Source organism: Carettochelys insculpta, chromosome 24, assembly GCF_033958435.1.
Source record: "Carettochelys insculpta isolate YL-2023 chromosome 24, ASM3395843v1, whole genome shotgun sequence".
NCBI classification, from domain to species: Eukaryota; Metazoa; Chordata; order Testudines; family Carettochelyidae; genus Carettochelys; species Carettochelys insculpta.
Window position 1 is genome coordinate 1,322,565 of NC_134160.1, and position 70,483 is coordinate 1,393,047.

The window sequence follows — 70,483 nt, forward strand, 5'->3', positions numbered from 1 at the left end:
AAACGCAATTATGGCTCTAAAGATAGTATATTTCTGAACTATTTTGTCAACACATATTGGAAGGGATGGACCATACCAAAGTAGTCAAGCCAGTTCATCTCTCTCAGTGCTAGAGGAAGTCGGAGGTTTTCTATGTTATAAAGATTATCCAATTCCTTGAGAAGATTTTGCCCATTTGTTTGTAGCTGATCAATTCTAGTTTGAACTAAAAGGAAAAAAGAAAGTTTTGATTAGCTATTACAGACAACAAAAGTTAGTAAGGAATTTACACGTCAGGGCTTGAATTGTTGTTTCTCTGAGTATCAGCAAAAATACATTCTCTCATGAACATGCCTGTCTGATCAAATCTATTTCGTTCTTCCCAAATGAGCCTTTTTGAGCACTTGTATTTTCATTTGCTGTGAGCCATGGTAGAAAATTAATCAAAATGCATAAAAGCATATGTGCTGTACTTCTGTATAAGGAGTCCCTATACAGATAGGAGGGTTCTACCTGTCAGTGTAGCTAATCCACATCCTGATGGGCAGTAGCTAGAGGGACAGAAGAATTCCACAAGGTGGAACAGATTGTTGCCTACCACCTGTACAGTAGACCCCCGAGTTACACGTAGGTTGCATTCCTGCACAATCACACATAACTCACATTTTGCGTAAGTCAGGAAGAGCTGGTAACGCTCCTCTCTGCTTGCAGGCACCAGGAAACAGACCAACGCTGCTGTGCTGGTCTGTTTCCTGGCTCCCAACGTGGTAGAGAGCCAGGAACCAGGTGTCAGCCTGGCTCCCAGGTCCTGCAAGTGGAAAGGAGCTGGGAGCCAGGCTGCCGCCAGGTTTCAGGCTCCCTTCTACTCCTGGGAGCCAGGAAACTGACCAGTGCTGCTGCTGCGCTGGTCACTTTCCTGGCTCCCACAAGTGGAGAGGAGCCAGGAGCCAGGCTGCTGTCTGGTTTCCAGCTCCCCCACATTCATCATTTCAACTCGCGTTAAAGCAAGTAACACACGCAAATTGAAATCGTGTATGTCGGGTATCTACCATACTGCAACCCATTCAGGGTACCATTAAACAATTACAACCCATACTCGAGGCCATCCTGAAACAAATCTTTCCCAAACCCCGTCTTCTGGTCTTCAAACTACCCCACAGTCCCATCATCAGAAACAAGCTCTCCAAAGACAAAGGCGCATTAACTCAAACCAGCACCAGAACTGCCAGACAGAAGCAAAACCTGTAGACATTCCACTGCTGTGATGATGAACACCTTTTAAGACATACTACTCAAAATCCGTGTCTTGTAAATATGCCTATTACATCATGTGATATACCTCTCCTGGTGCACAACATGTATCAGAGTAACAATTATAAACTCACACAAAAACTGATAAAGACAAAAATACCATATCCCCTGTGGGTGCACACTTTTCACATAATGATCACTACGTCTGACCTCTTGGTTCTCATCCTCAAATTAACATGCACAACACCTTCAAAACACAAGTCTAAGAAGTTCAAATCATAAATTTGCTAGATACTGAAAATCATGAACTGAATACACTGTATTTATGGCTTATTATAACAACGCATAGCCCAATAATACCATCATCTATTCCACCTTGTATTTAGCAGTGACAATGTAAGTACATTTTCCAGACGTGAACAAGAACTCTATATAAGCTTGTTTCTCCCCAAAAGAAGTTGCTTCAAAGACATTTTATCTTGCATACATTGTCTCTCTAAACACCCTATTCACAAGCACCCAGTGGTTAATATTTAGCAGCTGCCAGTGACCTCTGAAGAGTTCCAATTTTACCTTAATTCCTAATAGACCATGACCAACAATGCAGCATACTCATCACAACTAGCCCCTTAGATAAAGGCCTCAGGAAAGGGCAATGATTACATGAGAATCAAGAATTCATCCTTCTAAATCAAAGTTCTGGCTTTTGTCCAGTATCTATCCTGCCTGTACAAGACTTCAGTCTCCTGAGGTGTCAGTCTCCAGGATTACCAAGTCAATAACTTTCACCAGCATGAAATTAAAAAACAACTCACAACCTTGAAGCCTTTGTAGGGAACAAGTTTTATGAATGAGTATAATGGTTACCTTCACAATCAAAGTCCTTTAAAAACGCAGCCAGTTTTTTCTTTTTCACATTATTTTTGCTGGTTCCATTGTTTGTTTTCTTCCTGGATGGTGCCATGCTGTCAGATGGAGCTCTGCAGCACAACAGAAACAGCAGTTCATTGATACAAGGGGACACTTGCCAATCAGAGACAAGAGGACTCCAGTTTTCTGCAATGCTGGGAGCTACTGCTGCTCTATCTGTATTGAACTTCCTGGTCCTACCGAAAGCCACAACACGGAACCTACATTGGTATCCTCTACAGATGAATGGTTCCCCAGGACCAAAGAGCAAATGCACCAGTGATGGCAAGAGTCTGAAAGCCTAGCAGGGACTTGTCTCAACACAGAGCTGCTTCTGATCAGCTCCACCAGTGGGGGAGCTCTGGGCTGGTGAGGTTAAACAGGCCCACTGCACTTTTGCTGTGGAGGGAGGGTAGGTGAGGAACAGTCATGGTGTGTCCCCATCTACATCACCTCTCTCTAGAGTAGGCAAAGCCCTGAGAACCACCTGCCCCAATCTAGGTGGGAGGAAGGGGCTGAGTTTGGGGGCTGGGGAGAGCTGCAGTGGGGAGTGCTGGGTGGCTCTGGGGTTAGTAGAGCAGAATGCTGGGGGTGGAGGCTGGAATTGGAGAGCTCTGGGATTAACCATACTGTGTGCTGGGGGGGGCTCTGGGATTAGCAGTTCTGTGTTCTGGGGGGGCCTCCAAGACTGGGAGTCTCTGAATGAAGAGCTGAATGCTGGCAGGGCATGGGGAGACTCGGGGATTGGGGATCTCTGGGATTAGCAGTTGCCTGTGCTGGGGGAGGCTCTGGGATTAGCAGTTGCCTGTGCTGGGGGACTCTGAGATTGGGGAGCTTTGGGATTAGCAGTTGCCTGTGCTGGGGGGCTCTGGGATTAGCAGTTGCCTGTGCTGGGGGGCTCTGGGATTGGGGAGCTCTGGGATTAGCTGTTGCCTGTGCTGGGGGGGGGCTCTGGGATTGGGGAGCTCTGGGATTAGCAGTTGCCTGTGCTCGGGGGGGCGGGCTCTAGGATTAGTTGTTGCCTGTGCTCGGGGGGGCTCTGGGATTAGCTGTTGCCTGTGCTGGGCGGGGGCTCTGGGATTGGGGAGCTCTGGGATTAGCAGTTGCCTGTGCTGGGGGGCTCTGGGATTAGCAGCGCTGAGTACTGACGACCCCTGGAAAGCCAGAAGAGACTTCAGCTCGCCATACTTCGGCGAAACCCCTCCACGGCCAGAGTGCCGCGAGCTGGAATTCACGCGCAAACTGGACACAACCAGCCTGGGCCCGAAGAGAGGCCGCGAGGGGCCAGAGACATCTGGAGCGGCGCAGGGACGCAGCACACGGCCCTCGGCCGGCGCTCAGGGCCACAGACCCTGGTGGGGCCGCCCTACGCCGCGCCCCAAGGCAGCTCTGCGCTTGACGCGGCGGCCCAGGGAAGAGCGCTGCGGGCGGCCGGGCGCGGCTCTGCCGGCAACGGGCCTTCAGCCAGCGGGCGGGGGGTTTACACCGCCGGTACCGGGACTAGCGCGGAGCGGCCCGGCCCGGCGGCCGCGTATTTGCAGCGGGCTCCAGCCGGCGGAGCTCGCGCCCAACAGCGGCCGCCCCGGGGGCTGCCCCCGCCACTCCGAAACGGGAGGCGGATTTCAGGGGGGCGGGGGGCCGCACCCCCCCCGGCCGGGGCCCTGCGGGTGGGGGAGGGGCAGCTGCACGGGCCCCCGCGTCACTCACCAGCTCGCGCCTGGCAGCCCCTGCGCGCGACCCGCGACAGCCACATTCAAACCCAACCACCCAATCCGCGGCGCGGGGCGGCGCACGGCGCCCGCGCTCCTGCAGCCACCGCCCGCGGGAGGCGGAGCGTGGCGGAGAACTACCGTTCCCAGCAGCCCTTGGGGGGCGGTTACAGCCGCGGGGCGACTTCCGGTGCGCGCTGTCGTTGTGCGACGTTTGCGGACGGGGGCGAGGAGCTCCACTTCCCGGCAGGGACGGGGAAGCCGCCGGGCTGGTAGGACTCCGGCAGGGGAGGGCGGGTGCGCGGGCCCTGGGGTCAGCCTGCTCCTCCCGCTCGGGCCCTGCTCCCCGCCCCCGTATCGCGATCCTGCCCCCCCCCGCCCCCGTATCGCGATCCTGGCCCGTCCTCCCCCCCCCCCCACACATGAGCTCCATGAAGAGACCGACCCTCCCGCCCCGCTCCGGTGGGGCTCTGGCCTCACACACATTCACCCCGGCAGCAGCCGCCCCGCCGGACCTGCTCCCTCGCCTTCCCCCTTGTAACGCAGACTCTCTCCCGGGGGGAGCCTGGGCTCCTCAGCCCGCGGGGCTGTCTGTGGAGGGGGCGGGGCGCTGCTGAGCACGGACGGGGGGGAGGGGGAGCCTCACGCCGTCTGTACCGGCCTGTGCTTATTGCAGGGGCCTATGTGATGCTCACCACGAGAGCCTCTCTCTTCCTGGCTGCAGCGCTGGCTGTGCCAGTCAGAGCATGTCCGAGAACCCAGCCATCGGGGTTCTTCACCAGTCCCTGCAGAAGGGCTTCCAGGCTATACACCAGCAGCAAGGGGCTTGGCAGCAGGCAATGATGGAGTGTCAGCCTCTTCTGAGCTCCCTCAGCAATCTGGCTGAGCAGATGCAGGCCTGCCAAAGAGTCACATTTGCACACACCCCATTGCGGAGTTTCCCAGATCTGGAAGAGCAGTTGAAGAATAAGCATCGCAGTGCAGCAGAGATTCTGCTGGAGGAACTGGGGACCAAAGTGTAAGTGGCTATTGTGTTAAGAACCTAAAAGTTGTGATCCTTAGGAAAGACCAAGCATACACGCTGGAAGGGGTAGTATTTCCCTCCCTTTTGTAGAGCTCTTGTCTGAAGGAGAGAGAATATGTCCATATCAACATCACATTTCTGCCTGGAAATGTTACACCTATTGTTCCAACAACATGCAAAATCAGAACAACAAAGTAAGGAGCAAATTGTCTTCTGGCTTTCAGTTTATTTACTTCATCCTCACATGGTGGGCCAGATTCTCAGCTAGTGCCGATCAGTATAGCTCCATTGAGTTCTGCTTGATCTTTGCTGATTTACCATAACTAAGAAAATGGCTTAGTGTTGACAAATATTCATTTTTACCTTTTGTCCTCATTTGCATCAGTCTTTCTTACAGAATCTGGGGAGTATGCATTTATATGGATGAGCATTTTAAAAAAGAAGAAATATGTAATTGTAAAACCACAAGCGTTATTGGAGATCTCAGCAATGTGAAATGTACTAATTTAGAGGAGCTAATGGTACTCATTAGATTTCAAGTTACAATGGCTCTTTAAATTATTATTCATCCCTTCAGTGATGTGCTCTATATTGTCACATAGGCTTGCCTTTTCCTCACATGAATTTCCTAGTTTTACATGTACTGTATATTTGTTGAACTTGCCAAGCTGTCACTTCATTATGAAGCATTTTTTAAAAGCAAGTATTTAGACTTGTCCATGTAATTAATTTAGGGGTGCAACATGAATGAGGCCACCCTCTGGAAAATGTAGTCCTGAGTATTACTCTCTATTTTGGCAGAGCTGATTTGCAGAAAGTGCGGGATGCAGTTAGTGGCTACGTGGGCACTGTCTTCCAGCTCTATGAGCAGCATGTGGATGTGCTAAGCTTTGAGGCATCAGTGCAGCGTACTGCTCTTAACCCCTCACTGGCTGACATGTTGGAATGGCTGCATGATATTGAGAAGCATTACCGACATGTGTATCCTTCATTAGAATTGCTAAAAGTCTGTAGCTCAAACAGATCAAGGAGGTTGTTGTTTTGATTCATGTCAACAGAACAGAGTTTACCTTTATTTCTGAGTTGTCATGAGCTTGTGACCAGTAAAGTGGCAATACAACTTGATCAAGGACCAGATGGATGGCTCTGGTAGAAGCCAGGAGAAATTAGATAATTAGGGGAAATTTTTAAACAAGGGAATTTCTCAAAGAATCTAGAAGATACAGTCCCTAGAGGATGGAGAAGCTTAGATATTTGGGGTGACTATTGTGGGTATGTTTTGACAAGGAGCAACAAAATCAAGCTTTCTCAGCATGTCCTGGTGGGTAGGAGGGGAAGTTAGACTGCAGGACTACAATGGGGCCCTACTCTCTCTTGAGCTCATAACTTCCCAAGAAGTCAGCCTGCATCTGCTTTCTCCACCTCCCTTGGCTTTGTGTTTCAATCCTTACCTTCCAGAAAGATACCTGGAGATTAAACTCCTCCTCCTCCAAATCAGATATGAGAATTTGCCAGACATGCAAACACTGCCACAGTCCTGGGAACGGATTTTGGAGCACAGTTGCAACAACATAGTTCCAGGTATTTTTGTAACAGCTCTTCACCATCATAGAGTGGACTTAGTGCTATTGAAAGGGACAGGCATAGTGCCTGGAGACTGAAGGCCACTGTCACCCGAACCTGTACTGTGCAGCCACAACAAGGTCTGTCAGTTAGTGCTGGCAGTGTGGGATAGTATTTGTTGTATGGACACTTGTCCTCTGGGAACTGGACTAAGACTCGCTGAACAATCACTGTATAATAATTTGAAATTACTGCAAACTGGACTTGTCTGGAACTGGGACCTTTGAATAGATGCAGAAGGTTGAGTATCCTATTTACCAGTTCTTCGGGGTTAATTGTATTGTTGGTGGGTTATTCCCTGTTCGTCCTTGATAATAAGTGGGGAAGTTCTGTGGGTGTGTGCATAACAAAAATAATACTTAATGCAACATTAACAGCATCTTTTCTTTCCTCCCAACTAAGACACTCTTCTGAAGGTCTCCTTTCTGGAAACTTTATGAGAGGAATGATTCATTTTGGGTGCTGAGGATAATGCCATAAAGGAGCTGGATTTGCTGAATGAGCTAGCCCAGGAGAGACTTTTTGCTTCTGAGCAAGGTGGTCTGTTAAAAGTCAAGCAAGCTCAGCACCTGGCCTTTTGGCACCCTGGTACCTCACATGAGTGATGCTACTGCTTCCTTGGCTTAAGGAAGTAGACTTGATGTAGGAGCTGAACAGTGGCTGGACTCATACATTGAAGACAAGGGGAAAAGGACAGATGTGGGCTTTCTTTTTTTTAGCTCAGGGAAAGCTGGCAGCAGCAATACTTGTGGACTTTTTGAATGCTAAAGGAAATTGATTTTTTAAATAAAAAAATCTGTGTATGTGTGATTAATGGTACAGTGTGGTTCTACCTCAGGTAGCTAAATAAATGTCAGAGCAAAAACTTGTACTTAAAAATATTCCTTGCCTTTACATGCAACACTCAAGTTTGCTACGACATTAAGTTTAAAGGGTAACTTCTGTGATGGCTGACAACTGCACCTAAGAAGTAGTCTGTCTGCTGAGTTTCCTTTTTTTGTGTGTGTCAGGCCTTCACCCAGCAAGGACAAAGACAGCCGTGTTTTCGGAAGGTGATCGTGAAGCTGCAGTACTGGCAGGTGCCATTGTAGCGGTAGAGACTAAATTTAATATGTAATAGAGATATAGTCAGTGAGTGAGGTAGAGCCTTGTTTCCTGGCCCTAGATGCTGTGAGGTTAGTAGGAATTACATCTGCTAAAGAGAAAGAGAGGAATGCCTCTTTGTGATTTGTCTTTAGAACAAAATGATCCAAGACCAAGAAGCCATTTGGCCACATGAGGGCACTGCTAGACCTCCCTATGGAGTGGAGCCTGTCATGAGCAGGCATGTCAGCAGGGTGTGTCTGGGAGTACGAATGCCTCCCATCTGCTGACAGGGCTAGCCCTGTGAATTTTTGTGTTATCTGCCCTTTCAGTTGGAATGGAAGATAAGGGCTCTCTTCAAGCCTTTGCTGTGGCTCAGGTCGACTTAGCCTGATTTCTCCTCTGCTAACGTAGATCCCACATTAGATACAAATAAACCCCTTGGGCACAGAGTGTACATTCTTCCAGAAGTTGTTGGGACACTAGAGGGGATGTCTGGCAAGGGGGGCAGAGCTCCCATTACAGCTCCAGCTAACTGGTCTCTGTCCCTGCAGTGTGTGTGATTAAGGGTTGAGGCAAAGGTGTTCAATGCATTACTTGCATATCCAAGAGGCCTGTATGCCCAGCAGCAGCAGGGGCACTGATTTGAGCATGCAGAACCCTGCTTTTTCCTGAGCTGCACTGTGGGACATTATGTAGCTCCTCCTGCACTGGCACAGGTGAGGCTGGTAGTCCTGCTTGTGCGGTAGCTGCCTTGTGAGTTACAGCACTTATTTTTCGTGGCCTATTGCAATCGGTGAGAGATGTCTAACTGGCTTCCTGATGAAGACAGCTGCTTCCCTGCATCCTCCCTGATGCAGAGGGGAAGGCAGCACCCAAGCAGATAAGACTCTTTTGCTTTTTCGCACTTTTGGTTGAGATTAGAGATTTCGCCACAGAGATTATCTCCTCCTTCAAAAGATGGACTCTGACTGCCAGGTTTGGTGGCGTCAGTACCTGCCATGGGGCATATGTTACAGCAGTGCTTACCTCTACGTGCATTAATGGCAGAGTGGCTGGAATTCCATTTTCATGTGGATTCTATGTATGCCTGGCAAAAACTTCACACAGGAATGTGACTGCACAATGAGTCAAGGTGCAAGTATTCCAGAGCCTTGCACTGAATCCTCTCCCTCCCAGGGAAGTGAGATAAGGCCTCTTCCTCCTCCTGCAGGTTTTAAGATAAAGCAGTTGATGTAGTGCAGATGTCAGTTTGGGAGATCAGCCTTAAGGTGCATAGCTTCCTTACAGGCACCAGTGCCATGAAAATCTCTAGGATGAATGCCCTGCCCCACAGGTGAAGCACCCTTTCCCCCAGAGCGGGGATTTTCTCTAACACCACGCCCTCCACGAACCAGAACCCACCAACCCACCGTGGGCTCACTTCTGTGGCTTATATCAATAGCTCCTCACTAATGCTTTTCTACAAGTGACACAGACTGGGATGCAGTCCAATATGAGGCTGAGGAATGTCTCCCTGCATCTTAAGTTTCTTTTCATCTCACCTCGTGCCCTTCCAACTCCCAGTTTGCAGCCTCTGAAATTCAGCTTCTAGCTTTAGCGCTGGTTGCTTTGCATTTGGAATCACCTCAGATAGGTTCCCCTGAAGCCCTGCCAGCTTCCCTGTGTTTGAGTGTTGAAGGTGAAAGGGGAGGGCTCAGGCTGTTGTGTGTGGGGGGGAGTGTTGAAGGTGAAAGGGGAGGGCTCAGGCTGTTGTGTGCTTGTCACATATGAGTGTTCCAGCTGCACCCCAGTGCACTCTAGGGAGTTGTAGTAGCAGTGTTGGCAGTGCTTCCAGTGATGGGTTGATAGGTCATTCCAAGTGCTGGCCTTTGGCGGGTTCAAAGGGAAGGCCACCGGCTCACACAGGAATTAAAGATCGCAAGCTACAATCCCAGTGTATTTGCTCATGTCAATTGCTCTGAGTTTCAAACAGTGTGAGCCCTGGCACAACTGTAGGTGCATAGCCCAGATGTAGCACTTTCGGCTGTAAATGCTTTGGGAACCTGTAGAGTTTGGGAGGTGGTGGGTGTGATGGGATGCCCCTAGGATGCAGCTGAGACTGTGGGACTGCAGGGCCCCCTTAACACTCTCCAGCCTAGGCTGTCTTTCACAATGCCTTGCAGAGGACCAGTAGCAAATCTTTCAGCACAACCGCATGTGGAGCCCCATACTCAGCAAGGTTGCATGAATCCCAGAGCCACTCCAGAATCTCTCTGAATAAGGCACCAACCAAATTCCTCCTCCAGCTCCCAGCACCGTACCTCAGGGACATACTGTCTAATTTATTAATTGGTTCACCATTTCATCAATGGTAAGTGGACATACATCAGCTTTTGTGAAGCCTGGGCAGCTTTGCCACACACTTCATACACTCACTGAAACAATTAAGAAGTTTATGGACTACAAAGAATAAATTTAGGTGCCTGTAAGAGTTAAGCAAAAAATCAGTTGCCAAAAGAAATACACTGTAAGTGCGCAGTCTAAACTCTCAGCCCTGTTAGACTGCGCAACCACTCGATCAAGCTCTTTCTCACCTCACTGCATATTGCAGTCCGTCGTTTCCAAGTAAAGTTGAGCAATTCCCCTGGCGTGGCCTCATGCAGCTGAGATATCATATTGTAGCTTTCTTGTTGGACAATGGCCACAAACACCCCTCCTGGGCATTGGTTACTCTACTTGCAGCTGTCTCCAAGAAGCTGATATTGCACCGATCCCCTAATTTACAGTATGTTTTAGTGACAACCGTACAACACATACACATAATTTATATGCATTGATGAAGGATAGAGAAATAACTTTCAGCAGATTGTAGGCTCTCGCCAGATATCTTACACAACATGCTTTATACATACAGTCATAATGACATAAACATGAGGACTATGGGGGTTACTGGGCACTCCACCAAGGTCACAGTGGGGAAACGCAAGTCATTTCACTGGTGTGTCAAGAGGATCACATCTTGCTTCCAGGATATGCTGCAACTTACAGGCAGTATCTCTTCTCCTGGCTGGTTTGCTCAGGTGTACAAAATGGAGGGATGAGGGACTAAGCTCCCTCTTTGTATGCTGTGGAAGGATGAGAACATCTGGTAAATACAAGCAGCTGATGTTGACACATCCCATCAGGAAATTGGCCTCAAGCTTACAAGTTTTATGGTGTTTCTTGGGCCTGGTGGGTGATGGCTTTCACAGCCCATGATTGCCAGGTATAAGCACCTTCTAAGTTTTAATAACCTGCCCCCAGCAGCTTTAATAAAACTGTCCTGGTCAATTGGAGCTGAGGCACTGGAGTTTGTTGGTAGTTTTTGCAAGGGGGAGGGCTGCAATTTGATTGCAAAAGCAAATGCTGTGGGCCAAATTCTGCTGCCCTTACATGATACAGTGGGACAGCTCCAGCTCAGTGGGAGAATTGGCAGAGTAATGTACTAGCCCACCTGTGTAAGGTTAGCAGCAAGGATTTCAGATTATGCTGTGTAATTGTTCACAAATAAAGACCAGGGTTCCTAAGATTTGGAGGTCATGGTCCTGCAGGCTGCTTCTCCATGAAATGCACCCATGGTGTCTCCTGTGTCATATGTCAGTAGGATGGGCTCATCCAGACCCATTCCATCAGTGCTGCATCCCTCAGTGACCTTCCTGCCCCAGACCTGAAGCAGCACCAGTGAAGACAAAGCAAAACATGAAGCTTGCCCCAAATCCCAGGAGTTTAAGACCCAGATATTGCAGGAAGATGCTAATGGAAAGCATCCCAGGGCCCGTGGCAAACACTGATCTGACCTTAAAATGTCATTTGGCAATGTGGGCTGATGCCCTTCTGGTTTTGGGATCTGAAAGGGCTGTCAGACCCACCGAATGAAGAACAGCTTTTGTGACCCATTCTTGTGATACAGGGCGTGAAGCTGGCAAAGACGATTGTCAGAAATTGTCTTCTGTTGAGATGGAGGTTGAATCTGCTTTGATCACCAGATACCTCCCGAGGCAGTAAATCACGGTGTTCACAGAACCAGGCTGCCTCTACACTGGACGCCTCACTGTACATAACTTGGAGTCCGCAAACCTTTCCACTTTGACCATGAGTTTCTGAAGTGCAGGCTCACAGGCAGAAAGGAGCTGGAGACCTGGACTTGCCATCTGGTTTTAGTCAATCAAACTCCTGTGGTTTCTGCTGCATATGGTAGCATGCCAGTATGAGCCTTTTTCCTTTTCTAGCCCTTTCAGTTGAGGCTTCTGAATGGCTGTGGATGGACAGTTAGGCTGAGGTTTTCAAAGCTGGGTGCCACATCTCCATTCAAAGGAATGGGTGTTGGCTTTCTTTCAGAAATTTTGTGATTGAGAATCATCTCCCTGACCATACCTAGGGATTCTGGAACACAATCCTGCCAGTGGTGACATATGCCCATCTAGGACATAGTGTCTCATCCTGATAGCTCAGAGACTGCCCAGTGCCAGATTATACCTGTGTATCATGGGGATTAACTGAATCTACACTGACATAAAACAACCCAGCCTTGGCCTCACTCTTCTCCCACTGCAGCTGATGGGACTTCAACCAGAGACCCCCAGTGGGAGCAGAATTAGTCCCATGCAAACACTTTTAAATTAACTGAGCCTCACAAACAGCTCTGGGAGCTAGTTAAGGCCCACAGAGGTTTACAGCTCTCACCACTGAAAAGTAGCCTGCCCGTCTTAGTCCTGCACAGGGAGCGAAGGCTCTTTTGTCTAAGGGAAGCTGTAGAGAGACAGACTATAATGGAGTCAGAATTTGACCAGGATTGTTGAGATCTTGTCAATGAGGAAGTAGTTTTCAAACCTATAAACTTGTGGACATTGCTCCATAGTCATCAGATTCTGAGCTATCCGCACCAAGTTACGATCTGAAGAATGTCCTACAGAGAGACTTCCTTTAAACCTCTCTTCCTTAGTTCTCCTGGCCAGGGAGAAACGCTTGAAAACGTGACCCGAAAGTAACCTGGTGACTCAGCTGCCAAACAAAACAACTAATTTTATTTTTAGTCAAATGATTTTTTTAGTTATTGTCAGGCTTTTGGGGGAGTGCTGTGCTCCTGGATCCAGTTAACTAATGAATCATTGAACCACGGCTGGCCACACTGCTCTATTTTTGAAGACTACCATAAGATCTTGATGGATCGTGAATGGCCATGACCTTGTGCTGACTCCAGATGGGGTGAGGCTGGCTGCCTCTGCGTTTGGGAGGTGATTGTTTCATTGTGTTGTAACACGGCTGACAGGATATGCCTTGGAGGGCATTTGTCTGTAGTTCTCCGATGCACCTTCACATCAGAGTTCTCTAATTGAAGACAACTGTTGGCTGAGATGGATTTCGGGAACTGTACATTACAGCTCCGACAGCCTGCCAAGATCCCCAGCTGTTAACAAGAATGTCTTTCCTCACGTGTTAATTCCTTTCAAGCCAGGATTCATCTGAGGATCTCTGCAGGGCAGGGGGCTTCCTACGCTGAAGCTGTGAATTCAAGGCACCACTAGTCTGTATTGGGGAGGAGAAGGTGGTTTCTACATGAGACATATTTCTCAAAACCCAGCTTTGCTTTTGAAAGGTGTGGGATGCGGGGAGGGACTGGGCCCTTGGACAGAGTCTTAGCAGCAGCTGAGAACAGTTAACCAGTCAGTGTTCCTTGCAGCGCCATGCAGGCCCCATGATGTGGGGCGTGCTGTGAGACAATGAGCCATCCGTTGCCGTAGGCATGGCTATGCTACAAGCACGACTGCAGCCAAGTTGTGGTCACATGGACGTTTGCTGCTGTGATGGAAGGGGTTTCTCCATCCTTGTAGCAAAGCTCGCAGTGTCTGCAGAGCAGGATAGGTCAATCTCACTATTTCACAATTTTTTTTCATAGCCCTGAGCTAAGCTGATCTAACTCTGGTGTAGACCAGGCCAAAGTCTTGTCTTCCCCACAGTTCTTCCCCTTCAACATCCCATTACATCTGCCACATGCTCGGTGTGGGATGGGGAGACTCTGCCTCAGTTCCCCTCTGGCTATATAAATCAGTTCTGAGACAAGCTTTAATTCACTAACCTTTCATGGGTGGGGGGAAGAGGGAAGAACTTTCTTCATTAATTACCAATAGACTAAGATAAAGAAATGGTCCCAGGCTTCAGCTCCTCCCCAGACTCTTATTCTCAGAAGCCCATGTGCAGCCCCTCCCAGACTCAGCTGCTCTGTGCCATCCATGCTGGGGTTCATTCTGTGTTTACTCTCTTTCAACATGCCTTCGTCTGTCCCAGGCACCAGGCTCACACTGCATGCCCCTCTGACACCAGCGTTCTTACTAAGCATATGGCTGGGTGCTGTACTCTCTCCCTTCCCCAGGCAGCTCTCTTGGGGCGTTACTGCTGGTGCTCAGCCTCCCTCAGGGGTGTGCCCCACCTCTTCCACAGGTTCCTCCAGCCTGCAAGAGCCACAAGTCTTCTCCACAGGCAGCTGTCCCCTCCTTTTCCCTGCTCTAATGGGCTCTCCCTCACTAAGTCGCTATAGTTCAAATTAGTTAACAGGTGCCACCTACAGCACCTGATTGCTCCTAATTGTAGCCTGCAGGGTCCTTCCTTCCCGAGGAAGCAAACTGCACTGGAGATGCCGTTGTGAAGAACATGCTGGTGGGACAACGCAATCTTCAAAAACAACAAGACATCCTGTGGCACCTTACAGGCTAACAGATTCATTGTCACATAAGCTTTTGTGGGCAAAGACCCACTTGGTCAGATGCATCTGACGCATCTGGAATTTCCAGATCTGAAGAAGTGGGTGTCCCACAAAAACTCATCACCTAGTGAATCATTTTGTTAGTCTTTAAAGTGCTACAAGACTGCTGTTTTGTGATGATACAGACTAGCACAGCAAGCTCTCTGTGACTCTTCATTATGGCTAGTTCTCTGAAAACATTGGCTCCATGTTCAGTGACAATCCAAAACACTTCAGAATATTCAGAATCATTAGGAATGAGATAGACAATGAGCCACGTAATATCATGTTGCCTCTACAGAAGTCTGCCCACAACGCCGCATGCAGAGCTGGCCCCCTCATCTCAAAAAAGATTGAATTTGAAGAACGGCAACAGAAGTGATTAGGTGCCTAAAACCTGCTTGGTCTGAGGAGAAATTAAGAAGACTGGGACCTTTCAGCTTGCATAAGGATGACTATGGGGAGATAGGATGGAGATCTATCAAATCATGAAACGCATGGAAAAACTGAATAAGGATGTGTTATTTATTCCTTCACGTAACACAGAACTCAGAGTCACTCAATTAAATTAATAGGCAACAGATTTAAAACAAAGTATTTCTTCACAGTCAGCCTGTGGAACTCTTTGCCAGAGGATGCTGTGAAGGCCAAGACTAGAACAGGTTCAAAAAAGAACTAGATAAGTTCGCGGAGGGCAGATTCATCAATGGCTATTAGCCAGGTGGGCAGGGATCCGATACCACGTTGTGCTTGTCCCGCCTCTCTGTCTGCCAGAAGTTGGGAAAGGACAAGGGAGAAGAATCATTCAATAACTGCTTGTTGTATTCATTCCCTCTGAAGCCCTTGTCATTGGCCACTGTTGGAAGACAGGCTATTGAGCTAGATGGATCTTCAGCCTGACCAAGTCTGGCTGTTGTGTGCTCTTCTACAGAGCCCAGATGTATCTGCTCCCTTCCTTCCAATGGAGTTCTGATGGGGTCTCGCTCTCTGCAGAGCTTGCAACAAAGCAAGAATATGCACTTATAATTTTAAATCTAACAGTGTGTCAGGTGACTTGCCTGAAGATATCAGAACATATTATTAGAGCTGAAAGAGTCTAATATTTATTTAATTTTCTTTCTTCTGTCTGCTAAAATGGCTAAATCATCTACCAAAAAGTAGCGTTTTCAGGTGCCTGAGCAGCCCTCTAGAATCACAGCTGAAGTGGGCCCACCCCTGCAGATCTGAAATGATTCTCCTGACTAGCCTATGTCTGTCTGACCTGATCACTACAGTATCTGCGAGCCAAGAAGATCTGTTCCACCGCAAGGGAGCGAGGAATCTCATCTGCGGTGTTCAGCCACCACTCGGTGCCCCCTAAGCTTCTGCTTTGTTCTGTACCAAGTTCTAACAGGCTGTGCAGCACAATAAGAGCTTCCTAGAGCCCCACCCAGCCTCTCTCCATGAGAAGCTCAGCCCTTAAAGATACAGCTCCTAATACATTTTGTAGTTCCCCGGGGACACTTACACTGGGGGCAGAAGGTTCAATCTCCATGACTCTTGAGAGAGCCTGGCTGATGACAGCAGTCTCTGGATGTAGTAGGCACATCATCATCCATGTGATTAATTCACCCTGAGTAAATACACCTAGCCATAAATGAAACTGAATCTAAGCTCTTTTACTTCTAAAGAGCCTTCCTCACCACAGCATGCTGGGCAGAGCTCTGCCTCTCAGGAATGCAATAAAGCAAGATTACCAGCTGGCGCTACCTTGTTAAAAGAGAGTCCAAAGCCCAGGCTTTGATTTTCAACTCTGCCCTCCTGTGATTTAATGTGAAAAGAGTTACTTTTCATTTGCAGGAAAAGCACAAAGTAATAAATCACTTACTCCATTTAAATTGTAAGGAAGCATTTATGGCAGCAGCTGATTTTTATCAGCCAGTTTGTGTTTCATATAAGTAACAATTTAGTAGGGACTTTGCAATGAGCGTATAACATGAGAAAATCTCTGCCCATCTTGGCTTGAAACCTGGGGGATTTGCTGACTACAATTTGACTTTCTGTGTGTTTTCCTCACCTCTGCCTCTTACTTTCCTCACTGCAGCTTCACAGAGCACTGATCATGTTCTGTCTCTTGGGCTTGTCACCATCAGAGTCAAGGGAGGGATTACGGTACAGAGGGCCAGTCTGGGGGTAATCACAGGGTGTCTGAAGAAGTGCCCCTGGGCATACTGGACTCTAAAAGCTACACTGAACTCCCACTCAGGTGACAATGACCCCAAGCTTGCCCGCTCAATGAATGTGCTGGAGGAGCCAGTCTGAAGAAATAGGAACCAAACAATAACTTTTATGCCAAATTTCTGCCTGTCTGGTTGAGGTAGAAATCACTGCAGTCTGCCGGCACTGCAAGCAATTTTATATTAAGCACTACAAAAGCTCATGGAACTAGACTCTTCTCTTGGTTCAGAGAGTCACTTTGGCTCAATTTCTTTTTCATTTTCCAAATCTGTGTCATTGTGGGCAGAGACATCTGCAAAGAGGTGAGTTCTGCTGTGAAAATGGGTTCACTCTGACCTCCTTTAGCCCCACAATGTAGCACCTAGAATCACACCTGGCATCAGGGCCAGGTGAGCAGGGCAGTTGCCTTAGGCCCTGCATCTTCAAGGCCCCACACTCCAACTGATGGTAACATCCACTGCCCCACAGCCAGGCCCCGCTGTCAGTGTGCTGCCTAGGGCCCTGCCCACTGTCTGGGCCCCACCAGGCCGGCTCTGCCTAGAATAGAGAATGTCCCAAAATGTCCCTTAGCACTTTTAGTTTCTGCTTCCTTGTGAATCACAGGAAGGGAGATTCCACCACCTCTCTCAGTAACCCATTCCAGTGCTTCACCACCCTTCTGCTGAAATAGTTTTCCTAATATCAATCCTAGATCTCTCCCACTGCAACTTGAGCTCATTGATCCTTGTTCTGCCATCCATCACTACTGAGAACATCCTCTCTCCATCCTCTTTAGAGCCCCCTTTCAGGAAGTTGAAGGCTGTTACCAAATCTCCCCTCAGTCTTCTCTTCTGCAAACTAAATAAGCCCAAATCCCTCAGCCTCTGCTCATAGGTGATGGGCTCCAGACCCCTACTCATTTTCATTTGCCTCCACTGGACCTGCTCCAATGCATCCACATCCTTTCCATACTAGGGGGCCCAGACCTGGATGCAATACTCTAGATGTGGCCTCACCAGTGCCAAATAGAGGGGAATAATAACTTTTCTAGAACTGCTGGAAACGTTTCTCCTAATGCACTGCAATATGCTGTTAGCCTTCTTGGCTACAGGGGCACACTGTTGACTCATATCCAACTTCTCATCCACTGTAATCCTCAGGGCCTTTCCTGCTGCACTGCTACTTATCCAGTTGGTCCACAGTTTAGCCAGTTGGTAAAGCAAACCTCTATAAATAGATAGACCTCAGGGGCTTTGACACATAGGACCAGAAGACACTTAGATCCAGAAGCAACCTAGGAGTGTGAGGAAGGCCCTGGACACTAGCAGTTAGTCTGTCTCCAGAGCTGTGTAGCAGAGCTGCTAGGGCCTCATCTGAGAGGAACAGGCTCAGACTCCCAGCCCACATTGGAAATACCAGACGCCTGGCCTGGTCACTCTGGTGACTGTCTTGTCTTCTTGCCAAAGGGTTTCAGGGATGAAATCAGCACGCCTGTTTGTATCGGCCCTGGAGCTTGGCTGGCCTCTGCATGAGCAGGACTTCAGCCCCAGGAATGCATCTCATTAGCATCTCTCCCAAAAGTGCAGGCGTGAGAGGACTCAGTCTCAGTCCGAGGCAGATTTCTCTCCCCTGAGCATGGTCTCTGCCTATGATTACATCTGACTTGGCTGCAGCACAGCTGTGCCCCATTGGCCCACCAGTACCATGGCACCTTGGCCTGCACCTGGCCACTGGGGAAGAAGGGGGGCGCATGTGAGAACAAATTTTTAAAAGACAAACAGTTTGTGACAATGGAAATTCCCATCAGTCTGCTCTGCTCTGGGGAACGATTTGTACAGTCCAGTTCCTAAGCACCTTGTCCCCATTGCATGCTGGAATCAGCAGTCTTAAAATGTTAGTGGTGGGGCGGAGTCTCTGGTAGTCTGGGGGCAGCTGTTTCAGTAAGCCAAAGGCTTACAGGGCAGCTATCAGTGACCTGCTCAATTTTTATTTTATTTCCTGTATCTCTGACATGTTATGACTCCCTCTCCCTTTAAGCACTGGCAGCTGGCACTGGCCACTGTTGGCCTACAGGCCACTGGTCGAGAGGAACCTCTGGTGTGAGCCAGCGTGGCCGTTCTTGTGTGCTTACTCTGGAGGAAAACACACAGGTGACTAGCCCCAGACTCAGAAATCCAGGTGACAAGCAGTACTTCTTGGGCTCACCGCCAGGATGAGCAGAATCCCCAGTGTTGTGAGTAGGCTGGAAATCTGACTTGACCACTATGGCATTTAGCCATGTAGGAAACAGCACAGGGATTTGGGACTTGAATGCCAGTGTAAGGTTTAATTAGGAACAGAAATGTGTGATAAAGCACCCCAGGAGCCATTTCGTTTCATAAGCCCCCGTGGCTTTCATATTTCCTCTCTCACACTTTCATCTTGGCCTCTGACCGAATTCCTTTGTGACTGCAGGCAGCTTCAGGGGCTTCCTAAGTCTTAGCTCCTCAGAAATAAAACAAACCCTGCCTTTGTACACGAGCAAGTTCAGTCTCTCTCCTTCCTACCTTTGGCCTGGCTTCACTCTGGCATTTCTTTAGCAGTTTGGACTTTATTACAGCATTTGTCCCTTTGATTCGTTGCGGAGTCCCAAGGAGCGGGAGGTGGCTAATCCTACAGACAGGAGTTGAATGAGAACACTTGTAAATGGGAAGCAAGTGTTTGTTCTGAGCTGAGGGGAGGCTCCAGCAGGGTGGTGAATTAGGTCAGGCCAAGAGGGGACTCCAGAGTACAAAAGGGCTCCAGCAGGCAGCCTAATCTGGCTCAACGCAGCCAACCACATCCAGTGCAGCCTGTCCCTGCCATGACACCTGCACAGCAAGGATGGGCTATTCTGCAGCACCACAAAGCCAGTCCAGCCAGACTCGGCCAGTCTAACTCTTCTGGTTGCTGGGGCAGGAAGTTTTATCATTATCTATCTTCCTGCTTTTCCCTGAGGCCCCTGACACTCCCTCTCTCTGTAGAAATAAGTCTACAGTAGGTGTCTCTTGACCTCCCTTGAACTCCTTGTCCCGGCTGCCTTCCCCTCTGATCCATTCCAGATGTTTAAGGCCCCTTCCAGTTAGCTGATAGTGCCTAATTTAGTCCTGCTTTGCTAACTCTTACATTTAGGTCCTGGCACCTTCCAACCTTCGCAACAGTCTGAGCAAAATCAGATACTTTTCTCAGGCCAGTGCAGATGAGGCTACTATAAGGTGTGTGTAAAACTGGCTGGATAACCGTACTCAAAGAGTTGTTATACCTTTCCAGCAGGATTGAGAACCATTAATAACAAGTGGGGTTCCTCACGGGTCTGTGTTAGGACCAGTTCTGTTCAGTATCTTCACCAACGATTTAGATATTGGCATAGAAAGTATGCTTATTAAGTTTGCAGGTGATACCAAGCTAGGAGGGGTTGCAACTGCTGATTGGGTCAAAATTCAAAATGATCTGGACAAATTGGAGAAATGCTCTGAGGTAAACAGGATGAAGTTTAATAAAGAGAAATGCAAAGTGCTCCATTTAGAAAGGAACAATAAGTTTCACTCTTGCAGAATGGGAAGCAACTGCCTAGGAAGGAGTATGGCAGAAAGGGATCTAGGGGTTATAGTGGACCACAAGCTAAATATGAGTCAACAGTGTGATGCTGTTGCCAAAAAAGCAAACATGATTCTGGGGTGCATTAACAGGTGTGTTGTGAGCAAGACATGAGAAGTCATTCTTCCGCTCTACTCTGCGCTGGTTGGGACTCAGTTGGAATGTTGTGTCTAGTTCTGGGCACTGCATTTCAAGAAAGATGTGGAGAAATTGGAAAGGGTCCAGAAAAGAGCAACAAGAATGATCAAAGGTCTAGAGAACATGACCTATGAAGAAAGGCTGGAAGAATTGGGTTTGTTTAGTTTGGAAAAAAGAAGATTAAGGGGGACAGGATAGCGGTTTTCAGATATCTAAAAGGGTGTCATAAGGAGGAAGGAGAAAACTTGTTCTTCTTGGCTTCTGAGGATAGAACAAGAAGCAATGGGCTTAAACTGCAGCAAGAGAGGTTTAAGTTGGACATTAGGAAAAAGTTCCTAACTGTCAGGGTGGTCAAACACTGGACTAAATTGCCAAGGGAGGTTGTGGAATCTCCATCTCTGGAGATATTTAAGAACAGGTTAGATAGATGTCTATCAGGGATGGTCTAGACAGCACTTGGTCCTGCCAAGAGAGCAGGGCACTGGACTTGATGACCTTTAAAGGTCCCTTCCAGTTCTAGTTGTCTATGATTCTGTGATTTGTCTAAAATCTCCCTGGTCTAAGGCTTTGGAAAACTACCAACATTTGACATTTAGAAAGAGTGTAGCCTTGTGTTGCACCCAAACTGGAGATAGTGTTTAGAATAATCATTCACAAACACCATAATAGTTTGCTGTGTTCTTGCCCATTGGATTCCATGCTCTCACTGCACTTTAGATTAAGCCTTTGTGTGTGACCACCTGCAAAGTAGGGAAATGTTGATTATTAGCCGGATTTCACGGCAGCACAGGAAGTTAAGTCACTTTGCCCACTCAGTTTGGTCACTGTTTGGCTGCGGCAGAGCCAGCATTAGAAAGCCAATTTCCTTGGCTATACATCCACCTAGTTTCCCAAATAGTCTTTTTTCCAGGGAGATGGAACCTGCTTGTCGAGAGCCTCCCAGCGTTACCAGCTGGATGGTGAGACTTTACCCAGAAGAGTGGTTGGAAGCTGTTGCAGAATGCAGCAGCACAGCTATTCAAAGGCCTTCAGTCGCAGACTCTCTGTGGCCTCCACTGTTTGCCAGATTCTCAGTGACTGTACTCTAGCACTTCATAATTAGCATGTAAAGCCACAAACAACACATAGCCAGCCTGGCCAAGGGACCATCTGCTGCCTTTCATTCCACTGGCGTAATGAGATCAGCGGGGCTGGAACTGCAGATTGACCCACTTTATAATCTCCAGCCCAGCTTCGCTGACAGTTTACGGAGGGCTATGTTGGAATTACAAGCTATCACATTCAGAGTAGGGAGAGTTTCTGGGTCTTCCTTGCAGGTTAAGGGGCTCTGTGGGGAAATGTGTGAGCTGGGAGTAATTGTCAGTCCGGAATAAGCCATTTTAGAACTATATGGAATGATTAAGCCCCTTTGCCTTAGTGAGCAGTCTGCTTTGTCTCCCTCTGTTTTGGGGTTCTTGTGTGTTATTGAGCTGAATTCTAAGAAACAAAGTAGTGTCGTGCTGCAACCTTCCAGAATGAGAACTTTATGTCTTTCTGGGTGTGTACGTTGTGACCCAAACAGAATCCTCTCCCCACATCATGCATATGAGCTCTTCTATGGGTTTTCACTTCTGCTTTGATTTATGCATGGGAAGTTTCATATTGTTCTTTTCCTGGATTGCGTCCATGTTCTGAGATCCATCCAGGCACATTGCATTTTATTGCATAGGAAGAAGGGGGAAGGGTCAGGCCTATATACTAAAGCTATTCTTGTTGTTATGAATGAATTCTCTACACATCAGTGACAGGAGGAATTGAGTAACTGTCAATGGGATAAATCTGGTTCAGGGTTCCGTGCTCCTTAGCAGCCTCCGCGTGAGCTTAACAGCCTTTCACTGCCTTTCCATACACGCAACGTTTACCTAGACACAGAGTCAGAAGGGTGTCTTAAATTTCAGAGCAAATCCAGCCCCATACGACTCAGCAGTCAGCACTCCTCCCCACTCTGCTTTACTGCCTCTCCCCTCCTTGGCATTAGTGAGTGCAGGACAAGCTTGGCTGCATGCTCTGTTCCCAGAGGTATACCACCTCACCCCAGGTCATGAGGTGCAGAAAGTATCTGGGGCTCCTAGGAATGAGAAAGTCACGAGAATCAAGCTATTACCTCGCCTTACTGCTGTGCTGTGGGAGGAATGTTAAAAAATCATGTGTCAGGCTCACCAAAAATCACAAGATTGACTTTAATGCCAGGAGATTTTATACCGTTATAGATGTGGGGTTCATTTCATTTGCCTTCTGCTTTTTGAGCCTTCAGGGTGGGACAGTGGGTGGTCCCATTTTAATGCTTTCTCCACAGCCACAAAAGCTGGAAACTTTCTTTATCTTTAGGAATGAAGGCTCCTTGAACCACTCGACTCTCAGAGTTGGGGCTTTAAGGGAAACAACAGTCATGAGAGTTGGCAACCCTGGGGCTAGATCAGGAAGCCTTTGCAGACTGTCAGTCTTTTCCAACCCTAACAAAATGAAAGATCTCCTCCCACTCACATAAGTTTAAGCCCCCTCTCCTATCTCCACCTGCATTTGAACGGCTGGCAATGCACTTAATTAAAAGCTACAAGATGCAGTTTGGTTTTCAAATGAATCCCAAACAAATGTATTAGGTGAAACCTTTGATGCAACAAGCTTCGCTTTCAGCATGTAGTCCATGGGCGTTCTATAGCCAAAGATGGGTTCAGCTGGGTAGCTAAGCACAGCTATTTAAAGTAAGAATCTACATGTGGTCATCTTCTCAGTGAAGTTAGAACTAGCTATACAATTTTAATTTCATAACTTACTTTGATCTATCTGTTTTCACTTACAACTACTTAAGTCCTACTGTTTATACATAATAAAAACTCTTTTGGTTATGATCATGCTGAGTGTAAATAATTATTACCACTGTTCACATCTCCCCTTCATTGGTAAAGGTAAAGGGGACTTACCTATGATCCCTCTCTGTGCAAAACTTTTGCACTGAGAAAGAAGGCCACGAGTCATCTAGGACCTGGGGGGAACCATTGCACTGAACTCACTTAGTGTGCATGGGGTATGTGGTATTCGAGAGGCACATGGCCTAGTCCAGTGGCCCCTATTCCTGGCTCTTCTGCTGCCCTCTTGTGTGAGCTTGGGCCAGTCCCTTCCCTGCCCCAGGCCTCAGTTTCCCCACCTGTACCACAGGGTAATGCTATTTGGCCCTCCCTTGTGAAGTGCTCTGGGACCCTGGAATGAAACGCACTAGGGCAGAGCTGGACACTAACAGGTGTCCTCTGATCCCCATGCCCTGTCCTAATGGAAGGGTGAGATTTACCTTGATGCCATGGGCCTTGTTTGTGGTCTGCTGAATGTAGCCATGGGTTGGCTGGCCTGCTATGACTGGGACAGCTGCAGGGAAATCCTCAGATGCAGATCAGGTTTATGTCTCTATGGCTCAAAATGCTAGCAGGGCCATTGTGCAGCCTGTCTGCTGCAGGGCCTGAGACCAGACATGGTCTGGTGTGAAATCAGCCTTGGCATAGCCCAGGCAGCTGCCACTCCTGAGTAAGAACTGGCCTGGCTGGGAACAGGATAGATATTCTAATGGGCATTTTTCATTTGAATGTCTGCAACAATTACCTCATAGCTCCTAGCTGTGCCACAAGAGTCAATGTTGTTTACTGTCTCAGAACAAAGTGACCTCACCATCCAAATCTTGTTCAAAAGGGAAATGGTTCCATTTGTTATCTAAGCTGCTTAAAGAGGCCCTATTACTGCAGCATATGAGCATTTCACAATGTTGAATGTATTGTTCTGATGGTCTCCCTGTGTGGCAGGGCAGTGGTGTCATTCCCATTGTCCAGATGAAGAACTGAAGTACAGAGAGGCTAAGTGACTTGGGCAGGGTCACCCCAGGCATCTGTGGCAGAGCCAGTAATTTACAGAACTCTCCGAGCCAGGCTGGGCTGGGATATTTGCCCTGAATTACTTGTGGAAGTAGCAAAGAAGAAGTCCTGCTCTGGAGAGGTGACCATCTTGTTGCAATTTGTGCTTTAGTAATTTGTCCGTGAGTCAGACATCAGAAATGGGTGTGGGTGTGAGGAAGGGTGAGAGAAAGAGAGAGTTTGGAACAGGAAAAAGGATCTGAAGTGATTCTGAATCTCTGGCAGGAGCTCAAAGCCCAACCGTCTGTGGCAGCCAGAGCTGGCATGATATCCCAGGCACAGACAAAATGTCCTGCTAACAAGGGATTAGTGAATAGGCCAATGTTCCTGTTTGCATTAGTCACATCTTTGCTGCAGTCGTGGCAGGAAAAGTCAAAGCTTCAATCAAGGCAAAGAGGGTCCAGAGACATCCTTATCTCTAGCAGTGGAACACTGCTGAGGAGATGCTGTGGTGGATAGAGCTCTGAGTCTACCTGCCAGGAGGGGCTGGCACTTGAGGCTGCGGCTGTTCTCAGCACTGAAGAGTCAGTGATGTGGGGTTTCAGTGAGGGCAGCTGTGTTATTCTGTTTCAGCAACACCAACGAGGAATCCTCTGGCACCTTAAAGACTAACAAGTATATTAGAACATCAGCTTCCATGGGCTTCAGATCACATAGTCAGATGCAGGAAGTGGCTGCTTCAATTTGGCAGGGATAGGAGTGTTGAATCAGTGCTAATGAGGCTGATTCATTCCCACCTCTGGAGGTATGCATATGTTCCTGCCAACCTGAAGCTGCCACTTCATGCATCTGATGAAGCAGGCTCCAGCCCACCAAGGCTCATGTCCTAGTAAATGTGTTAGTCTTTAAGGTACCACAGGACTCCTCACTGTTTGCTAGCAATTCTGAGAAAACCCAAACATGGGAGCTGGAAGCTGTGTCACCAAGTCTAAAAGGCTTGTTGGCAATGTCAGCTGCCTGGTTTGCAGACAGTCCTTTCTGCATTGCCAGCAAATGCAATTCATAGAATCATAGAATCCCAGGGCTGGAAGGGACCTCAGGAGGTCATCTAGTCCAGCCCCCTGCTTCAAGCAGGATCAACCCCAACTAAATCATCCCAGCCATGATTATGTCAAGCCGGGACTGGAAAACCTCTAGGGATGGAGATTGCTCCACCTCTCTAGGCAGCGCATTCCAGTGCCTCACCACTCTCCTGGGGAAATAGTTTTTCCTAATAACCAACCTACACCTCCCGCTCTGTAACTTCAGACCATTGCTCTTGAGAAGCACAGCAGAATGGAAGCTGGAGCTGTGGCTCCTGGCTGGGGGATGGGCCCTTGGTCAGCAAGCAAGCTGGATCCCAGGCTCCTCATGGGCCGGAGAACGTCACAATGATATTGACTTTTTTTTTTATTTTTTATGTTTCCATTTCTCAGCCTGGGACGTCCTGTCCTAGGAGCAGCTGGATTATTATACAGCAGAGCCAAGCATGAGGGAAGAGAAGGATCTCCCGGCAAGATCATCCCATCCAGCCGTCTTGGTAAACCTTCTCTTTAGCTGCCATCCATGTGGCTGCCACCAGAGAGCTGCAGGGAAGCAAACTGAGCCAGATTCACATGCAGCTATGTAGAGTAATGGGGCGGGAGTGGGAGGGAGGGAGTTGTGCTCCAGTGTGCAGCCGTGTACGTTCTGATCTTTCTAGGAGACAGGGCTAGAGCTAAACCAAGTCTTGAGGAGCTGGAGTTCTGCTCCTGCTTGCAGGGGGTCCTGCTCGCGCACATCCTCCCCAGGAGGGCAACAGTGTGCACGCCGTTCCAGTCCTCCAATGCCTTCTGCCAGTGGGATAGCTTGTAGCATTTGGAGGCAAGAGGCTGTCCACTAATGCCAGAAGCTCAAGCCCAAGAGGTTTTCAGGCTAAAGTCCTTTACAATTCCACCTGGGATAGCCCTGGAGCCTGGCAAGGCTGTTGCTCTCATTGTCTTAAATTCCAGCAATCCCTGAACCAAGGGCATTCCAGCCTCACAGAGGCAATCGCAGCCTCACAGAGCCAAGGGCATCAGTTATGGCCTTTGTGCTGGCTAGTCCCAAAAGCTCTTTAATAAACGGGGCCGTATAGAATCCAGACCTGTAATTGCTGAGGCTGTTGGGGGACATCTTTGAGACTTGGCTGGGAACAAACTTTTCACCCTCTCTCACCCCTTCACCCCACCCCCTGGATCCGGTGGGATGATTCAGGAGAGAAGGAGAATCCCAGCCTGCTTGGAGACAGCTCCATGATCTTCCTTGGAGTTTGAAATGCAATTGCTTATTTCATTGGCTCGCCTTGAGTTTGCTCAATCAGATTTTTTGCTTTGCTTCCCCCTTAGCCCCTTCTGCTCTGCCATAACGTGTTGGAGAAGGAAGTGTCTGGGGAGTGGCGTTATCAGTGGAGGGGAGGTCCCTGCCTTCCCCCTTATGTGAGAAAGTTGCAAGTCTGTACCAATGTGCCAGGGTGACAGATGTCTGTGGGTTCCAGCCAGCGTTTCCTCTATTTTTTACTTCCATGTGTGGAATAACTTCTCTTAGGTGCACCACCAGGAGAAACACACACTTCCAGCTGTGGGGGCTGTGGGAGCTCTGCTAATCAGATGGACAGCACCTGAATCTCTCCTGGAAGGCTGCCCAAGTGTTCATCTTTCAGGGAACACTGGTTCCAACCCACTGCCCCTTCCCTCTGCAGCTGCAGAGTAAATTCAAACAGCAGCCACTGAGTGTGCCATCTTCCTACTGCTGCTGCTGCCGCCCAGGGAGCTCAGGGCCTCTAACCAGCCTTTGCCCAGGAGACTGCACTGACATTGTTGCAGCTTCTGGTGACAAAGCATGTCACTGCTGAGACCAGGCCCACTTCAGGCACAGCAGTGAGGGAGTAAAAACTCCAAGCAGATGCAGGGCCTGACCCAGGGGCATGGGGGATTCATGACACCAGCTGGAGGCTGCAGGAGGTATATCCTGGCTGCTGTGGGGCCATAGACTGGAAGAGGTAGGATTTCCAGCCTCCTGAAGCCAGGCCACTAGTGAAAGTGTAAAACATACCCACAGAAATAAGGGACAAAAGATGCTCATCCATGGCTCAGCTGGCCTCTCCCCTGGAGCCTGGCTTCAGGAGAACAGCAGCTGTCTGCCAGCTCATGCAACTCTCGAATGTGGCTCTTAGTACCACTGAACATTAGTGAGCAATTCACTTATTGTGGCTGCCTTGTGCTGTGGCATTTACGAGGGGAGTACAGACATAACCGCTGACTGCTGGGATCAGTGATGGAGCCAACAAGGGAGCAGAATGGGCAATTTTCCCCCCACCCTTTAGGGGCAGATAGGGCACCTTCATTAGCATGTTTTTCGATTGACTTCCCTTAGAAAACCTGGCTCCATTGCAAGCTGGGGCACTAAGAGGTCAGTAAGGGGTCTGCAGTGGACATTGGCTTTGAACGTCTTGCCTGGACTGTGAAATCAGAGCAGAAGCCTGTGAGGCCAGCTGGTCCCACCCCACAAGGGACTAGCCTGTTACAGAAATCCCAGAAGACACAGGGACCTGTTGTCTCCTCCCAGCAGGGGCTTAATAAGCAGCTGGATTGATGCTCGCCTAGAAGCTGTTGTCTGGAAGGGGATGGCTTTCTCTAGGGCCCATCACTTTCAGGGGCTCTCAGAGCCTGTTGCAGTGGAGATGTGGCACCTGTTCTGTGCTAGGCCAGTGCTCACCCCAAACCCTAGAATGTTAGAGCTACAGAGAGGAGGACCTGTCTCACATACAAGTGTCTTTTCTGTTTCACCTCGCTGTGTATTTAGACGACTCCTCATCATGAGATTTGAACTCCTACTAGGACTGGCCCAAACCTGAACCTCCTTCAGGTTGGAAAATTTCAGACAATTTTGGTGTGGGTTCACTTACAACCCTCCTCCACCATGGAGTCTCTGGTCTTCCTCATTTCTGCAGGAAGGGGAAACACAATGGCAGAGCCAATCAGAGGCGGGCCAGGAGGGCCATTAGGCCTTCGCCTCAAGCTCAAAGGGGACCTCACATTTAGATATGTGTTAATTTTTTTGCATTTGATAACTTTTGCAGTTTGGTTTTATGCATATCCCCTTTGGACCAAAATGTGAAACACTCTCTCAGCTTTGAGCTGCAAACTTAAGCAAATAAGAAATGTGGTTTGGTAAAATACATCTTCTTCTTAGGGCAAGAGAGCCTTGGAATCTGGAAGTGGCCCGGGCCTCCCTGGACCTCCGAGAGGGCCTGCACAATGGAAGAACCTGCTCTCCCCTCTTGTATCAGCTCTGACCAGCCTCCCCAGGAGCGAGCGCTTACAGTCTGTCTCTGAAGCCAGCTGTGGGACTTTTTGATATGGATTTACTTTTTCCAAGTGTTGCTAGCACCCTGCGATGCTGTACCCTGAACAAAGCGCTGTGTGACAGCCAGGGAGAAGGTTAGAGAGAGCACTGCTTCACACTGCAAAGAAACAACCAGCTCGTAAGGAAGGGCCATTCAGGGTGACGTCTCCTTGTTCAGAGGTTATTCCATTGGCATTTGATAAAAGAGCTGAGAAATGGAATGGTGCTGCTTGAATGAAAATTGTGAAACGAAGAGCTTGGGTCCTAGGTGGCTTAATGCATTTTTACTTCTCTGATGTGAAGGGATGATGGGAATAAATACACTTCGTCCTTGGCACTTTATTTACCCTGCCAGGCGCTCTGTAGAGGATAAGCAATCCATTTGAGGGCTGCAATAAATTCCCGTCAGTCAGTTGGAAATTGTATTAATTACCTATGAACTATTTCCTTACAGCAGGTAAGTGCCACAACTCACACAGAGCACCATGTGTAACCTACGGGTAGGACAGTGATCTAGGGGACAGCAGGCAGGTTCGGAACAGTGCAACGGGCAGTAGCAGCAGGTTGCAGTTTCTACAGGGCAGTGAAGAGTGAGGCATACAGAGGTTTTCTTACAAATCAGGCAGAAGCTGTTTGTGCAGCTTTGATTCATTTTTCAGGCATGCACCAAAAGAACAGGAGACACAACAAAACTCACCAGAGAATATTCTGCACCAAAGCCCTGGCTCTTTAGGCACTAGAGCCTAAAATTGGCAGTCTGACATTTTTGTGCAGCTTTTGCTGCATACTGTGAGTGTGACTGACTGACTGAATCCCTCCTCCCTGCAAGGTGTGAGCAATGCCATCAGCTCCAGCAAAGGACAGAGCACCCCAGCTCTGGGTCAGGATTCTGTCTGACCCAGCTGCAGTCTGAAACTGATTAAGCTGAGCTCCATGAATGCTACAAGCGGTAATACAAAACCAATATATGCATTAGCTTGATATGAAGCAGCGGATGAGTGGGTATTTGTCTCAGAGAGAAATGCATGGTAGTGAAATGGAAACATCAGGTTTTGCTCAGAATCCAGTCATGTAAAAAATATTTAATAGCATTATCCCAGAGGAGATTTATTGAAGCACAATTTATTAAAGACAAATGGTATCTTTTAAAATATGCTTCATTTAGGGCACAGGCCTCAGTGGGCTGGTAACTAGAGCTTGCACCTTGGCACTACAGGTCACTAATCCAGACAGCTTCCAGAGTGCTAGGGAGGGTAAGAAATTTGGCAGTGGTAGGAAAAGTATCCATGTCAAAGCCCCACCTGCCCACCATGCACAGAAGGCTTGATCCTGCACAATGCTGAGCACCAGGACTCAAACCTGTACAGCACTTACATGCATGCTTAGCTGTATGCCCCTCAGACAATCCCACTGACTTTAGCAGGACAACTCCTGCTGACAGTTCAGTATGTGCTTACATGGTTTGCTGGTCTGGGGCCCACTGATTGCCTGCCTCTGCCATTGGGAACTCCAGGTAAGAGTACCTTAAGGGTGGATGATTTTCAGAGTACTGGCTCAGCATTTTTTGAAAATTAACCTGGACATCTGAAATCACTAGCCAGTCCTGAAAATTTGAGTCAGTGTGTTTTCCTCTTCTGACTTAGTGATTCTGAGCTGCAGGGCAAACAGTTAATGGCTACGTCTACACTAGCCCCAAACTTCAAAATGGCCACGCAAATGGCCATTTTGAAGTTTACTAATGAAGCGCTGAAATGCATATTCAGCGCTTCATTAGCACGCGGGCGGCCGCGGCACTTTGAAATTGACGCGCCTTGCCGCTGCGCGGCTCGTCCCGACGGGGCTCCTTTGGAAAGGACCCCACCTACTTCGAAGTCCCATGAGCTGATGGGAATAAGGGGACTTCAAAGTAGGCGGGGTCCTTTCGAAAAGGAGCCCTGTTGGGACGAGCCGCGTGGCGGCAAGGCGCGTCAATTTCGAAGTGCCGCGTCCGCCCACGTGCTAATGAAGCGCTGAATATACATTTCAGTGCTTCATTAGTAAACTTCGAAATGGCCATTTGCATGGCCATTTTGAAGTTTGGGGCTAGTGTAGACACGGCCAATGACTGCCATTTCAGTCACATCTGCAGGTAATTTCTCTGTTCATCTGCAATGAAATAGCCTTCCCGCAATTCATTAGAAAAATACATGATGCCTTTCTGAAATGTATCTGAGGAGATCACTGCATACCCCTAAGACTGTGTTTATTGTACTTTATATATGAAGTTACATGTTTGGAACAATAATGCCTTTTATAATAAATAGTAGGTAAGCCTGAGTGCTTAGTAGAAACATAAATTTATTTGGTCACATGTAGAACTTGCTGGCTCAATTTAGTTTGACATTTGCAACCATTATTTAAATAAAATACTTTTCATGCGTCATCCATCTTTTATCAAATCAGCCAACCCATTTGTAGGGGGGAAGAAATTAAATCCTTCCTGTTTTCCCTGCTGGATCTGTTATTTGCAAAAACTGTTTGCTCCTTTCACTTTCCAAGCCATATCCAAGTCAGCAGTCTGGGTGCTGAAGAAGATCTGGAGAGAGCTGTAGATTCTTGATGAGTGCAGAGTGTCTCTCAAACATAAAACACTCAGCGCCCTTTGTCACCCCTGTACTTGCTGGGCTGTATAGCGAATCAGTCAGTGCCTTAGAGGAAAATGCACTCCTCCATGCCATTCGTGTATGGGGCTACAGAACAGAACAAGCAGAGCATTACTAATCACTAATTACTGCCTTTTACCCAAGTGACTGGGGCTTTGGTGCTGCAAGGGAAGAAAACAAAAAAGCAGTCCAGTAGCGCTTTAAAGACGGACATCCCACTCCTTCAGATCTGGAATAGTGCTGAAAATGAACAATCCTGATAAAAGCAGGAAGACCTCCCCTGTTGGGACAGACAAAATCAGTATCTCTGGAGGCTGGTTGCTGCATCTCAGGGTCTGGCAGTTCTGGTCTTGGGGGTGAGTCCTCCCAGGTTTTTCCTTTCTTGCTGTTCTTTTTTTCCCTTTCTGTCATCCCCCCTTTAGGAAGATCACTTAAGTCATTGGCACAGGAGCCAAATCCTTGGGAAATGCTGCTTGAATTGTACAGTATCAGAGAGACAAGGGTCACCCAGCTCAGGCTCTTGCTGTGGTATGAAAGGCAGGCACTTCCTGCTATGGGAGAGCATCAAGCATCTGGAAGTGCTCATATACCAGCCACAGGGCAAGAAGGGGGCTGCTCCGGCCTTTGGCCTCATCTGAGAGCTGTAAGCATCAGTATCAGGAGAAGGACAAGGTTAGCCAACAGTAGGCCATTTGCAGGCTTCCACTCTGATGGAATAGTCCATGGGAGACGAGGGACTGCTCTCTGGTTCTGAGCCAGCAGGCACATGGGGATCCATTTCTATGGGCAGCACAGTGCTCTTCCAGAAGCAAGACAATCTCTTATTGTGTCCATTATTCTCCAAAAACGGCCACTCTACGTGTAGCAGACTTGCCATTACCCATAGATCCAGTATGGACAACGTTCCAATGGCGTCACACATGCTCACAGTATCCCCCGGCCCCAGTGCGGCCTGTAAAACGGACCTTCTGCATTTGTGCAGCTCCTCCGTGCAGCTGGAGAAAGGCGCCCATTGAAATAACACCCTAACAGAAGTTGGCTTCCTTGGCTGGTATTGGGGCACTGGGAGACCACTCGATGGCACTAAGCCCCATTCCCGGAGCAGTGTGATTGTGTGGAAGTTGGGTTGGGGTGCAGACATGATGCCAACACTAGGCATGAGCATCAGCTGTGAGAATGATGAGCTGCTTCAACCCAACCCATCCACCCCGCACACGGCCGCTGGACTCCAGGCACGGTGGGGTCTGCGGGGAGAATCAGACACATCCAGAGCCCTGCAAGTTTGTGGCAAGCTGGGGGGAGAAGATGTTACTCGCACAATAACAGCTGTTTAGGAGGCTCCTTGCTGGTGCAGCATTCCTTGTAACTTCCGATAATAACTCATCACAAGCCCCTGGGTTTTCACTGTGCAGATGCACATCTCTTTGGGCTGCAATGCAGAAACCACTGGGTGGGGGTCTCCAGCATGAGAGGAGCTTGCAGAACTCTCCCTTCTGGACCATGCGAAGTCTTGGGATGCTGTGGGCAGTTGCTTTGTGTTTTTGTTTTGGTTGGTCAGTGGAGAGTTGGGATGGGGGTTGCAGGCATTTTCTTGGACAGTCTCGCTTTTATTGCATGACTGCTGATGCTCTGGACTGCTGAGCCCAGCCTGACAGCTGCAGCTGCCCAAGAGGCAGAGTGTGGATTGACTCCCTCCAGGCAGTTGTTTGTGTTGCTCTCCGAGTTGCCCAACTGTTATCCCATGACACATTGTCCAGGCAGCCACTGAGGGATCCAGGCTGGAAATGCAGAGAGTTGTCACGACACCTCTCCAGATTCATGCTGGCTCCTTTGGAAACCACAAAAAAGTTTCTCCCTTCACAGTTCAGTGGTGCCCAGACAGAAATGATGTGAAATCAGCAGGAAGCATTATTTTATAGCAATATAAGAATTCACTGAACCAGCTGGTGTTACTTAGCTGTCACCCCTTCATGGGAGCAATGCTGCCCGCATTCAATGGAGTCATCTGCAAGATTATTTCCAACCTCTTCAGATGGGCTCTTGTGTTGCTGGACTCTTTAGAAGCTAGCCAGCGCATAGGGAGTCTCCTATATTCCTCTCAGTCATACGATTCAGCAGGGATGAAAAACCTATGAAACCCCCGGCTAGAGGGTTACGAGGGGAACAAGCGTATTCCGGCAGGGTGGCTGACAATATCTATGGGGGTCCGTGCTTAGGCTCCCCTCATGCCAGCTCCTTCAGAAGCAGGGGAGGACAAGATGCAGCCATGTTAAGAGTGTGTGTTCCCCTGGTGTTCAGGGGAAAGCATGGTGGCAGCTGGAGGCAGTTTAAGGGGTCAGCCGTGCACAGCAGCAGAAAGTGATCCATGCCAGCCTGACAGTGCAACCCAATGCACTGTCAGGGCTGGGGACAGCCTAGGAGGGAGGGAGTCTTCCCTGCCAGCCACCAGCTCTGCCTTGCTCTGGAGGGCAGGGCCTCCTTGTCCCTGGGGAGGGGAGCCTGCAGTGCTGCAGATGGTGCATGCTTACAATAATCAACTGGAATTATCGCTGGGGCATTGGCTGGGCATTGCCAGGGCTCCTAGAAGGACATCCATTGATTAACACAAAGATATAGGGCCAGCTCCTGAGCTGGTGTAAATCAGTGCAAATCCTTTGAAACCAATGGAGGAATGCTGGCTGAGCCATCGATTTTTATCTTGAGTTTATGCCACCTTCTTCTAGATGTTGCATCTAGAAGATGCTCCTGAATGATCTAGATGGTGCTTGGTGGTGCCGTGAGGACAGGGGGCTGGACTTGATGACCTCCTGAGGTTCCCTCCAGTCCTAGTATTCTGTGATTCTGGGTCAGTAGCACCTATGTCACAGAGGCAGGGGAGGGGGGCATTTAATCACAAATAGGTGGAAATAATGGGGAATGGAACCCCCTGGTTGGACCCCCTTAAAGAGCATTTGGACTTTTTCCACCAGATGGAACACCTGAGTGCTGCCTCTCCCAGGAGCCCCCATGAAAAGGAATCTGGCCGAGGACTCAGGAGTACTCTGGAATACCTTCCTGCCACACACACTGACTGCGGGAGGAAGAAAGAAGGACTATTTGGAAAGCATTTGGCGTAAGACTCAATCTTGGGCAGTGGCCCAGCACATGTCCTGGGCCCCTTGTTAACTACTGTTCTTATTATTCACTCACAACTGGGTCACTTTCACTCCCAGCTATTAATTCACTCACAGTGTGTTCCTGTGTTCCCATTGTACAGGTGGCCTCAGCTAGAAGTGAAGAAAATGAATCATCTTTGGGAGGCAAAAAAAGAACCCTGGGTTTCAATGGAAGGAATAAAACGATTTGTGACTCCCCAGACAGGCTTATTTGCAAATCCCCCCGCTTCTGAAGCTTTGGAAGGTCTGCCCAGGCTTACACTTCTTCATAAGAATGTAAGAACAGCCACACGGGGTCAGACCAAAGGTCCGTCTAGCCCAGGATACTGTCTGCTGACAGCGGCCAATATCAGGTGCCCCAGTGGGAGTGAACCAAACAGGTAACAACCACTCTCCTGCCATCCATCTCCAGCTTCTGACGATTTCTAACAGCCAACTGTCATGCAGGCTCAACTCTGTAGTGCACTACATACACACGCTAGGAACCCAGTTGTGGCCATCTGGTTCTGAGCTCAGCATAGCTGATTGCGCTGTCCAAACGTGTGTTATAAAGATGTGCTGGGCGCTTTACTCTGTGATGGGAAAGGCTGCCTGCATATTTGGACCTCGAGCACATTAAAGAAGGCGCTAAAATTTATGGAGTGCATATAAAAGGCAAGGAAGAAATGAGCTTGCTTCATAGCTGAAATAGATTTGATTTTTGGATGCAGCAGTTTGTTTATTTTTTTGGATGGAAACAAGTCCCAGTCTTTCAGCTGCCCTGGATTTTTTAATCAGCAGAATAATTTTTCCAGAGAACCTCATTCCTTCTCTAATCCTTTGTAACAACGCACCAACCCAAGCTTCCCTAGCTTTAAAAAGACATTTTAATAGCCCATTAACACATTCACAGTTTTTTTTAACGTACCAAGAATAAAAATGGAAGCATAACTCCTAGCAAATTACGTTCACTCTATCTGCAGTTTCCCTGGTAAACAAGTGTCGCAAAATTTCTCAGCAAAGCATTGGAAGGGTGAGGAATAGAACATAGGTACGGGTTTGCGTTCAGTGGATTATTTATATAACCCACAGTAAAGGTCTAAGGAGTCTGGATCCTGTACTGGAGCCTCTTCAGAGTTTGCTTCTCAGCTTTGCTTTTATTCTAGAAAAATACATAATAAAAACATTAAATGCTAAATTGATTCCAATTGGATGAAATTTCCCTGGGTGCAAAGGGCAAACACAAGGTACGTGCAGTGCCCCCTGGAGGGACTTGGGCTGGACTTTTTACACAGGCCCTGGGCAGCAGTGCACCTGTTTTCAATCATGCCAATAGACAGAGGTGTAATGGAATAGCCTATTGATGCCAGGCACGAGTGCACCTGACATGATGGCAGTGGTCATTTTTCCCAAGCAAAGAAAGTAAGATTGGCCTCCAGATGTTTCCCCACCCTACAGTCCTCTTAGGTTGCTACTGGCTTCTCAGGGAGGGTTGTATTTGATGCTAGCAACCTGTTTACTTAGCATGGGCAAATTATTCACAATTTGGTTGGGCCTATTATTTCAGCTTACATGAGCAGAGGTCTGTACTTTCCAGCTTGGAGGGCTGGTATGTGTTGTGTAATCTGGAAGAGAGAAGACTGAGAGGGGACATTATAACTGTTTTCAAGGACCTAAAAGGGTGGTACAAGGGAGGAAAAATATTTGCCTTAACCTCTGATGATAAGCCAAGAAGCTTAAACCACAGCAAGGGAGGTTGAGGTCGGACATTAGGGGAAAATCTGCCTAATTCTCAGGGTGGTCAAACACTGGAATAAATTGCCTAGGGAGGCTGTGGCATCTCTATCGCTGGAGATATTTAAGAGCATCTTAGATAAACACCTGTCAGGAATGGTCTAGGTGGTGCTTTGTCCTGCCCAGGGGGTTGGGGACTGGAGTTGATAACCTCTTGTGATTCCTTCCAATTCTATGATTTTATATTTAGGCTGCTAAACCCAAATTTGGGTACCCAAAGGAGAGTTGCTTGAGCTGCAGAAGCTCTTGCTGTTTACAGGGATTAAGGTATAAATGCTTCCTGGAGTATATTGTAATCCTTGGCTCCAGACAAAGGCTCAGAAAACATAATGGAAAGTAAAAACCCGACAAAGCAATCTTGTTAAAATGCAGCGTGCCTGAATACTTTCTCCATTTGCCCTGTTGCTCTAGAAAAGTGAATTCAGTCTGAGCTGTGTGGAAGAGCAGGAGCCTGCAGAAGGATCTAGCCCAGAAGAAAGTGAAATTATTGAAGCATGGGAAGGACAGGGAGAGCTGACACAAGGCAAGTGGAGATGACATCCCACACCACATGACTCTCTGTAAGAGAACTGAAACAGAGAGCTAAGGGGCAACAGAGAAAAGTCACCATGCTGACAGCGGGGCCCGGCCAGTGGGTGGGGCCCAAGGCGCCATGCTGACAGCGGTGCCCGGCCAGTGGGTGGTGCCCAAGGCGCCATGCTGACAGCGGGGCCCGGCCGGTGGGTGAGGCCCAAGGCGCCATGCTGACAGCAGTGCCCGGCCAGTGGGTGGGGCCCAAGGCGCCATGCTGACAGCAGGGCCCAGCCGGTGGGTGGTGCCCAAGGCGCCATGCTGACAGCGGGGCCCGGCCGGTGGGTGGGGCCCCAGGCGCCATGCTGACAGCGGGGCCCGGCTGGTGGGTGGTGCCCAAGGCGGCATGCTGACAGCGGGGCCCGGCTGGTGGGTGGTGCCCAAGGCGGCATGCTGACAGTGGGGCCCGGCTGGTGGGTGGGGCCCAAGGCAGCATGCTGACAGTGGAGCTTGGCCGGTGGGTGCGGCCCAAGGTGGCATGCTGACAGTGGGGCCCAGCCGGTGGGTGGGGCCCAAGGTGGCATGCGGACAGCGGGGCCCGGCCGGTGGGTGGTGCCCAAGGCGGCATGCTGACAGTGGGGCCCGGCTGGTGGGTGGGGCCCAAGGCGGCATGCTGACAGTGGGGCCCGGCCGGTGGGTGGGGCCCAAGGCGGCATGCTGACAGTGGGGCCCGACCGGTGGGTGGGGCCCAAGGCGGCATGCTGACAGTGGGGCCCGGCCGGTGGGTGGGGCCCAAGGCGGCATGCTGACAGTGGGGCCCGGCTGGTGGGTGGGGCCCAAGGCGGCATGCTGACAGTGGGGCCCAGCCGGTGGGTGGTGCCCAAGGCAGGATGACATAGTCAGTTGGAGCACAGGGCCCTGAAGGCGCGAGGCTCAAGGCCAGGGTGAGATGTTTTGGGCAGTTATATGGGAGTCAGACCCAATGCTCTAATGAGCCTTCTGACCTTAAACCCTACGAATCTACAACACAGAGATTAGAAAAATTCGAACAGGGCAGATAAGATCATTTCCATTGGAGCTGCTTTTGTACGTCCAGTTCTAGTTCAGTTCCAAGTTATGGGCTCCACAGTGTCCTGTATGGGGTAGGGAAGACTCCTGGGGGGTGCAGCGCTCTGTCCTGCACTCTGGAGCTCAGAGCTGGGCATCAGGATGGCCCCTTCCCTTTTTAAAATCTATCGACCTGAGACCCAAAGGGAACTGAGTGCGAATGGAATAAAGGCCCAACAAGTGGCACCAGCAGACCAGAGCACATTGCTGTGAGACACAGAGGTGTGGAAGAGACAAGGAGTGAGACCCGCTGGGCTGGGCACATTGTCACACTGGTCCAAACTACAGACAAGGTGATGGGTTGCTGGTTCCAGGACAGGGACATTCCAACACACTGACTTGGTGGGCTCACCAGGTAACGAGGGTGTGGCTGGAGTTGGCAGGTGCCCTGCCATATTGGATAGGGCTGGTGTGGTCACTATTGGGCTTTGAGGCTGGCATTTCCACACGCACATCAGGTAGTCAGGTAGCCAATTCTTGCAATAGTGTTTGGGCCCTCCCCCTTGATAGGCTGCTTTGAAAATCCCAGCAAACAGTGTGAGCTGCCTGGCACCTGGGTCGCATGTCAAAGCCTCTGCCTTCTTGCCAGTCACTACTCCCCAGCTGCCCTTTCTCAATAACAATGCTGTGCAAGCATCCAGTTCCACTGTGTGACTTTCATGGAGAGGAAGCCCAAAAGCAATGGCTCCATGCCCAGCCCCAGCACTGCTGGGAGAAGGCAAGATAAGCCACATTCCCCCAACGCCTGCTCAGAAGTGTTTTCCGAGGCTCAGACTCCTTTCTTTAATGAGCCAATAATTTTCACTGGAAATGAACAACAGTAATTGCCTAAGCCGAAGGGAGGAAGTTGTTCCTCTTTATGCGCCAAAGGAACGAAAAATTGTCGCAACATCAATACCACAGACTTTCCCAACACGCAAGCTGCTTCCATGGCATTCGCTGAGCATTGCTCACAAGTGACACGTTTACAAGACATCAGCTTCCCCAGGGAAGAGTGCCATTAATTCCATTCGTACCTAATACAGATTGCAGTGACATTGTCTCCTGGCTCACAACCCATGACACAATAAAGCTATGGGGATGAGAGACTGGGCCCTGGCTGCAGACCAAGCCGTGCTGTTTCGGGGAGAAAGGGTGACGTGCAACATATTTTCAGGAGACGCTGAAGTGCAGACAGGAGGCTGAGCTTCATGCATCTGTAACTGCAAATGCAGGGGTGTGTTAAGCAGAAAATTCATTGCATCCATTTCGTATCTTCCATCACCCACTCTGGCTCATAAACAGTTTAAATTCAACTCTTCCTGTCTGCAACTGACACGAACCAGTGAAGTAGCTTATGAGCCTGAAGGAGGCTGCATCTGTGAGCAGTCAAAGTGGGAGTTTGTGGAGTCAGGTCTTCCTGTTCCTTCTCAAAATCCTTCTTCACAGCTTACTTCTTTCTCTTAGCCTATCACCTGCCCCTGCCCCAGTTCTGTCTCCTCCAGTTCTCTACCTGATCTTGCGCTGGAGTCGTTCCCTAATATAGACTGCAGTGACACTGTCTCCTGGCTCACAACCCATAACACAATAAAGCACACTGCTCAAACAGGACCCACTCTTGCACACGTGGGGGTGAGTGTGAGCTGGAACCGCACAGATAAGATAGACGAGCTCACATATTCACTAATCTGCGTGGCCAAGAGGGACTATTTCACAGAAAAGCGCTGAGATAGCCTGGAGAGGCTGCTCACAAGAGATTAGATAGGACATCTAAATTCATTTCTACCCACTGTGGAGCAGACCAAATGGAAAAAAGGCAGAATAGGCTGGCAGAGGGTTTCGGTTTGATTCTTATTCTTACACTGCTCTCAGCATCAATGTTCCCTCTAGGTTTTCCACCCGTGTGTAGAATAAATTTTGTTATGTGCACAAAGGCATGTGTGGAGGTGCACCACGAGTAGGAACACAAGCTGCTGGCTGTGGGCGCTCTGCTAACTAGCTGGGTTGGCATTTGACTCTCTCCTGGGTGGCTGCACAAGTGCTCAGCTTCCAGGGAGCTCTGCTCATCTTCCAGTATCTGAGTACCATCTTGCTGTGCATTAGTACATGACTAACAGCTGCCAGGTGTGCTCCAGTCTCACCTGTCCTCTGCCTGTGGGAGTGTGGTGTCATTAGAGTTTTGTTCCGATATGTTTAGGGGGGCTTTGTGGTATTTGGGGGCAGAGGATTTAATACCTAAGGGCTCTGTGCTGCACCCAGCAGGCTTATGCTTGCATTTCTGCAGGTTATCGCTAATGTAAAAGAAAGGACCAACCTAGTCATTAGTGAATCTCTGTGTTATTTATTTCAGCATCACTGTACGTGCACTGAACGTGGGCTGTTGCCAGAGGCTGTGCCCCAGACTGCGGTAGCACTGGGTTTTCCTTTGGACAGAAGGGTTTGCTAATTCTCCTGTGGAGTACCTCCCTGTGCCTTTAGCTCTTTCCTAAGCATGTTGCAGGTATGACCAACAGGCTATTTCGGCAACTTGGCAGTGTCTAAGTGTGTCTGTGTGTCTCCAGGACGAATTGTTCCCAAAGCAATCTAAACACTTTCTCTTCAGGCATTGTGAATGAAATCTAGAGGCAGAGGCCAGAGCAGGGTTCCTTGCTTGTAAACGTATTAAGTCTCATAGTCAAATTACCAACACGTTAGCTGCTGTTCAGACTCAATTAGCTGCCCAGACAGGGAATGCCTCCGAGGGAAGTTGGTGTCATGTCTGAGACGAGCAGGGCTCCCTGCCCCTTTGTGCCTTCTCCCCGGCCAGGCTGCCCCCACCTCTGGGTGATGGGCACGCACTGATTGTCCCGGGGGAGCAGGCTGGGGTGCAGGCAAGGGTTCCCTTTCACTTACAGACGCCCACTGGAGAGAGGTGACCTCCCGGACAGGATAGGGTGAACTCTGCACAGCCACCCTGCCAAAAATGCTCATTCACAGCCCCTCTGTGTGATTCCAGCCTCAGCTGCCTTGTTAACACCTCTGGGACCCCAGGAGAGCCTCAGGAGGTTATTTGGGGGCATGAACAGGGCCCTCTCAGTCCCTGCCTGGCCACTGTCCTGCTCAGTGACACTGGACCAACGTGTGGAGTGAAGGGTGCTGAGTTCCCCTCCCCTTATTTCTGTCTGCACCCCTCCCTGACCCCTACAGCTGGGGCCAGCAGCCAGGACTCTGTATGTGGGGCAGGGCCTGGGTGGGACCCTGCCTGCAGACCCAGCAGTGGAGCCAGCAGCCATGCAAGACCTGGGGCTGACAGCTGAGCTCTTGGGCATCAGTGGGCATGGCAGCCAGGACCCTGGGCCGCAGGGGTTTGTGTGTGGGCTGCCCAAAACCTAGGGGTGCCGCAGCACCTCCTCCACACCTAATTCCCACACCATTGGTCCTGCCCCATTTCTCCCTTGTGCACTTTCAATTCTGCCATCATGGCCAGCAGGGCTATTTGTTGTCCTGCCACGCCTGGCCCTGTGCAGTCAGGGAGGAGACAAGCTGCCTGGCAGCTGCCCCAGCCCAGGCCCCACTGTCGGGGGCAGGATGCCATTTTCCAAGGCCTGGCTCTCCATTTCCTCCCGTCTGCCCACATTTGTTTGCCTTGTTTTCAGGTTACAACCAGGGCAGGTATTGAGTCTGCTGAGGCCATTGCTGTCCGCTACTGGCACGCCTGCCCCCCACGTACCCTCCCTCTGTGATCCGAGGGTTGTAAGTGGTCGGCCCCTGCACAAAGTCTCACCCAGTCCAGTCACGGGAATGTCAGAAACCAGCGAGTTGCACCAATGGGGGACAGACATTGGCTTGTCTGCTCATCTAGGGCAACGATGGAGCTTGTATAGGGCTGCATCTCCCTCCAGCCGGACTGGGTACTCAGTGCCTTAGAGGTCACTAAATTCTGATGAGTGCATCTCACCCCTGAACTTCACAACCCACCCGGAAGGAGTTCCATTCCTTCTGGGCCTGCCGAGAATCCCCCCAGAGCTCCTGGTCATGTACGCACAGAATTGTAGAACACTAGAACCGGAAGGGACGTCAAGAGGTCATCAAGTCCTGTCCCCTGCCCTCACAGCAGGACCAGGCATCATCTAGATTATCCCTGTTAGATATTAGTCTAACTTGCTGTTAAATATTGCTAATGATGGAGATTCTACACCCTCCCCAGGCAATTTATGCCAGTGTTTAACCACTCTGACAGTTAGGAAGTTTTTCCCAATGTCCAATCTAAACCTTCCTTGCTGCAATTTAAGCCCATTGCTTCTTGTCCTATTGTCAGAGGACATGGAGAATTTTTCTCCCACCTCCTTGTAACAACCTTTCAGGTACTTGGAAGCTGCCATCATGTATGTCCCCTCTCAGTCTTCTCTTTTCCGAACTAAACATACCCAATTTTTATAAACTTCTCTCATAGGTCATAGTTTCTAGACCTTTATCATTTTAGTTGCTTTTCTCTGGGCCCTCTCCAATTCTCCACATCTTCCCTAAAACGTGGGCCCAGAACTGGACACAGTACTCCAGCAGAGGCCTAATCAGTGCAGAGAAGAGCAGAAGGATGACTTCTCATGTCTTGCTCACAACACACCTGTTAATGCATCCCAGAATCGTGTTTGCCTTTTTTGCAACAGTGGCACACAGTTCCCTCATACTCAGCCCGTGACCCACTCTGACCCCTAGATCGCTTTCTGCAGTGCTCCTTCCTAGGGAGTCCCTTTCTATTTGGTATGTGTGAAACTGATTGTTTCATGGCTCCTCCTTGAGTGTGTCAGGCACAGCTGAGAGAGAGTTCTACAGTGGTCACTTTTCATTTGCGTGCAACAGCTCCCGCCAGCCGCTCTTGATGGTTCCTGGCTTCTGGGTTTGAAAACATGTTGTTCTTCCCATCGCCAGCCCTGCCCCAGGAGTACAAACAAGTCTTTGGTTGGCCACAGAGCCAGTCTGTGCCAAAGGGATGTCAATCCTGCTCTTTGGAGCTTTGCCAATTGCTTGTCACCAACATCCCAGTATTTCACATTGGCTCCTCAGTCACCCTCTGCTGGTGTGAGGGAAGCAGTTGGCATTTCTCAGTAACAACGCTGTGCAAGCATCCAATCCACTGTGTGACCTTCACAGAGAGGAAGCCCAAAAGCATTTCAGCAGCTGACCTCAGGGCTCGCGGACAGGGATGGTCAGAGCTCACACCAATGGCCAGACTAACCCTAGTCCCTTGGCTGCCTGTTAACAGCACTGCCCAGGAATGCAGCAGGCTCCATCCCACAGGACCCAGAGCACTGGAGAATTACAGACACAGTCATACACAGTGGGGCCCAGCAGCTTCCAGGGCCAGGGCAAGATATGTGAGGAGGTGCTGGCTCCAGGGACAGGGCCTCAGGTGGCAGGAGAGGGACTGGGGCATGCCTGGAGCGCGGCACTGTCCCTGCAACCCCTCCAGTCCTCAGAGTGGTGCAGGGTGCATGGTACAGGGACCAGCAGTGATTTAAAGGGCCCCGAGCTCCAGCTACCATGCCTGCCACATGGGGCTGGACTCTAAGGCCTCCTGAGGTCCCTTCCAGCCCTAGGATTCTATGGGTCTATGATTCCATGAAGAGCGGGAGCAGCCAGATGCTCCAGGCCCCAGGGACTTGCCTCCTTTGCCCCCTCCATGGATGAGCCTGTGCTCTCCCCTGGCACATGTGTGGTCACAGGGGATGCTGCAGCAGAGTGGGGATGTGGAGACTGAGCAACCTGTAAGGTTTAACCTTGTGCTGCCAGGGTCAGTGACCTCCTGGCTCCCTCCCATCTCTCCTTCCCCACTTCAGCAACGGCCCCAGGAACAGGCCTGGGGCAGAGGCTTTGCCCATCACCACGCCTGGCCTGGAGCTCAGCCCATCTGCACGGCCAGGACTGCTGTGATGTGTTAATCCCTCCCAAGAGCCAGGCCAGCTGGAGAGGGACAACCTTGCAGCATGAAGGCCTCAGATGTTTCCTTGTCCCAGAGCCGCTCCTGCTTTAGGGGGCTGGGATCCTGTGTGCACCCTGATCACAACCACCAGGCCAGGGAAGGTGCAAATACCCCAGGTGCTCCCAGGCCCCTTGGCAGATGCCAGCCCTGGGCTCTGGGAGGAGGGTCTGCCCATGGCAAAGGCCAAGACTCCTTCACGGCCTCAGGTGCCAGGCTGCCCACAGACTGCCCCACCCCGAGCTCAGTGCAGGGTCTGCTGGCCAGACACCAGCCAGTGAGCGGCCATCTCCACGAGCTGCCAGTAGGTGTCCCTCTTCCACACACAGCCTCAGTGGCGCCTTGGTCCTAACCCAGCCGCCAGGCTGCTCCTTGCAGGGTGTGCGTGTGAGCTGGTGACTACCGGGAGAGTGGGGCCAACGCGCCTCCCCAGGTCACGCCGTAGCTCGATTCCCGCCCTAGTCTGTATCCTGCTGGCTAGCCAGCTGGGAAATGAGCTCCACATGCCCCCTGCATCTTCAGCAGCAGCCGTACCCGATCCCCTCAGCCCAGCCTTGGCATGCCAGGCCAGAGAGCCTCGCGCACAGTCTGGCCCACAGATTCCTGGTCCCACGGGCCCAACCTCAGGTGCACTGTCTCCGAGGGGACAAAGGGTTACCCCCCCACCTCCCACTGGCAGCCAAGGCAGAGGGGCCTGGCACCGCCTTCATAGAGAGCACAGTGGCCTGGTGCAAACAGTGCCAAGGGCAGCTGGTGGCTGACAAGCCCTGGGAAAGGAGGAGAGGCCCCCGCCTCCAAGGGCTGGTTATTGCTGAGGCAGCTGATCGCATGTCTCTCTAACCACCACTGACAGTTTCCGATCTCCTCCCTTTTAACCTGCTTTCAATCTACAGCAGAACCATCCAGAGGCTCCTCCCGGGTTCCCACCAAGCAAGACCAAGAGGGAAGTGGCATCAGGGCCGAAGGGGAAGGGGGATAAAACTCAGCTCCAGGAGGAAGTTAATAAAGCATTAGGAGAGGTGGGGGCAGGCTGGCTGGGAAAGTGTGCGGTGCCCCGGGCTCCCAGCGCACATCAAAGCCTAATCCGAAGTGAGAATGAAAAGCTGGGCCTTCCCCCACTGGGCTGGGGATTGTGACTTTCCCGGCTCGGTGGGGCTACATCTCCACGGTGGAGCTTTTCAAAAGGCGCGGCTGGGACGCAGCAGGCTGCCTCTCCAGCACAGCAAACACAGCACTTTTAATTACTGCTCCCAGACGGCACATGGGCCCGACACTCCCCCTCAGTCTTGTTGCAATTACAGCGATCTAATTGAGTTTATTCACTTCCCACGGCTCTCGTGTCTTTCTTCCTCATGCTCCCTGCCGGTGAGAGCTAGGCCCACATTGATGGCTCAGGTAGTAATATGGGCACTGTCAGACCACGGCCCCACCTGGGGTCCCAGCATGGGTTTATTGTATCCAATGAGCTGTCTTTGCTGCTGGGAATTACAAAACTCTGCAAGGTCATAGCAACAGCCCCAGGACTCACGGCTCAGACACAAACTCCTACTGATGGGAGCCTTATTGCCTTAGTGTTTGGGTTTCCTCTAATTTTTTGTTATCAACTGAAAAGTACCTGTAACCAAGAGAGAGTTTATCCTATGGAGGCAGCAGATGCTGTCCATCTGTCCAAGCTTCCTGGGGCTGTCTGTCTGGGAATACCATCTCCCGAAAACATGGGTTTTCCAGGGAAAGAGACACAAAGCGGGGGCGGGGGGGGGGGGGAGAATTTTCACTTGCAATTCCCAGTGGCATCACAAATCGCAAAGCCCAGGAGGAGAGAGGGCCAGACTCATCAGGAGGCATTTTTAGAAAAGAGAGATGCTGGAGGGGGGTGGGTTGGAGTGGGGTGGAGTTTGCTACAGAGATCTCATGATAGGTGTTGAGAAAACAAATAAGAAAAAATTATTTACTTCCCATAACACAAGAACCAGGTGTCACCAAGTGAAATGAATAGGTAGAAGGTTTAAAACAAGCAAAAGGAAGTATTTGTTCATACAGTGCACAGTCAACCTGTGGAACTCCCTGCCAGAGGATGTTGTGAAGTCCAGGACGTTCAAAAAAGAGCTAGAGAAATATACGGAGGACAGGCCCATCAATGGCTCTTAGGGTGGGCAGGGATGGTGTCCCTCACCTCTGTTTATCACAAGCTGGGAATGAGTGACAGGGGAAGGATCACTTGGTGATTCCCTGCTCTGTCCATTCGCTCTGGGGCACTTGGCACTGGCCACTGTCAGAGGACAGGACACTGGGCTAGAGGGACCTATGGGTGTTCTTACATTGGATGCTTGGGACTCTCGAGTGGCAGGAGTCTGAGCTCACACCCAGGGTGAGTGTTCAGAGGGGAGAGGTCCAACTGCAGAAGACTTTTCCATTGCCTAGTCAGCCTCACCCATTGGTTCTCAGTGCTGGCCAATAGGAGGTGCTGCTCCTTTATGTGATGCGGAACAAACTCTCCTCCCCGGTACTGGCTCTCACCCACCCTCCTCTTGTGTGTGTGTGGCGCTCCGGAGGCTATGGACGCTGGAAGCCCTGAGGTTCTGCTGGGAATGCGCAGAGGTGCATCCTCAGTGATCACATTGTCCTTCCCAAACAACAAACATAGAACGTATTAAACCCCCAGCGCTCCTCTCCCACGTGTCTAGGCACCACCGAATGGCTGAGCTCCATTTGAGAGACTGTAGCCTCCACCCAGCTGGAGAAAGAACTCGCCCTTTGCTCCCTTGGGGCTTGGCTGAGCACTAGGCTGACATCGTCATCATCAATAACCCTGGGCTCAGCGCTCGCTGGTAACGCTGAAGGCCCTGGGACCAGGGGAGCGCTCTTTGCCTGCTGCGGGCTGAAACTCACACTGGATCTCTCATTGCCCAGAGGTTTAACAAAGATGCTTAATTCAGAAACGGTGCGGAGAGCGCGCGCAGTGATCCCCACCAGCCAGCCCTGTGCTGGGAGAACAGAAGGGGCTTGATGATGCTGGGAACGGGGAAGACAGCAGAGCATCATCCCACAAAGGCAGCAGGGTTTGGTGTCTCCAAGTAACAAAGAGGCACAGGAATGGGGGCTGTGCAACAGAAAATGGGGATGTCCAGATGCTAACCTGCAAACATAAACATCATTCTGGGATGTAGGAGTGTCATAAGCAAGACACAAGAAGTCATTCTTCTGCTCTAGTCTGCACTGATTAGTTCTCAGCTGAAGTATTGTATCCATCTCTGGGCACATTTCAAGAAAGATGTGGAGAAATTGGAGAAGGTCCAGAGAAGAGCAATAAAAATGATGAAAGGTCTACAGAACATGATCTGCGAGGGCTGATTGAAAGACTTAGGTATGTTTAGTTTGGAAAAGAGAAGACTGAGAGGGGATATGATAACAGATGCCTAAAACATAGATAACAGCACCTAAAAGGTGTTACAAGGAGGAGGAAAAAAGGTTATTTTCCTTAATGTCTGAAAATAGAACAAGAAGCAATGGGCTTGAATTGCAGCAAGGGAGGTTTAGGTTGTACATTAGGAAAAGCTTCCTACCAGTCAGGGCAGTTAAGCACTGGAATAAATTGTTTGTGGAGGTCATGGAATCTCCATAATTGGGAATATTTAAAAGCATGTTGGACAAACTTCTGTCAGGGATGGCTTAGATGGTGCTTGGTCCTGCCACAAATGCAGGGCACTGTGCTCAATGAACTCTTGATGTCCCTTCCAGTTCTGGTAGTCCATGAGTCTATGATTCTATGTCAATGTTGCAGGAGCAAGAGAGGATTAGTAGAAGCAATATGACAGAAAAAAAAACCTACAGCTGCCAATCATTACTCTGCCCACATGGGATTCTGGGCACCAAGCCTTCATCTCAATCTCTTTTTTTTTTTTTTTTTTTTTGTGGTTTGCAAATATTTGCATCCAGGAAGCACTGGGCAGCAAGGTCAGACTTACTGGACAGCCACTGCTCTGCCTGCATGGACACCTGGACATTCCAACCACCCAGGAGCTATCTGCTCTAAAAACCAAAAACTCAGCACCTGAGCTATTATTGGAATTGTCAGGTTCTGTTGTGGTGGGCCCAGTCAGGGCTGGAGGCCCATGGTGCTTGGTGTTGTACCCACATGGGATGCAGACACAGTGCCCCAAAGAGTTTATGATCCAGAGGAAAATCTCTATGTGCAGTGCTAGTAACAGGGGCTCACGGTCCCAGCTGACTGCCTGCCATGAGCGGGAGACATGGGCACCCAAACCTCAGCAGCGCTGACATTCCACCCAGTGGAGAAGCTATTTTTGGACATCCCCATTAAAACATCTGCCCTTTGGCTCTAATGAAGTGTGAGCTTAGCAGACACATGGTAATTGGCAGAAGTCCCCTTGGAGGAGAGGGGTAGGAATTAACTTGCATTTAAGCCCAATTTCATTGTAAATAAACTATAATCACTTCAAAACTTTTGCTTAATAAGAAAAGGATGCAAAGCATTAAGTAAACGCTCGGCAGGCATGTGTTACTGCTGAGTTAGAGATAATAAATGCTAGTGACACTTGGCTTTTTAAAGTCTGTCCTGCAGCGATATTATTAAAACAAACACATTTGCAGACCTGCAAGCCCCCAAAGCAAAATAAAAAAAAAGAAAAGAGAGATTGAAATTCTCCCAAGAGCATTATCTGATTTTAGGAACTACGTTTGGTCTCCATTTTCTGAGCCAAACACTACACGGAAATGACACGCACCAACATTAACATCTGGAATTAGTGTCACGTTCTTTACTATAAACAGATTAAAATGCTTGGGTCGGAGCCTGATGCCTTGGCTTTTGCAAACAATGCCTTACTCCATAAACACCTCTATTGACCTCTGGGGGCCTACAAGCAGCTAAGGTAAGACTCAGTGGAAATAAGGGTGTTGGAATGTGGCCCTTTGCACTTATGGAAAGGGATGAGTTCAAGCTGTCTTTTTAAAGTGGAGATACAGTTCCTTCAACAGTGGCTCTACAGCACATCCCAGCATATTTAGGGCTCACTGGTTTGATGCATATTGAGACATCTAATGCTTCAAGTTAAATATGCACATAAGCACTTTGCCAGATCAGGGCCTTGGTGAGCCAATACATACGTGTGTTTACGCATCTATTACAAACACTTTTCTTAAAGTAGCAGCTCCTGGAGTCAGGTGAAAATCTCAGTTTATTTAAAGAAAGAGAATATTTCTAGTTTTCATCTTTGTTGAAAAAAGCCTGAAAATCTGACCTTTAGGGTTTGGAAAACCCTGACCGAGATAAAACGATGGCACCATTTATTATTCTTTAAAATATCATTGAGTTTGAGCACTTGCTCAGGGCAATGCTGTTTACGTGGGACTCACAGATATCCTCCAGGGAAGGGATGAGTCACTGCAGCCAGGCTGGAAGAAAAGCAAGGTCAGTGGTGTCTGAGGGCAGGCAGGGGGTGCTGATTTCCCAGCACGACTGATTGAAAATCATAATGATGGGTCAATGGAGAAGGACCGAGACCCCTGGGTTGGAGCGGTGGGGCAGCGTGTGTGCCACTAGAATCCGTCTCTTGGATTCAGAGAAGAGCCACTTCCAAAGTCCTCTCCCAGCTCTCAGTCTGGTGGTGGAAGCAGCAGGATGCTCCCAATGTGGAGAAAGCCAAGACAGCTGGAATGGATCAGACTCTATGCAAAAGCTCCAGAAAGCGAAGAAGCAGACAAAACCAGAGCCTCTTGCCCCATCCTCCTCACACAGAGAGGTGAGTGGAGTGTGAGGCCCGGGTTCCTGCAGGAGCCAATCTGTTACACACTGACCCCGTTTCATTCACGAGCGACAACAACAAAACACAACAAAGGAAACCATTGTCTCCTCTGGGTCTCTCCAAGAGGGTCCGACGCAGGGACACTGCAGGTGTCTGTGTCACCTTCTGCTGAGCTGCCAGGTCCCAGGAGAACTTGCTCGCCAGCATCTCCTACCATGCAAAGGACTTGGGACCCTTTCTGACACCCCCCACCACCCCGTTCAGTCTTGGTTGTTAGGTGTTGAAAACAGACAAACCCCTCTGAAAAATGAGACCTCTCCACCTTACAGCCCGGGACCCTGGTCCCGCAAAGGCACGCTGGCATAGTCTCGGGGTTCATCCTAGCTTCAGTAGGGCTCAGTGGTTTGAGGTACATGCATGGATGTAAGCACATACTTCAAGATAACAATGCGTGAAAGCATGTTGCTGGATCAGGGCCTTGGACAGTCAGTACATATGTGTGTTTACGCATCTATTACTGAATATTCTGGACTGTTCTGTGACTTTATAACTCTAAAAACCACTTCATTTAAAGCTGGTTTGTTCCTGAGCTCTCAGCGCTATTCTTCGCTGGTCAGGTTTCCATGCTGCACACATGTTCCTGGGTGTAGGATTGCCTTCAGATTAGGCACTCAGTTACATGCCTCGCATCTGTCACATGTGGCCAAGTCCCTTTGTTATTTAGTGCCATGCGACTTTACTTTTTACAGTGCCTTTCATATATGCTGCACCCCACAAACCACTTCACAGAGCAGGATAATTAAATCACGACTTTAAATAACAATGAATAACACTGGGGCGTGGAGCAAGACAGCAACTCTCTTTAAAGATTCAAAGAGCCAGGGTGTTCTGGAATGTAAACAGGCTTCTCTGTGATGGGATCCATCATGGCTTTATAGGCACTTCCAGGTTCAGCTGTGAATGGCTCTGAAATCTAAGCAAATCTTAGCCACTTTGCTCTTTACCACCAGGCCTGTCCAACAGAACCAAGCACGGTTAGGAAGTGAAGAAAGCTTCAGTGTGACCCAGGGCACTGTAAAGGCACACAGATCAGACTTTATATAAGAACACCACCAACTCTAATATATTTACATAATCCCATTATGTTTAAACAGGTGCCTGAGGTACCTCCTTCACATCCAATGGCAAGACTTTGTCACAAATAAGGAGCTTTGGAACAGAGCAGGACAAGAACCACTTGACATTCAAATCAAGAGGAGAAAGTGGGGCTGGCTAGGCCACATTCTCAGAAGACCATCATCCAGCACAGTCCGTCAAGCTCTTACATGGCACCCGCAAGGAAAACATAAAAGAGGAAGACCTCGGACAACATGGAGTAGGTCTATTGAGACTGAAGGACAACAACTGGGGTTCTCCTGGAGCCAGCTAGAAGTTTTGTCGCAAGACAGAGTGAAGTGGGGGAAACTTGCAGATGACCTGTGCTCCACCTGGAGTACAAAGGTTTAAGTCAAAGTCGTTATGTTTAAAGCCAATCTCATTGTTTCTGGTGAGCCCGAGTCATGATTTTTGAACAGTTAGGGTTGGCACTACTACAAAAGTGAATTGAGGGTGCCAGTTTCATTCCTGTGTAAAGCCAGTTTCTAGTCTGTTACAGGAAACTCTCAAAATACACAACGTCAAGTTGCACACAACTCACTTTAACATGAGTAAAGCACAGCTTGAAGTGTTCTGCAGCTGTCAGCCTGACAGTGGCACCACTGGGGGAAGGCAGGGAGAAGCAGCCAGGAAACCGACCAGCCGTTTTCAGCATCTTGGTGAAATGGGGCTGCGATGGCCTGTTGCACTAGAGAATCAGGTTGAGAAGTGGCAGCATCTGCTCTGAAGGCCTGACTATGTCTGAGGGATGCCCAGCACCCAGCCAGGCCCCACGGGTTCCTGGAGTCCCTCCCTGGACAAACCTTTCACCACGCTGTCCCCCAGTGGGCGTGCCCATGGGGAGGCAAGCCCCAAAGCTTCTCCTCCCTGGCTTCTTCCCAGGGCTGTGGAGTCCTGGCTCCCTAGTCGGTACCATGGCATCTTTCAGAGGTCAGGGCCTGCGTTCCTCACCAGGTTAAGCTCCCAAGGATCTTGCCCAAGTTCCCTAGTGGCCTTCCAGAGCTTCTCCAGTCATCAGCTGCCCAGTGGCCTGCCAGGGAGAAGGCGGCTGGGCTGTGAGAAAGAAAATTAGCTGGAGGCAGGCAGATGCTGGAAGAGCTTGTCTCTCTCCCCTGCCCACCCTTGTTTGGTCCTAGACCTTCCCCTCCTGCTCCTCCCTGGCACCCTAAGTTGTAGGCCCACACTGGGACCTTGGTGGGGTGGAGAGTGGAAGGGGAGGTACTGCACAGGCAAAATACCCGCCTGGCCTCCAGCTGACCCAGGAATCCAGAGGGTTCAGCACCACAGTTAGGGTTCTCTTCCTTGGCACAGACCCCATGGGCCTGGAAAGGAGCCCTGCTGCTTCCAGGCCCTGGCCTCTGGTGACTGCCCTGGGCCACTTTCACCATGAGCAATGTGCAAAGCTTTGGCAAGGTAAGTGGTGATGCTCTGAGAATGGCTGTGCTGTCTGTGGTGACACTGTGACTGAGCAGGGACACGATCCCAGCAGACACCTGTGCTCCCAGCTTCTGCCATGCCAGGGCAGTTGGGAGGTAGCAGGCCGGCTGCTGAAGAGATCTGCAGTGCCATTTCGCTACTGGTTACAGTCCCCTCTGGCTCTGGAATCAGCCCAGAAGAGGCTCTGATCCAGCAAACAACCTGCAGATCAGAGACCTGCTCTCTTGGAGAACACGGCCCTCAGCCATTAAGCTTTCCAGCACCTGGCAGTATGACAGGGCCAACTCTTCCTGTGTGAACTGGCCTTTCATTCCTCCTCACATTTGGGTTGGAATTCTGCAGTTTCTTTGATGCTCTACATGATAGGGAGAGTGGGAGAGGGACTGGTCATTGACTCTAAACGCAGGCAGCTGGTGTGCACAAAAGCTCCGTCCAACTGGTGGGAGCCAGGTAACCTCACCCAGAGAGATGACGTAGGGCCCAGAAAGAACAGGTAGAAATACAATCAGCAAAGGCTACACTGACAGAACATACAGCATGTGTCAAAACCCAATCAGAGAGCGGCGTTCCACCCCGCCCCGTCCCACCAGGAGATGCAGAAGAGATGCAGAATGAGACTCAGACATTGCTGATGGGCTTGCACTGCCAGGCAGGCTTGGTTGAGAGTTGAGGTTTTGGGGAAAGGAAACATTTAAAAACACTTAATAGTAATAAACATGTTGTAGTGATTTGATTTTAATTCAACAAAACAGGTTTGATTTGGTTTGAATTTCCTCCTTTCCTGGCAGCACCTGCATCCTGGATGCTGCCAGGTCCTGCAAGTGCCTGAGAAGTCCAGGGGAAAGAGAGTAGGAGTAAATATGAAAAGACTGGGCTGTACTAAGTGTCCAAGGCAGAAGCGATGCCAAGTCAGCCAAGGGTGCTAAAGGTCAACGAGATTATGGTTAGTTGTTCTGTGCCAAGTTGTAGCAACTCCTCGGAGCCCACTGAGATAGAAAACAAACACAAGGGCTGGTTGCTATGAGCTGAATGAATGGTGACACTCTCAGTTGTCCTGAGCCCCCAAAGGAAGGGCCATGTGATGTGTTGGAAATGACCATCTGGACAGTTAGAGAGCTGGGGTCCAACCTCATTTCAGCCAGGCATCCACTGTATGACCTTAGCCAAGCCATACCACACCCCGCCACCTGCCCCAGTCTCTCTTTCCTCTGCAACCCTTTGCCCGTCTGCTGTTACAAGGGGGGATGGCATGCACAGGGTATAGGAGCCCCTGCCTCAGCTGATGGAGTACCACTCTGCTCTTTGGCCACCCTGCCACACTGCTAGTTTAGTCAGGTTGTTGATGTCCCATGGGACGACGTGCAGTCCCTAGGGGCACCCCATAAGGATGGATTGTCCCCCACTGCATGCAACAGCTGGGGGTTTCGGACCCCTGTACCCAAAGAGGGCCTGAGATCCACGCAGAGCTGGGGACACTCACAGAGGATGGAAGCACCCGCGTCCTCCTCCATTGGCTTCTGCTTTCCTGCATATTAGCACAGATCCTACTGTCTCCTCCCCTTGCCCTGCAAGAAGACATCAGCCTACAGCCTCTCACCTCATCCCTTTCAAGAGACCAAGGGGTAAGGATTTGTCTGAGCTGCTCTGGCCAGTATTTCCTCGCTGGAATGAAACGGACGTAACATGAAGCTCCAGTTTTCAGATTCCTCTCTGTCCCTCTTCAAATGGCCCAGACAGCCAGGGCCAGCCACCCTGCCATCCTCTGCCTGACACCCAACAGATTCCCACAGCAATGGCCATAATCCAGGGGCATCCTCCCTCCCCACTGTGCACCTGTACACATTGTTGTGCTGTGTGACAGGTAATTAGCACCTGGAAAGCACAGGCTCCAAAGCACTCAACTGGTGCTGGCATAGTGTATTTTGCATTTTTGGACTTCAACAAGCCAACTACTTCCTTTCCTCTGGTCAGAAATCCACTGGGGGCTCAAACAGGTTAATTCCATTATTTTTCTGAGAAACATTGGGGGTGTGCACTTGGAAATGAGATTTTTCAATAGCCAGGCAATATTTTTGAATTAAAACAGGTCTGTTTATTTTGAGTTTGCTGTTGCAAGTCATTGCAAAGAGGACCCAGTCTTGCAACATGGATCCAGCACGGATGTGAACCACATGAGATGTGGGTTTGAGCCAGGGCAGAAACATTTTGCATTTGATTTTTTTTAATATGATTTCTTATTGAAACAATGTGGTTTGCATTAATGTTTTGATGTTTAGTTTGAAAAACCACACATCTAATTTTAAAGGTTTAAGTCTTATAAATAATACAGTAATTTTGGGGCATCCGAAGAAGGTCTCATGCAAGAAAGAGATAAATCAGTACCTCATTTACATGTTTAATCTACTCCACATTTCATTCACAAGCCTCTTTGGAAAGGACTCAAAGGGCCTTCTCCAAAGACACTACACCCACATTACGGCTGCGTCTTCAGATAGAAAAGAAACTCCACTTTGGAAAGCACTGTGCTTTTACTACAGATGTCCCCAATTAAACCATCTTATGCAAATAAAACATTTGCTTACCTTATTTTTCCCTTCCTCACTAGGATAAGGGTCTTTCAGAAGTGCATTCCACCGGAGAAGCTCCCCGGTTTATTCCCGCGCACCACTTTACAATGCTGTTGAGATATCATTTGTCACATGGGAAAGTGGAATTTCTCAGCAGCAGTTGAAGCACAGGGGACATGAGTCTCAAGGTGAAGTCTTGTCATAGCCACCATGCATCCCTCATTGTGGGATTCCAGCTGGCAGGACAGAAAGCTGAGAATTCTTGCGTCAAAGGAGTGGCATTCATACACGTGTGGAGAGCTGCCACGGCTTACAGACTTTCTAAAACAGGTCTTTGCCCACGAAAGCTGATGCTCCAAAATATCTGTTAGTCTATAAGGTGCCATAGGACTTCTTGTTGTTTTTGAAGCTACAGACTAACACAGCTACCTCTCTGCAACTTTCTAAAGAAATTAAGAAGGACTTGGGTGCAGTGTTCCCTGTAAGTTAAGCGTTTGGATGTGTACCCCAGAGAGATTCAATTGGTGCTCAGCTGGTTAGCAGAGCACCCACAGCTGGCAGCATGTGTTCTACTGCTGGTAAAACATCCACAAATGCATTGGTGCACACAACACACTTTATTCTGCCCATGTATTGAAAAAAATGAGAGGGAACCTGCTTGGGTGGTGCACAGACTTCTGCAGGGGTTGGCTCTCACCCTATATGAAAAGCCAGAGTAGGCTGAAAGCAGCTTTTAGCCCAATGCTATGCACTGTGTGTACTAAAAATTACCGTGCAACATTTCCTTGGGTAGTTTTAAGTGTTAGTGTACAAGTTTGGAATGTTTTAATGTATCATTGCAGTTCTGCTCTTCTTAACCCTCTCTGCCTCTTCTGAGAGCTCATGGGGAGGTTTGACACCAGTGGAGTCTAATTAATGCTGTGCACTGTTCATGAAGTTAACTGCTCATTTTCACCTGCACTTAAGCCATCTGACAACCATCAGAAACCGAGGTGAGTCCTCCTTCAAACCACCACATGAGCAGGAAGAAAGTATTGGCTGTCCCCATACAGAAGGGTTAATCTCAGTCAATTAATTCAACAGCACCAGCCATGACTATGAAACATGCCCAGATTACTGTCTCATCTCCCATGGTGAAAGAGTGACATCACATTCACAACCCAGTACATCTGAGGATGCTTTTATAGGGGTGTCAGACATGTTAATGAAAAACATTTTTCATTATCCTTTTGCACATCAAGCTGTTAACTTTCCTGCAAAGGAGAACAGAGTTCCATCCTGAGGAGCTTGGGGGTAGCTGGATGCCTGGGCATAAGGGTATTAGACCTTAGAAGTGACAAGAAATAAGGGAAGCTAATAGACTCTGAATGGGTGCGAGCATCTCTGCTCCTTTTTTAACTGCAGAGGCCTGAGCGCGGAGCCAGACTCTCAGCTGGTGTAAAACAACAGAACTCTGCTGCACTCAGTGGAATTTTGCTGCCCAATGTGACTAGGTTTTTACTAGGGGAGCCTTAAAAGATTCAGCACATGACTGAAAACTGACACTCTGCTTTGGCAGTTTCGGAAAAGTGTGTAATAGAGAGAGGACAGAGAAATGCTTCTGCACCATTGGAAACCCAGCTGAGCAGTGCTAACTGGCCCTGGGTACGTTGAGGGGTGTCCCTATACCCTGTCCTCAAGGCTCCAGGGCCAGACCCCTCCTCCCCCAGCTGAAGCTGGCCAGGTACATGCTACAGAGTCCTAGGTTAGTTTGGGGTTAAGGCTACATCATTCTCAGGTCAGTGCAGCCAGACTCCAATTAATCCCACCTGTGGTTTCCGTGAGATTGTTTCCTGGCGGTGGGCAGCCCCGGCCACTGTACAGACCTGGTGGGGTGTAAGAACCAGGGCTGGCTTGTTTTGCATAACTGTATATTTAAATGAGCATCTAGGGCGCCCAGGGTCTGGGGACGGAGCTGGGTTTGAGTCAGTGGAAAGCAAAAAATGAATGAAGACACATCCACTGAACTTTACAGAAGGGGAACCCACCACAGGTGGTCTCCTCTGGAGAGGCTTCCACTTAAGGGTGGGGCAACCTTGAACGAGACGGGCAAAAGAGCTTGGCGTCTCCTTGGGAGCACTGGAAGTAGCGGAGGGAGAGAGGTGTGTTTGGGGCTGGCGGTAAGTCTGAAGGCCTCGGCCTGACATGGCAGAAGCAGTGCCTCTGTGTGAAGGTGTGCACACCTGTGTGAGTGAGTGAGCGAGTGTGTCCCCCTGCTGGTTCGGAGCTGCTGAATTCCTGCCCCAGCAGCCCATGGCAGGAACGCTGAGAGCTCTCTGCACGCCCTTACAAGAGCAGAAGTAAGGCTGGAATGGCTCCACCATTGCAGCAAGGAAGATGGAGCTGGTTATGCAGCTGGCCTGATTGCCAGGCAGAGAGGAGCCCCTCTTCCCACAGCAATTTTCTATGCGTTACATATCCACAGAGCTGGGGGTTGCTCTGGGCCTTTGAACTCGTTGGCTACGTCTACACGTGCAGCCAACATCGAAATAGTCTATTTCGATGAATAACGTCTACACGTCCTCCAGGGCCGGCAACGTCGATGTTCAACTTCGACGTTGCTCAGCCCAACATCGAAATAGGCGCAGCGAGGGAACGTCTACACGTCAAAGTAGCACACATCGAAATAGGGATGCCAGGCACAGCTGCAGACAGGGTCACAGGGCGGACTCAACAGCCAGCCGCTCCCTTAAAGGGCCCCTCCCAGACACAGTTGCACTAAACAACACAAGATACACAGAGCTGACAACTGGTTGCAGACCCTGTGCCTGCAGCATAGATCCCCAGCTGCCGCAGAAGCAGCCAGAAGCCCTGGGCTAAGGGCTGCTGCCCACGGTGACCATAGAGCCCCGCAGGGGCTGGAGAGAGAGCATCTCTCAACCCCCCAGCTGATGGCCGCCATGGAGGATCCAGCAATTTCGATGTTGCGGGACGCGGATCGTCTACACGGTCCCTACTTCGACGTTCAATGTCGAAGTAGGGCGCTATTCCTATCTCCTCATGAGGTTAGCGACTTCGACGTCTCGCCGCCTAACGTCGAAGTTAACTTCGAAATAGCGCCCGACGCGTGTAGACGCAACGGGCGCTATTTCGAAGTTGGTGCCGCTACTTCGAAGTAGCGTGCACGTGTAGACGCAGCTGTTCTCTCCTCCGCTGTGTGCCAAGAATAGTGACACGCTGTGCACAATGGCATGGAAGAGGGCGTTGCGGGGATGCACATTGACACGCGGGGCTGGGTGTGGGTTGCTGGCTTGTGCCGGAAATCCGTGTGCACATGAGGCCCAGTGATGGGCACCAAGGGAAGATCAGAGCTCGTTCTCTGCCGGAAGGGAGCCTGGGGGAGCGTGGTAACTCCGGAGACCCTGCTTAGAGTACAGAGGAAAGAGAGTGGTTTCCGTTTCTGTGCTCAGCACTTTCAAAGCACAAAATCCCTTGCTCCAGTCCAGCCAAGCCCATGCATAACAAAGAGGCCTGTGCCCGGAATCCAGTGGTGCTTACGAATGAGGAATGTTTACCGAGCGCTCCTTAACCTGTCGGCTGCAGCCCAGAGTGCTGGACGCAGGACAAGAGCTGCTCTAACTGGGGAGCTGCGGAAGCCATGTGATGCCCTTTGGAGCCTGTTGAGGAGGGATTCTCTAGTCTTAACCAAAGAGATACTGTTTGTTTCGCTTGGCACGGAAATCCACTTTTCTTTCACCATGTTTATTGACATATGAATCAGTGCTGGCGCTGAGAGCGAGGGCTCAACTGTTGTGAACAAGTGAAAGAGTGTATGTCAGGCAGCACACTGAAGCCTGGAGTAATGAGACTATTAATCATGTCTCATTCAATCAGCCAAAATCCAGAGTCCTTAGTCTGTGGGACACTGATTCCCTGTGAGGCATGTGAATTTCTGTGTCACACAGGCGGTAACATTCGCAGGCTGTACTTTCTCTCTCAGCATTAATAAATCATTTCAAGATACATAGATCCCTCACTGTACAGAGTGCTCAGGCGCCGGTTTCAGCTATTCAGCAGAGCTGTGCCCTCCCCCACCATGGTACGGGGAACTAGGGATTTCTAAGGCCAATTTTCAGTCCACTTAGCAGACCTGGGCCATATCTTAAGTGGTGTAATTCGTAGCCCACCTTAGCTTTAAAGGACCCGAGGACTGGGCGGTTGAAGTGACTTCTCACTAGCGCTGGGCAAACCGTGTCAGAAATCACTTGCTAAATAGCTTCCTTGAATGCTGCTGAGGGACTGGTTGAATGGTTAGATATGGTCATCAGGTTCCCTTCTAAAATAAACACTCTCTGTTGTCTCAACGGCTTCTCCTATGGAGTCTTTCCAGGTCTCCACCCATTCTCCTTGGCTGTCTCTGGAGAAAGGCATATTAGCCTTTCTGTAGAAGGGAATTCTTGCCTGCAGAGTTCAAGAAAACAGCATTCTGTGTCCATTCTTTGTAAATAAACAGGATTGTACCAAAACCGCTGGCTCATTGTGACCCTTAGCATCCTGCCACTCACGTTGACACACTTCGGCAATAATCTGTGTGCAAAATGTGACTTGTGAGTTATCATTTGAAAGCTAGTAACTCACTGATCAGTGATATTCTTGCCTGTTGTATCTACAGAGTATATGGAAATAGGGGTACCTAATGATATTATCCTTTAAAGTTCCTTGTCAATGGGAGCAAAACAAGCTCTGTCCCAGATAGGAAATAAAGCAGCTATTTATCCATCTCCAATGTAAATTAAGCAGGTGACGTCAAAACACTGGAAACCCCATGTACACAGAAATCACCTAATGGACAGGATGCCCACAGAGAGGGGAAAAGAGCAACAGGTGATCCTGTAACCTGAAACAAAGTCATTGAACTTTAGAAGATACGAGTAAAGGCCAGAGCTGCCTTTGGCATATATCGCTGGACAGGCACAAGAGGCCAGTGCTCTTGAAAGCTGATAATCACAGGTCCTGCCACCCACAGGGGGATGAAGTCTCTGGAACCGAACATGGGTGAGAATCCACTTTGAGGAAAGCCGCAGCCACAGCTCGCCAGGTGAAGCTGGAGACTTGTAGATGTGTTTTCACTTTTATTTGCTTATAACCCTTTCTAACTCTACTCCATTTACTTGATGTCCCACTGTAAATAAACTAGCTTTAGCTTTGCTGTTAAGCAGCTCTGTGCTATGTTTCAAGGGAGCAATGTCTTCACCTCAGTGAAATTAACAATCTGTGATGTACTTTTATGTCCTTAGAGAGGCAAAGAAACCTCCTTTCTCTGCACTGTCTCAGGGAGGGCAGGACTTTGCTGAATGCAGGGTTTGGGGAAGATTCAGGACTAGGGAGTGGTGGCATCACTATGCTGGCTGCCATCCAGCCTGATGGAAGTCAGAGTGTGGACAGACAGACAGGCTCAGAGGTGCTGAACCAGGGCTGCCCACCAGACAGAGCCTCAGGATGTGACCTGCAGACTGGTTGGGAGCATCTAAGGCTGGGAGCTACAGCAGCAAAGCATTGAAAGGCACCCAGCACTGCAGGGCAAGTGGGGACAACCCCCGACTGGCCTGGGTTGCACCCAGAACCCTGTGACCAGCATTCCCTGTGAGCTGAGCATGTGGCCTGCCACTCATGAGAGATTCAGGGGCCACCCAGAGGATTAGCAGAGCGCCCACAGCTACCCAGAGCTGGCACCATCATATATTTTTGCTGTGTCTGATTGTCTGTCTGGGCAAGGTTCTAACATGTTCCTTCCCCCCCTCTTCCTTCACCGTGCCAGTCTCACCCCTGCCCAGCCAGCGCGGGGCCCTGCCCATACACTTTGGACGTGTATTACCACAAGTTTCTATCTAGACCTTTCTTCCCGCCCCACTTTTGCTTACAGGCAGAGCTGCAAGCAGGCCTCTAGCGTGTTCCTGCTGTGGGTGCACATTCACACGCACCCCAGTGCACATAACAACGTTTATTCTGCCCGTTGATGGAACAAAATAGAGGGGACCCTGCCTGTGACACTCACATAATCAGTTTCTGCTCCACGTGGAAACCGACTAAGCAGCGAGGCCCCAAGGGGACAGCAGTCGATAAGCCTCTGCACAGCAGGGTTGAAGAGGAGCGCCTGAGGAGCAGGTCAGCACGGGCTGCAGGGCTTCTGAGCCCACTTGCAGAAGCAGCTTCTGTTGTTCCCCAGGAGAGGCAACCTGCCGGACGAGATAGCCTCTGACCTCACAGCACCCAGCTGCCTCTCCCCCAGGGTTTCTTTTTTCCTGGAGGGGCCCCAGCACCAGGAGAGCCGCTGTGCGGGAGCGATCTCATCCTGGACTGGGCACTTCATCTCATGAGATCATCAGCCTGGCCGCAGGGCGGGAGAGCTGCCCCGTCAGCATGTGAGCAGCCTAGACTTCCACCTGCCGTTTCTTCTCAGCAGGCTGACCCAGGGGCTCCCAGCAGTCCTCGTGCCAATGCCAGAAGCCCTTTGAGAACCGATGGAATGAGTTATTCAGATTCATGGCAGGGCGACTGGGGAGGATTCCAGTCTGCTTGGCTTTCTTCCGCCTCTCAGCGGTCTTCCCTGCTTGGTTCCATTGCAGAGAACCACGTCCTGTGAGCCAGTTCTGTCCAATGCTGTGAGGTTTCTCTGTCTTCGTTCCCCCTGTCTGACTGGTTGGCAGCTGCAGTTCTATCTCCCATAGGCCATCCTTCTCAGCCCCTTGCCAGGGATGGGGAGGGGCAAAGAGCTGCCTGCATCCAGGCTCTGAGGGTGGCTGTATCACGCCCAGGAGGTCTGGGTGGGGTGGACGGTCTGGCAGGAGAGCCGAGTTCTGCAAAAAGGTGCTGATCATGTGGCTGGCTCTGTGCAGTTAGAACCTGTACATGGAACACCTTGATATTAGGGCAGTACCAGCGCAATCCCACCACTATTGTGGCAGGGCACAAGCCATTAAACAAACCAACTCCCGCCAGTGCTTCTGTCACTCCCCACTGGGACTAGGATACCTGAGCTAGTGCTGCCTGCAGATACAGCCTGTAGCACCAGAAAAACTGGTAAGCATGGGGCAGCTAACCTGGTGCTTTGCTACAGCCACACTTGTCTCGGACTGATCATGTAGGGCAGGGCCGTCTTTGAGGGTTATGACAAGTCTCGGAGGGGTCACCGTGTTACTCTGTATCCGCCAAACCACCAGGAGTCCTATGCTACCTTAAGGACTAACAGATTCATTTGGGCATCAGAAACTTTCATGGGCAAAACCTCACTTTGCCGATGCATCTCCACCAGCCACAAAGAAATCGGTTAGTCTTTAAGGTGCCCCTCTGCCCAACTTGCTTCCAGCAATGCAAACACAAGCTTACAGCCGAGGGACAGACAGCAAAGGACACCTACCCACTCAGCCCCCCTCCCAGTGGCAGAGAGCCGCTGTCCCTAGCAGAGACCCCAGTCCCTCTCCCTTATACAGAATAGTAACAGAGAGGAATCTGTGCTAGTCTATACACTACCAAAACAAAAAGCAGTCAAATAGCACTTTAAAGACTAGCAAAATAGTTTATTAGGTGAGCTTTTGTGGGACAGACCCACTTCTTCAGAAGTGTCCCATGAAAGCTCACCTAATAAATTATTTTGCTCGTCTTTGAAGTGCTACTTGACTGCTTTTTGTTCTTATACAGAATGTGTGTGATCTACAGTCACTGAGGGTTTGGCCAAGGGTACGCTGGCTGGGGCTGCTGCCCAGGGACCAACGCTCCCCAGTGGGTGTAAGCAGGCAAATGAAATTCATGCTGGGCTGAAGCTTGAGGTTTCCCCTGTGCTTTCTCTTTGGCCACCTGAGGTAGCCCATCTGTCACCTCTAGTTCCTGGCTGCCCCCAGACAGCATTTCACGAGAAGAAATGTCAAGCCATCATTGAAACGTCTGCCAACAGAAATTCATGTCCCGATAGCAGCCAGGGGCCAGTTAAATAAAGGGGCCGGTCTGGGAGACTTATACAGCCAGTCTGCAGATCCTCATCTTGTCTTGCTGGCATGATCCAAATGTCAATGCCACTTGCCCTTTGCCCCTGCTTGTTCAATGCCAGAGAAGCAGAAAGAGCCCACACAGAGTCCCTCAACAAACTGCTTCACTGTAAAGAAATAAAAAAATGGTTCCCAAGGTCTGCTTGAAACCAAACCAGCAGGGTCCCCAGCTCAGAACCAGGCCAGCAGCTAGCAGCAGCAGCTTCAGGAAACAATCCGATTGAAAGTGGATCATGCTCTGAATGTTCCTATTAAAGATGCACCATTGGCTTGAAATGTCGTCCTGGTTTCTATTACCACACCTGTCTCCTGGCAATCCAGGGAGTTTTACAGCAACATTTTTCATTTGGCCCTCCTCTCACAATCTTGCTGACCCAAAGACCCAAAGAAGCAAAGTGGGCAGGGGAAGCAGTAAATACTGACTCTCCAGAGCTTTAACCTGTAAGTAATTCTGCTCACCTTAATCCAGTTAAGTGCATGTTAGGTATTTACAGGATCAGGACCACTGGACAGTGAACAGTACAAAGTGAACAAATGTGCAGGGAGCAGAACTAGAGATACTTTGGAGGTGATTCTTGCACCACCGGTTTGCACTAGAACTTCAACGGGCAGTGTGGGCTTTAGGTGGATGGCATTTCTTTAAATCAGCGGTTCCCAGCCTTTTCCAGACAGGGACCCATTCTGACAATTCAGAAGACTTGGTGACTCAAGGCAATTCAAAAACGTGTGTGTGTGTGTGCGCGCGCGCACATGAAGTGCCATAACTAGCTAATTTTGCGCCTGAGGCAAGAATATAAAATTGTACCCCTCATGTTTATAGATTCCTAATAGTTATTTCATAGAAAAGGGGAAATGTATTAATAAAATAATAACACTACCTTTACTATAGTTAATCAGAGCTGTGGTGGTGGAAAGACACTCATCCCCACACTGCTCTCCCTTGCTTAAACCCCACAATCAGGGGTTAGGGGAGTCACACTCAGGGTCTGGAGGGGGCTAGAGGAGGCACGGGGCTACCGACCCCCATTGCTGGAAGCCGGCTTGGGCACAGAGCCCCAGCCAGCAATGCCAGCTGCAGGAACCCCAGCTGGGTGCAGGTGGGAACCCCGACCACCGTGGCTGGAAGCCAGCTGGGGCTCAGCCCTGGCTGGCAAGTGCCAGCTGCAGGAACCCTCATGGGGGTGGGGAGACCCCACCTCCCGCACAGGCTGGAAGCCGGCTGGGGCAGGGAGCTGATCAGCTCTCAGCCCTCCCTCCCAACCACCGACCCAGGCCCTCCGCATCTACCTCACCTGAGCTGGGCGCTGCTCCTTTCGCTCCCTAGCTCCCTGCCCAATTCCCTTTTCCCAGGCAGGCGTGCAGTTCTTTGCCAGGCAGTGCTGAAATGGTATTCAGTCTAACTGACTGGCTAGACTGCCTGACGGCTGTGAAACCAGTTAAGAAGTTGAGTGCCACTTCAGACTGAATGGCTTCTTAAGAGCCACCCCCAATGAAGCCGCTCAGCCCAGCTGGTGACCCTTTTGAACTATAATGACAACCCATAGTTGAGTCCTGACCCATAGGTTGGGGAACCCTGCTTTAAAGAAACAGAAGCATGGGTACGGGGCTAAGGACAAACTCTCTGCCTTTTAATCTCTGCTGTCACTTCCAGTGGGTCTGTAGCGCCCCCCTGAATCTACTGGCACTTCCTGACCTTTCTCATAATCATCTCAGTCTGAAAATAATAGGATTACACTCTACTTCTTCATCTGAGATTGCTGACTAGACCACAAAATTAGAGCGAAAGCTTCCCTCAGAGAGCCCTCCCCGGCAGAGCGCAAAGGAACTGATGATATCTCGGAATAATTGCATGTGCAGTTAATTTCAGCAGCTGTCACAGCGTTTGGTCAGACAGAGTGGGGCTCTGTTGAACTTTTCTTTTTTTTGTAAATAAAGGTATGTAACTCCTTGGGTTTTCAGAAGCTTGCTTCTTGGCAAGTCGCCAGCCATCTCCTAGTCATTAGTTTGTGGTCTTGAAGTTTAAAGGTTACATTTTGAACCAGAGCTTGCGAGGCAGGCATGGGAGCAGGGCACTGCTTTCTAAAAGTACTGAGTGTGAACACCTCCCGCTGAGCCCTCAGCTCACAAGAGCAGCATTTCTGAGAGATCTCGGCTGAGCAACTTGAACATGTCACCACCGAGTTGTCTTTGCCCCACAGGCCCTGATTCACAAAGGCCCAAAGGCCTTGCAATGATGAGCAACAAGTGATGAGGCTTCTTGACTCCAGCAGGAGCAGAGCATCACGGCACCCAGCTGTTAAGTGCCTAGAAAATCACAGGAACAACTCTGCAATCTGCAAAGGCTGCACTCAGCACCGAGGATCCCTGTATAATGCTTGAGAGGGTGATCTATGAAACTCTACTCGCTCAGCAAGGAGCCACTAAGACAGCCAAAGGGAGACACTTACGAGCAGCGGGTTTACTAACCCTGCTCAGCCTTCTGAAATCTTCAGATGTGCCTGACCTGGGGAAACACCACTATGGCCTTCTGTGTCTTTAGACACTTAAACACCTTTGAAAATCTGGCATTAGGAGCCTAAGTCCTGGCTCCTAAGTCACTGGAGCATTTTTGAGAATTGCATCCTTCCTCCTCTTCATCTTCAAGTACCTGAACTAAAAGCAACTGTCTCTTTCATCCTAAAACTGCCTTCAGTTTGTGTGACAGCTGCAACCCCCGAGACATCTATTGCACGAATGTCAGAGAAAAGACAAACCTTTGTTTCCTTTTCAGCTGAGAACTCCTGTAACTGAATTAGAGGTGGGTGATTCTTGCCTCATTTCAGTTTCACATCATCCAAACAAGACCTGACTGGCCTGGGAACTGTGCTCTACTGTGTCTCCAAAGGCTTTGTCATGCTCAGAGGAAAGCTGTTTCATGCGATTTGCCTGGCCCCTGCTATTCTGAAACTGGGACTTTAGCCTGATGAGTTTTATATGTAAACTTCCTGAGACACCCCAAACTGAGGCTGAAAGATTTAACTCTTTTCTGGGCTCACATTTTTCTGATTCCAAACAGCTGGCGGAGACTTGGAGGCTGAAGCTGGTTCCAGTGGACCATCTTATTCCTGGAACGTTCATGAGGCTTTTCGCTAACAACCTTCCAAAATGTTGCCTTTTTTGTTCGAGCTGATTGAGATGCTCAGGACAGCAACTGAAATGCTTTGCAGGAACTTATTTGGTGTTCGCTTCATATTGACTTTATCACTTTGAATAATGTGCTGTAACTAACGGTGCGTCAGAATCAAGCTCGTCCGCGGCAGCTAACCCAAATATTTCAACTAGGTTATTCTCACATTTCTTAAAAACATTTTGGGGTGTGTGGGAGGGATTCCAGCCTGTGGGAAATCTGAATTTTTCGTTACAATTCAGAACGAAAGGACCCTGCTAAATGTGTTTCCCGCGGAACAGGAAGGCTGAGGTTGAGCAGCTCCGCTTTTCATACGTTCTCCTGCCCCAGTGGCTTCAGGGCTGCTCTGCTCCCGCCGCCAGTCTGCCCCCGTCCTACCTCCCAGGGCATGAGGAAGGTCCAGTCTCCTTGGCTTACTTAGTTCTGGGATCCTCAGTTCATCTCACATGGTTCTTGCTATGCTATGGGAGACACCTGGGAAAAGTTTCATTCAGCTTCCAGCTTCGTCACCCCATGGGTCAGGCTGTCAACTCTGGAGTATGGTCCTGGCAGAAGTGATCAAAGTTATGGAGATCTTAGTGGCGATGGAAAAGGAGTATGTATTTCTAGCATTGTCCCCAGATGGACTCAGGTCCTTCCCTGCTGTGGAGCAGCATAGCTCCAGCTAAGGGTCTTGGTCCATGTGTTCATCTTCTTCCAAAGCAGTGCCAGTGGGACATGGACAAACTGGAGCGAGTCCAGCGGAGGGCAAAGAAAATGATTCGGGGACTGGAGCATATGACTTACGAGGAGCTGCTGAGAGATCTGGGGTTATTCAGCCTACAGAAGAGAAGAGTGAGGGGCGATCTGACAGCAGACATCAACTACCTGAAGTGGGGGTCAAAAGAGGCTGGAGAGAGGCTGTTCTCAGGGGTGGGAGATGGCAGAACCAGGAGCAATGGTTTCAAGTTGCAGTGTAGGAGGTCTGGTTGGATGTTAGGAAAACCTCTTTCAACAGAAGGGTGGTGAAGCACTGGAATGGACTTCATGAGAATGATGGAATCTTCAACTTTTAATGCCCACCTTGATAAAGCTCTGACTGGGATGATTCAATGAGGCCGGTCCTGCTTGGAGCAGGGATTGGACTCCATGACCTCCTGAGGTCTCTCCATACCCTAATCTACAATTCTGTGATGGGTGCACAAGGCACTCGGCTGAAGGGTTTGCGTGTACATCACAGGATTTCACTGAAGTCCCGTTTGCCCCGGGACAAGAGTTGGTTTTGATTGTCAGAGAATAATTCACTGAGCACATTGCTCTTTGAATGGCCAAATAGAGAATGAGAGGTGGAGGGGCAGAGCCCTACATGTATGTGGGACCTTCCCTCCACCAGAGTGACGAATTTCCTGAGAACTCACAAAGCCTGAATGAAAACAAATGTACAAATTATAGGTACATTTGTAATCCATTACTACGTGGGCTTTATGAAACCCTAAACCCACTGGCAAGGGAGCCAGCCGGTGGCTTCCAAAATATTTTCTTTTAAATGAGAAAGTTACTGCAGCCCAAGTGGTTTGCATGCAGCCGCTCTCAGATGGAGCTGTGCTCCTTCCCTGGAACCAAAACAGCCTAATGCAAACAAACCCTGGGCTCCATGCTGATCTAATTACTCTCCCAGCAGAGGCCTGCTCCCCTCTGCTGGGGTCCCGACGAAACCATTTTACATTTTTGAAAATGTCAGGCCACTTTGTGGTGATGGGGAACTGGCAACACTTGACAGAGGCACATCAGATAACTGAGTTTGGTTTTTGTTTAAAAAGAGTCTCTCCTTTCTCCCATGTTTGGCCCAGCAGCTGGCACTCATGCCAGTGAACGGGCTTTTCAGAATTAATTACCCATTCTTACAGGCCAAGCCCAGGGTCAAGAACGAGGAAGAATTCAGCCTCACGAGGCTTGAAGGCGTTGGGACGAAATAAGCCGTGCCAGGGCTGCTTCCAGCAGAGGCAATGTGGGGATGTGTGTGCAGGGGGTCACATGCAGTACCCCCTCACCAGCACTGCCCTCCCCATCTGTGCCGCGCCACTTCCGATGAGCATGGGAGCAGTCCTGGGTCAGGGGGACAGCCTTGCACTCACTGGAGGCAGTGTGGTGCTTTAGCAGGTAGAGGCAGAGCAGGTGGAGGGGACAGGAAGAGGGTGGGGCATGGATGGCGCATGGGCAGGAGGAGGTGGGATGTGAGTGGGGCAGGGGTGTGGAGAGTATTGGGCAAGAGCATGCTCTGAGTGCCCATGCTGGAATCTCCACCCAGTTGCCTCTGGCTTTTAGCATCATGTGCAGAGAATTCGACATGCACCTCCTGGGAGCAGGCATCTGGTTACCTCCTGCAGAGTGCCAGGAAAATGCTTTGTGGTGCCCTGGCTGCCTTGCTCCCTACTGACAGTGACAGGCAGACAGAAGAACGGGGTGTGTACTACAGTAGAATAACTGACCTTCCCTTTGAACCATATCAGTCTATGAGCAATGGGAGTCTATAATAACGAGAGTTAACAAGCTGGATCATTTACAGTTGTATTAGAACAGCAGTGTGCAGAGGGGCCCAGGGTTGGGGCCCTATTGTGCTCGGTGCTGTATATACACAACATAAAAGCTAGATCCTGCCCTAAAAGAGATTATCCAGAACTCGCTGCTGCCAGTGGGTAGGCTCCACCTGGCCTCTCTCAATGCCTAAAGACATTGCTCTCTTGTCCTGGCATTCACAGCTGCCCACACAGGCGGGGGCTGGTGTCTGGAGCCAGGGGATGAGACTACCCAGCCGGAGGCAGAGCATGGAGCTCGTGAGGCCCTCTTGTTTCAAGTTCAGGGGATGAGGGCTGGAGTTGAGCTAGCACAGCGGTGTCCGGACAGATGAATGTGCTGTGTCCTTGGATGGAAGGTGGCTATGTTTGGCTGTGGGTTCAAGCGAGAACCCTGTGGACAGGCAGGGACTCAGAACAGCTGCTTTTTGAGGGAGCAGGGGGGTCTTTACCTGGGGTTCCTGCAATGGGGAGCTGCTGGCATGGAACGTGTCCTGGCTGCTCCTCCTGTGAAACCACAGTTTGTAAATAAACAAATTATACTGAAGAGCTAGTTGCCTCCATGTCTCGAGGTTATGCTCCAAACAGAAGTGCACCCTGCAGGCAGCGTTCCCTGCAAGCTGGACACTTGTGCAGCCACTCAGGAGAGAGTCAAATGCCACCAGCTGATCAGCAGAGCACCCACAGCCAGGTTTTGTTTGTACAGGTGGTGCACATTGGAACAGGCCTCAGTGCACATAAAATTTATTCCACACACAGAGGGAAAATATTAGAAGGCACTTTGCCTGCAAGGCCCTGAAAATCAGCTGCAGCTCTGCCAAGGAGATGAGGTGCATGTGTGTGCGTGGGTGCATGGTGTGTAACATAAACACAGGTACGTCTTTCCTGAGGACTAGCACTCCATGGAGAATGTTGATATTGTTCAGCACTTGGCGTGGGTGCTGAGAGGGAAAGAAAAAAAGGTAAAATAATGTTCTACTCGTTTTAATTTGGTTTTATTCCTGTTTCTCAGCCACCTTCACGATGGAGCCCGAAGCACAAAGCTCTGCCCTGTGCTCAGCAGCAGTCTGCAATCAGTTTGAGAAAGGAGGCAGCTATTTTTCAGCAGCAAGGCCGGAGTGAGGGCCGACTTGCCCAAGTGTAACTGGAGTGTAGGTAGCAGGAAGGTAATGAGAGAACCCAAGAAAGTCACTGAGCAGGAGGCCTAAGCACGTGAAGTACTGGCTCCTTTGCACATGGCTTCTTGGCCCCATCCTGGAACAGAAATTCATCCCTGCGTGACTCCACGCAGAGTCTGCTGAGGCACCTACTCGTACCCAGCACCCTGGGTTAGCCTGGTAAATGCTCCATAGGCTGCTAGCTAAGCCCAGTCCCCCAGCCCCTGGATGAGAACACAGCCTTTAGTTAGCACAACTTGCAGCATGCCACTGTGTGTCAGTCTCCTTTGGAGGGGGCAAGAGGCAGCACTTGGGGGGTGCTTTGTACCACTGCTCCACTAGTCACTGGCACATCAGGGTGCAGCTGGTGCCCAGAGCAGATGAGCACTTCAAAGAACTTTTCATGAGTATTCATATGCATTTGGAAAAGATCTTGCTAGGTCAGCCAGGGCCCTTCTCCTTTAACCCCCAAAAGGTCATTTACGTTCATTAGGTTCTGTAGGACTGTCCCTGGAGAATCCTGGGCAGTGTTCTCTCTAATTTTTAACCTTCATGGGTGGAGTAAGTTTTGTTCTGTGTCCCAAGGCATGTGCAGAGGTGCACCACCAATAGAAACATGTGGTGCTGGCTCTGGGCACAGGGTGCTCTGGTAACAACTGGATGGCACCTGACTCTCTCCTGGGCGGCCACTCAGCTTACAGGGAACACTGATCCTGAGCCTCGCGCTCGTGTGTAACAGCACTTTTACATGAGTGTCCCTTTCAGATCCCTTTAAACTCCCCGAGAGCGAGGGAGTTAATCTCAGCGGGAGACAGGACTAAGGAGTGCAGGGACGGGGCTTATCGAAGTGGAGTAAGGTTCAGAACCCAGGTTGCTCGTTCTCACCTCTGCTTGCTTGGTCCTTCCCATAACTTGTCCTAGGGTTTACCCATTGTGTGCTGGCATTTCCTGTGGCTGCCAAGCCAGCCAGCCGAG

At 49.9% G+C, this 70,483-nt stretch overlaps 2 protein-coding genes and 1 long non-coding RNA gene across 4 annotated transcripts in view; 2 read left to right on the top strand and 1 right to left on the bottom strand.

Annotated features, from left to right (window-relative positions):
* Window positions 1-3,979, bottom strand: part of CDCA8 (cell division cycle associated 8) — a 17,747-nt gene extending 13,768 nt beyond the window's left edge. Inside the window, exons 1-3 of the mRNA XM_074976353.1 lie at window positions 3,847-3,979; window positions 2,098-2,210; window positions 77-205 (exon numbers count right to left, since the gene is read on the bottom strand). Coding sequence (XP_074832454.1) covers window positions 77-205; window positions 2,098-2,194 — 226 coding nt within the window. The 5' untranslated portion in view covers window positions 2,195-2,210; window positions 3,847-3,979. The remainder of the gene's footprint in view (window positions 1-76; window positions 206-2,097; window positions 2,211-3,846) is intronic.
* Window positions 3,980-4,034: 55 nt separating this feature from the next.
* On the top strand, window positions 4,035-7,356 carry AIRIM (AFG2 interacting ribosome maturation factor). 2 transcript variants are annotated; one of them, XM_074976192.1, is made up of 5 exons: window positions 4,035-4,120; window positions 4,525-4,866; window positions 5,674-5,853; window positions 6,335-6,453; window positions 6,898-7,355. In XM_074976192.1, exons 2-5 carry the CDS (start codon window positions 4,595-4,597, stop codon window positions 6,933-6,935), a joined length of 609 nt encoding a protein of 202 aa, XP_074832293.1. In that variant the 5' UTR covers window positions 4,035-4,120; window positions 4,525-4,594; the 3' UTR covers window positions 6,936-7,355. The 2 variants fall into 2 exon arrangements, with proteins under 2 accessions (XP_074832293.1, XP_074832294.1); XM_074976193.1 differs by having other exon boundaries at window positions 4,042-4,120; window positions 4,573-4,866; window positions 6,898-7,356.
* Window positions 7,357-36,499: 29,143 nt separating this feature from the next.
* Window positions 36,500-50,713, top strand: LOC142001153 (uncharacterized). Its single transcript, XR_012642405.1, has 3 exons — window positions 36,500-36,659; window positions 40,083-40,232; window positions 50,608-50,713. It is a non-coding gene; the product is annotated as an uncharacterized LOC142001153 (long non-coding RNA).
* The last annotated feature ends 19,770 nt before the right edge of the window (window positions 50,714-70,483 follow it).

Coding starts and splice junctions, on each gene's coding strand:
- AIRIM (XM_074976192.1), top strand. CDS start 4,595: ATGTCCGAGAACCCAGCCATCGGGGTTCTTCACCAGTCCCTGCAGAAG. Junction 4,867..5,673: donor GAGGAACTGGGGACCAAAGT/GTAAGTGGCTAT, acceptor CTATTTTGGCAG/AGCTGATTTGCAGAAAGTGC. Junction 5,854..6,334: donor GAGAAGCATTACCGACATGT/GTATCCTTCATT, acceptor CCTTCCAGAAAG/ATACCTGGAGATTAAACTCC.